Here is a 72,089-nt window from a genome sequence, read left to right on the forward strand (position 1 = left end):
TTTTTTTTCCCAGAAAGCATATCAGCCGGTCGTCTCTCCAATCTGTCCAATGACAAATTTTGAATAGGTCGGGTCCAATGGGCACTTGATAGTGACCCCATAATCTGTGGTGGATATTCTAGCTGAGCATCAGGTGACTTGGGTCCCAGTGGTTGGATGAACAGCTAAAAAATCAGGTGGTCGATTCATTAGGTGGGCCATTAGTGAGCATTTCCACATCCGTACATATGCTTCTGTGGTGGACATTTCAGCATAGCATAATGAATATAAACCTTCTATTTTTCTTTCTAAACGGGTGAAATCTAGGGTTATCAACGGGCCGGGCCAAGTAGTATCTAAGCAAGGCCCGTATTGTTTAACCTACGCCCAAACCAAGAATGCGCCTATGACCGGCCAAAATAGTCCAGCTTGAGCCCTTCCTGTAAGTTTATTAGGGCCCGCCCCAAGCCGGGGCCCAAGACAGTGCGGCCCTTAAAGCTGTTAAAAGGAGCGTTTAGGTGCTGCCCGGTCTCATCCAAGATGGTGCAGCCCTTACCTTGGAGCCTATCTCGATATATTTATTCTAAATCCATGCCGTCCATCTGTTTCTCCAGATCATTTTAGGATATGAGCCTAGAAATGAAGCAAGTACAAATCTCAAGTGGGCCATATTAATGGAAGCATTTGTGTGACATTATCAATAGATTGGATGCCTAATAAACATTACGGTAGACCGTAGAACATTTTTAATGCTGGGACGATCAATCAATACTGTTGGCATGGTCCTCCTTATATTCATTTCATTTTTGGGGTTGTGTCCTAAATTGATCTGTCACAACAGAGGGACAACATGGATATAAAGTAAATTCATTAAGGTGGGCCCCATGGTAAGGGCCACACCATCTTGGGGTTAGAGCTAGGCAAAATAGACCTAATCCGGTGGATCTGACCCGACCAAACCCGCTCCGACCTGATCAAAACCGAACCGACGGTCTGGATCGGTGCGGATCGGGTAGCCCCATCTAGATCCGAAAATTTTTCGGGTCGAATTCGGATTGGCCATGATCCGACTCGAAAACCCGATCCGAATGGATCCGGACTGATCTGATCCTACCTGATCAAGAGTAGTTTTTATTGAAATTTTTATTTTTTCCCGTGGTATGGTCCGCTTGAGCTTTGGATATGCATCAATTTTGGGTTCAACGACTAAAATGATCTGCAAAAACGAATAGACGGCGTGGATAAACCACATGCATTCAAGGTAGGCCTCAACAGAGTTTAGGGTGTACAAATGAAAGAGGATTTGTAGGTGTACCGCACACAACTATGCAGACAGAGATAGCTATGTAGCTGGCTATGCACCTAGCTATAGGTACGTGTCGTGCCAAGACGACTAGACGAGCACTAACGCTCCTCTGCAAGTTGTACGAACGGTTCAAAGGTGATCAAAGTTATATGGCCCCATGGTGATGTATTTATTATATCTACACCGTCATATAAATTTAGAAATCATTTTAGAGCATTATCCAAAAAAATGAATCATATCCAAAGATCATCTGGACCACACCACAAATAGCAACAGAGAATAATTTTCACCTTTAAACAATTCGTAGGGCCCACCATAGTGTTTTTTTTTCCATCCAATCTGTTCATAAGGTCACAAAGACCTGAATTAAAAAGAAAAATAAATTTGAAATCGATCCAAAACTTCTATGCGACTGTGACCCCAAAAAGAGTTTCAATGATAGACGTTCAATCTCTACTGCTTTTTTTAGTGTGGCCCACTCGATAGTTAGATCTATCTTATTTTTCATCTCAAGACTTAAAACAAGCTTGCCAAATGGATCGACGGTTTTGATATAACACATACACCATAATCAGACCCTCTAAACTTGCTAATGTAAATATATTATACACCACTGATACGCACCACACTTTCTTTCACTGCATATCACTGCTACGTGCCTTTCATAGCACATAACCAGGTGCCTCGAGCTTCGAGTTGTACGAATGGCTCAAACGAGATCAACGTGGGCCCCACAATGATGTATTTATCATATCCATATGGTTTACCCATTTTTCATGATTATTTTATAGCATTTGGAAAAAAAATGAATCATATCCAAAGCTTAAATGGGCCACACCGAAAATAGCAGCGAGGATAATGATATTCACCATTAAAAAATTCAAATTCGAATAGGAACGTGTCCAATCCGATCCGACTCGGTTTTCTTGGTTGAGTCGGACTTGGTTCGGGTCAGATGTCCCGAACTCGGCGCCCGATCGAATCAGATTCGGATACACCCACGTAGATTTCGGACTGAATCGAGTTGAACTGAATCCGGTCCGACTCGGTCCGATGCCTAACTCTACTTAGGGTTAGGCCAGGGATGAACCTTAATATGCTCCTGCAATAAAATCGTGATTTGAGTGGGCATACAAAAGGAAATAGTTGCTAGAGAGACATCTATCCTTAATTCTTATAAGGACCATAATAATGACTATACAATATCCATTCTAACCGTTAGATGCCACACCAGTATTTAGGCATAGGGCCCATAAATCACTTCCATCAGTGACTCATGTGGGCCATACTGAGGGAAAATGTTTGGAAGGTGAGCGTTGTTGAATATATTGTTTCAAATCATATGGCCCACTTGAATTACCGATGGGGCATATTTTTGAGATATATATGGACCAATCAAGGTGTGACACACCTTATGGACGGTGAATTTCACATCGACACTAAAGAGGAGCCCACTCAAGCGGACATGATTTAATGCTAACATGTAACGTGGAGATTAAGAAAGAGTTCATAAAGTAATTCAATTAACAAAAATGCCAATTCAGCAAGTAATTAAGAGTAAATAATAAGAAATAAAATCTAATTTGACTTAAATTATATGCTCTACATGTTAAGAAATCACATGAATAAATTAAAACTAGGTTCGATGGAAGGATAAAACTTCCAATTTAGTATAGGCACGTTCCACACTTAAGGGATAAATTTGTAGGTTTTATGATTAGGGTTAAGAAATGAAAAATATGAAATTTAAAGAATTAGGGTTCATACGATTTGAAAGGAAGATTGGTGCGAGGCTAGTCTTCATTAACCGATGTGCGGGGTTTCCATTTATCCCCACATCATTTTCTCTTTTATTCCCCATCCAACTTAAACACGAGGCATTGTTCATTTTTAATTTTTAGATAACCCACCATGTTGTGCATGTGAGATCCACTAACACTATTAAATGTATAATCCTACATTATGCCTATAGTAAAAAACTTAAGATGGCTCATGATTTAGGTGAGTCACACTAAGAAAAACAATTGAGAAACACACCAAAACTTAGGCCTCAGCTTAAACACGAGGCCAATCAAATATTCAGGTGGTCAACATAGAGAAACATAGTTTGAAGGGTGATCATTGCTTTGTACACCGTTCACAAAATATGGTCCACCTAAAATTGGATGTGGCTGATTTTTGGGTGCTGCACCTAAAGTGCGGTGACACACCTGATGATTAGGTGGATTTCACATAAATACCATTGTGAGGCCCACCATAATGTAATTTTTATTCATGAAATATATCTTTTTTTTTTCTTTTTTTTTACTACACACACACATAACCCCACGCGCTCACACGGTAGTGGAATTTCACTGCCTATGGGTACTAGAACCCTTGACCGCGCGTTGAAACTCCAGAGAGTCTACCACCGGAGCAAGAGTAAGGACCTGAAATACATCTATTTTGCTAGCTCTTTTTAAACATATCAGGCTGACTGCACCACAGAAAATAGTGTGGATTGAATGCTTATGGTTGAAAACTTTTTAGGGGACAGAAATTTTGGATGAAGCTGATATTTTTGTTTTCCCTTTATCCAAGTTTGTGTGAACTTATAAACAGGTTGGATGGCTAACAAACATTACAGTGGGTCATAGAAAGTTTTTAATGTTTCTAATGGTAGACATTCAGTCAACATTATTTTCCTATGGTGTCGTCCACCTGAAATTTGGATCCCCTTAGTTTTGGTCTCATGACCTAAAATAATATGCAAAAAAAAAAAAAAAAAAAAAGAAGGATAGATAGCATGAATTAAAAACATACATCATGGTGGAGCCTACATATCTTTGACATCAGCTAGCTGGCTGTTGGGGTCACTGGCCAAACTGCCTCCGGTGAAATCGACCACTGTGGGGCTCATGTAGTCTTTTTTTGACTTCCAAACCGTCCAACATGTGTACCCTACGATTATAATGATAACACAAACCAAAAATCAGTCTGCTCTAATAATCAGGTGAACCACATCATGGAAACAATCTACACCACCCAAAAAAACTTTAATTAACTTGTGGCCCACCTGATAATTGAATCGACCTGATTTTTTTGCTTGTCTGAGCACCATGGTTGGGTATACGTGTTGCATACGTTGAATGGGTCATACACACCACCTGGACCCCAAAGAATGCTCTATCCACTACCGTCTGTTCCGTATGGTACAAATATCCACAAAAGCATTTCAGTCATTTTCCCAGAATGCTTCAATTGGTCAAGGCATGGTTTGGTACGTAGTACCTGGATTTATTTTATTTTATTTTATTTATTTTTTGCGGTAAAAATGCCATCCTTGTAGGTCGTCCGTTGTTTTTTTATGTGGACCACACTATCTCTCCACGTGTACCTGTAAATAGTTATGTGGTCAATATCAAGCCGACCTTCATTTGGGTCCTGCTTTAAATGTCGCCTGGTGGAAAAATCATACCGGTCGAATCACCACGTAACTCACGCTCCCAATGAAAGGGGATCTGCTAAGCTTCCCTCGTCTTCATGCACGTTTGGCCCATATCGAATGGCCTGAATGGGATGGATATGACATGAACATCCATGGATGTTATCATTTTGAGTTTGGATTCCTATTGCAATAATCATTATCAACAGTACCATTTAAGCAATATTCCAACAATCCTATTCATGCATTCTACTTCATCAAGGTATCTTTAGTTGGACCATGGGCCTAGAAATAAAAAATACAATGCAGGAATTAATTTATTTATTTATTATTAATTAATTAATTAATTATTATTATTATTATTATTATTATTATTATTATTATTTTTAAGTATATCAAATCCCTAAAGATCAAAAGAGAATATTTTTATTTAAAATTTTCTAAAGATCCATTCTTACCTATCTCTATCCATGTCTCAGGGATGGACATGATCAGGTCGACCACTGCCAACCTTAAAGAAAACTACTCCAAATCCAGGAAACTTCTTTGGACTCATCATAGAGATTCGTTGAAAAATAAAAATAAATTCTAATAAATTTGAAAATAAATTGATCGATGATAAAAATGAATTAATAATTCTTTAAATAGTGATATCAAACTTAGGAAGAAGTTTCAAAATCAAAGTCCAACTCAAACTTCCTAAAAACATGACTTACAATTGGTAAACTTACTATTTAAAAACAACCATGATTTCTACTAGACTACATGGTTTTCAGCCAAAATGGTAAGTGTCCAATTTAGCTTAATCGCGTTATTCTCCTTTTTTGTTTTTTTTTTTTTCTAAGCCTTTCATGTTGGGCACGACTCCTAAAGCTCAAATGATCAAGACTTGTGATCAAACTAAAACTTACTATAAATAGTAAAAATGAAATTAAAATGGACTTTTGACTGTCAATCCGATGGATTCTTGCAAATCCATCGCCGGCTACCTGGCATAGCGGGTTGGCCGGCTAAAATAGCTTCTCTTGCCCCAAAATCATATATTGTACGTCGAATAACTCATTCTGATGTGTGAGATACGTCTGCTTTAGGGTTCTGACAATCTTGATCTTTGCCTCCGATCAAGCCTTCTCTGGTCCATCTTGGCCATGAAAGTGTCCACGACCTGCTCTACATCAGCCGGCATGCATGGGATATGAGCCATGTGATAAATGGCCCCTCAAACATGAACACACTCTCTTGTGAACTTCTTGCCATGTACAGGTTACATCCATTGGAGTACATTTGCACTAGGTATGCAGATTTAGTGGGTGTAGCTCATGTGGGCGGTTTTGATGCTACCACCACCAAGACTTAGCTAGAGACGGATGGTCCTATCAGGGGCTTTGCGGGCCCATTGTGATATATGTGTTTTATCCAAGCTGTTCGTCTATTTTGAAAGATCATTGTAGGGCATGATCCCAAAAAGGAAGCAGATGGAAGACTTGAGTGGATCACACCGCAAGAAGCAGTGGTGACAATGACCACACCGTTGAAACCTTCCTAGGACCCAACGTGATGTTTATTTGCCATCCAACCTGTTCATAAGGTCACATAGACCTTGATGAAGGGAAGACATAAATATCTGCTTGATTCAAAACATCTATGGCCCCTAAGAGGTTTTCAGTGGTTGGTATTCAATCCTCACTGTTTCATGTTGCATGGTCCACTTGAGCATTCAATCTGCCTGCTCATCATAAAAAAATGATTTAAAAAAATGAATGGACAATGTAGATAACACACATACATCATGGTGGGGTCCACAGGGAGCCCGACAGGACGGTTCGTCTCTAACTAGGTGGTGGTGGGGGTAGTACCCAATCCCTGTCCGAAGTTCATTTTAAGCCTTTGTCCATGTCCGGTGATCGCATAGGATCTCGCATCCAAACTGCCCGTAAAACCCTCATTTTTTATATTAGCTAGAGAGCCCGGGTTCATTTTAAGTCTTTGTCCCTTAAAAAATAAAATAAAAAAATAATAATAATAAAATAAAAAAAAGAGCCCGGCTTTGACACAGTTGAAATGGCCCTTGTGGAGCCGTATGAACTTGAGTTACCTGATCTAACTTAAATGGGTCTGTGATGTAGAGCAGGCTATAGACAATTTCACAGCAAAGATGGATCAGAGAAGGCCCGATGTGAGGTGGAAATGATTCGGACTATAGGAACCTTCAAACAGTCGTGTACATATCTCGCAAATGGGATAGGTTTTTCGACATATCATATATGATTTTGGGGTAGGAGAAGATACTTTAGCCAACCAACCTACTATGCCATTTTTAAGGTATTTGAGTTGAAGTTTGAGTCTAAAAGTCCGTCTTAAAATTGAGCTCATTATTTAAAAGGTCAGTAATTTCATTTATTTTTTTAAATCATCAATCAATTTATTAGAAATTATTTCTATTTTATCCCTTATGGACACATACCCCCACACACTCACGGTGTAGTGGAATTTCACCACCTATGTCTACCACTGGAGCAAGAGTAAGGACACACGTACACATTCCTACCTTCTTGAGGACAGCAAGTAAATATATGCAGGTAGCTTGTGAAAGCCCTTGTCCATGAGTAACAATGCGACCAAATTCATCAATTTCACATTTGACCAGGTTGAGCTTATTATTATTTATTTTTTATTTTGATAATAAGAATTTATTGAACTTAATTATTACACGTTCCTGCGGGGGCTTTTCATATCTGACATCATGTCACAAATGTGTCATTCGTCCGTGACCCCGGTTGTCTGGCGGCCTGTGCTCTTCCAAGGAAAACACAAAAGCATGATCCACTCATCACATGAGTAACATGTGCATGTTTGAACGCAGACCATTCACTGCATTCGTCCAACCGTAAATCTCCTCACAGAGATATGGTCCACATCATAAATATACAATCTAGATTTTTTTTAAGCCAAGCCATAGTCACCACTAGTTTAGTGTAAAGCATGGTCCTCGTCCCAATTATTTCTCCTATAAGTCAAACGGTGCCTGGTAAGATAGATTCAATTTTTGGTAGATTGCGTCTTACTCCATCTTGCGCCAATGAAAAGAGCCATGTTTGTATGCATAAGAATGGGACCCACGCTGAAAAAAAAATTATTATTTCATATGGAAATCTTTATATATACACACACACATAAAATCATATGAAAGCTAAAAAAAGGATATTTTAGAAAAGACGTAGATGAGTTTTTTATTTTCATTAGTAGTAAATGGCGTATCAGCTGCAGTGGGGCCATAATTTCAGTTTGGGTGATAACACATTCAGGCAATGTGTATAATGGCAGCCTCTATACATACCAACGGTCATAAGCCTTCACCTATGAAATGACTCTCATGATATATATGGTCTAAGGATAAGGACAGTACTATTCTTCATCAACCTCATCATCATCTTGAAGACATTATCAAAATGCAACATTGCATGCATGTTAGAATTTTCAAGTTAAAGTGTAGTAAAACAAAATATATTTTTTCTTCAAAAAACTCAATTCAATACATTGATCTAAGTATCTCCATTGCAATAATTTAAAGTTTTACACTTAAATCACAAATCTAAATGAGAAGCCATGTTGATATCAATGGATGAGAATAAAATTTGATCCTCGCCCCTTACATCCTCATAAAAAAAATTGACATGAGATAGTTTTCGGTGTGTGTGTGTGTGTGTGTGTGTGTGTGTGTGTAGGGGAAAGGTTCTATGCGGTCGAGCTCATAGGAACTTCCCATGAGGTCGAGCTGTGTGGGCCCCACCGTGATGCGTGTCAAACACCTACCCCATCAGTTAGATGCACCATTCCATGGTGGGCCTAGGGCTTAAAAATCAAGTCAACCCATGAATTTTGTAGACCACACCACATACAAAAGTTGAGAGGGGTTACCCTCCATTAAAACATTCATAATCATTTGTTGTATCCACCGAGATGTGGTTTAGAAATCCATCCCATCCATTATGTGTCCCACTTGGATGAGGGGTCAGACCAAGTTTTAGACGCATCCAAATTTCAGGTAGGCCCCATCAAGTGCTTTTATATGTTTTAGTCATGTCTTCACATTATTTTAGATGGTATGGCCTACCTGAGTTACTTATATGGCTGATTTTTGGGATATCCCATAATTTAAAGGGGACCCCATCAAATGCACAGCGTTGATGTTCGACACGCATCACGGTGGGGCCCACACAGCTCGGCCTTACCATTAGTTGTTTCATTCTTTATTTGTCAAATATTAAAGAATAAGAAATGTTGATTATAACATGTGATATGCTTAGTATGAAATTAAGGTTGTGCATTGACACATGTGCCATACGTTAGTGACTTGAAGATTGGTTGTAGCTTATGTGTACATGTAAATATTTAGACTTCGAGAATAACACACGTAGTTGGAACATATCATACATGCTCATGAAAGAAAATATTTCGGCAATAAATCATTGCTTAACAATCTTATATTATGATTGGTTATCCTCATTTGACTAGATTTGCATAAATAGGCTCACCAAAACAGTAAAAGCCGGTCACTACATGTTCGCTAAGTGCACTGATGCAGTATAACAAACGCCACTGCTATTTTAAAATTATTATGATACTTGTGGCACTGAATATTAATCAAATGATATTATATAATTATGATAATATCATTAGATTTTAAAATCTTGATAGTTTTAAGTTTTCCTAATTTTGTATAAAATTATATATCATAATTTTTGCACACAAGGGAGCATTTAGCGCTTGGTATTAGATGGGATAGAATTGCATTTGGTCCCGTGCAATTTCATCTAGCATTTGGAGAGGATGGGAAAGGTTGGGATTAGGTGGGATGAAATTTCATTTAGTCTAGTGGAATTGCATTTTGTCCCATGCAGGATTTCCATGAATTTTGTAATCTACTATTCATGTGGGCCCCACATTGATGAATAAGTTTATCCATGTCATCCATCCATATAAACTGTTTACATGGGATATTCTGGTTATATATGTGTACAAATGAATAACATCCGTTTTGAATTTGGTCCGTTGAATACAATTCCATGATCCACCAAACATGACTTTGCTTAATCCAATATTTTCCCATAGCAAAATTTTTATCCCAAACATGGAATTGGATGGTTATAATACCACGGAATTTCCAGACATGCAATCTTTGTGCAATAATGATGTTAATTGCATCTAATACAATTCAATACCATTCACTTCCGCGGACCAAAGAGATACATTTCACTTTGGGTCACAGTAATATCCTTGGTGATTCGGTGAGCCCATCACTATAGATATGTTTTATCCCACCGTCTATCTATTTTGCCAGGTTATTTTAGTGTGTGAACTAAAAAAATGAGGCAGATCCAAGGCTCAAATGTATCACACCATAGAAAACAGTGGGAATAATAATGCCCACCATTGAAACCTTCCAAGGGCCACCATGCATAATGTTTATTTTCTATACATCCTGTCCATAAGGTGCACATAGACCTGTTTGAAAGGAAAACACATATATCAGCTTGATCAAACACTTTTGTGGCCCCTTAGAAGTTTTCAATTGCAGACATTTAATCTTATTGTTTCTTATGGTGTGGCACACTTGAGCTTTGGATTTGCATCATTTTTGGGCTCATGCCCTAAATTGCGTGGGAAAAATGGATGGATAGAGTAGATAAAACATATACATCATTGTGAGCCCCACAAAGTCAGTTCACCATGGATATCCATGGTGACTCACCAGGCAATACTTAAAATAAGGATGTGCATTGGGTGCTAACCCCACTAGGACATAGACTAAACCTGGCAGGATTTGATGGGCTTATGAAAAGCATTTTGAAAAGTTGTTTAGTCGTGCTACAAATTAAGTTCATCTTTGACGGAGGCCAGTGGGCCAATCAAATCCGATAGCTAGCGTCTGTCTCCCGGTGCGTCTTGATGCAAGTAGTATCCAATGCACAATTACTTCATAAACTTGTTAATAAACATTTGGTGGCACATTGAATGGTGGGCCTACGGTTCCTTGAACCCAAACCATTGAAATATGAACCGCACTAACCTGACTAGGTATGTGATGATTATTACTGTTGGCTACCACAGTCACACCTTGGTGGAAGAAATTAAATACAATAGGACAAAGGTTTCTTACAGGAGGGTGCTTACTATCATTGTAGAATGACAAGAACTTTGATACTCTGTTAGATTGTGATGAATGATACGTGGGTATTTAGATAAAACAGGATAAAACATATACATCGTTGTGAGCCCCACAAAGTCAGTTCAACATGGATATCCATGATGACTCACCAGGCAATACTTAAAACAAGGATGTGCATTGGGTGCTAGCCGCACCAGGACATAGACTCAACCTGGCAGGATTTGACGGGCTTATGAAAGGCATTTTGAAAAGTTGTTTAGCCGTACTACAAATTAAGCTCATCTTTAACATAGGCCTGCAGGCCAATCAAATCCCATAGTGTTTGTCTTCCAGTGTGTCCTGATCAAGTAGTATCCAATGCACAATTACTTCATAAACTTGTTAATAAACTTTTGGTGGCACATTGAATGGTGGGCTACGGTTCCTTGAACCCAAACCATTGAAATATGAACCGCAATAACTTGACTGGGTATGTAAGGATTATTACTGTTGGCTACCACAATCACACCTTGGTGGAAGAAATTAAATACAAAAGGGCAAAGGTTTCTTTAAGGAGTGTGCTTGCTATCATTGTAGAATGACAAGAACTTAGATACTTTGTTAGATTGTGATGAATGATACGTGGGTATTTAGTAGTTACATAAAATTTGTTTAAAGTTGTACTAATGAGATTATTTCACCATGGGATTAATAGACATGTTGTATTTAATGTCTTAAATTGAGTTAGATATATGGTATATTGATGCCATCGATAGTCTGTTCGATGTCAATTCGATGGCATCAAACAGTGCTTGATCCCATCAATATTTTTCAGATTTTCTTCAGTTAGTGATTGGACTAATTGGGTACTTTTTTGATGTCATCGATGAGTATTCGATGTCATCGACAGAATTGGTTTGATGCCATTGAAGGATTAGTTTTGATGTCATTTATGAGTGTTCGATGGCATCGACAAATTCTGCGCAATTTTTTCACAAAATTTTGAATTTGTGTGATTTATTTTCGATTTCGTTTGTGATTCTTTCCAAGGTTGTGTGTGTGTGTGTGTGTGTGTATTCCAAGGCTATATGTGTGTGTGTGCACATACACACACACGTATAGTCTTGGAATATATGTGTGTGTGTGTGTGTGTGTGTGTGTGTTAATGAGATTGTGAGGTATTCAAAGAGTTTTTAAATTGTCCTAGGGTTTCAAATGGTGTAACAAGGGTGAGATTCAAGGTTGTTCGAATTGGATAAGTTCTCTCTTTATAATTTTTACTTTCATAATGATATCTGTTGCTTTGTGGCATAGTTTTTTTTTCCTGAAAGGGTTTTTTCTAGTTAAATCATTGTGTTCTCTTTATGTTTGCTTGGTGCCATTAGATCATTATCATAAATTCATCTTTGTGTGCTTCCGCAGTACCCCTAACAAGACATTAGATGCTTAAATAGAAAATTGTCCAATAGCCAAATTTCAATAAATTATTATCCACAAATCAGTTATATGAACCATTTAACCAATCTGAATTTTGAACCGTTTTGCCACATAGATAAATTTTGAGTACCAGCGAATATGTACAAGCGAAATTTTGAGTGCCATATATATATACAAGCGAAACGTGCCATATATACATCCCTATTGTTTCCTGTGGTCTAAACCCATTTAACCAATCTGAATTTTGAACTGTTATGCCACGTACCAAATTTTGAGTACCAGCGAAACATGCCATATATACTGACATGTTACATAAACATGTGCCAGAGTATGAAATAACCAAGGATCATAAGTGTGATGGAGAATATGATTTCATGTACACTACCTCACCATAACTGCTTTGTCAGATCCATACATTTTAGAGGTAAAACACAAGAGCTTTGTGGGGTCATCATGTTATGATGAAAGCAGGGAATGGATCGATTTCCCATCACTAACCCTAAGCTCGATCAAGTCCACCGAGATGTCTGTGTGGCATCCATTCTATTTATCATTTTCGCCAGCTTAAAAAGGGGTTAGACCACAGGAAACAATAGGGATGAAAGTGCACACGGTTGAAACCTTCCCAGAGCCATCATGTTGTTTATATGCCTTCCAATCCATTCATAAGATGATTCCCATCTAGATGAAGGAAAACAGAGATATCAGCCTAATCTAAAACTCCTATTACTCCAAGAATGTTTCTATGGCCTGCCTTCAATCCCCACCATTTCTTATGATGTGGCCCACTTGCATTTTGGATTTTCATATTTGGGCTCACATAGACAGTAGTGGGTCCCACATAGCTTAGGGTTGCAAGACCCCGATTATAAGAATTTAGTGTCCTCAAAGCTCCTCTTTGAGGTAGAGATGAGGCCTACCACAGACAACTTAGGTGGGTCCACCATAAAAAACAATGGAGAGGAGGGACGCGGTCACCAAAGATGATATGTGCCAAGATTTGATTGAGACAGGTGCAGCTATTAGATATGAAGCTTACACAAAGCATGTTTAAAAGTTGTTTAGTTGTGTATATATTCAATTACTACCACTTTTAATAATAGCACTGTACATGACCCAATTAAATCCCACCACATCATATCCCCGGTGATATGGTCACTAGGCAAACCGGGTCCAAAGAAGAGGTGCCTAACATAGGTATGTATCTGGGGCCCATCATGGTGTTTATATTCCATCCAAGTACTGATTTATCAGGTGCACCCAACTAGGATGATCAGAAATCTAAAACTCAGCTTAATCCAAGCTCACAAGATCCACACCCACGTGTTCTTAGAGATTTTAGCACTCAGTTTACATTCTTTCTCATCATGGAGCTCACCTGATTCTTCCATCCGTTTGATTTTCAGTTTATATCCTTGGAATGAAAAGATTCATGTGATGAATGGAGTAGATAAATGCATGAATACTGTGGATATAGTAAATACATCATTGTGAGGCCATATAAATTTGATATCCTTTTAACCGTTCGTACAACTCGGGAGCGTCAACGCTCGTCTTTGCTTGAGACGATCCCCACTGTGGTGTAGGGCTGAAAGTCGGGCAGATAGGGTCGGGTTGGTGCTCAACCCTAACCCAACCCAAGGTTCCTATACCTCAACCTTAACCCAACCGAACCCAATCTTGGGTTGGGAATTCTCAACCCAAGCCCAACCCAAGCGAGCACAGTCAAGTTGGTCGAATGTATGCATGTTAATATTTTTGTTATTATATTAATTTATTATATTTCAATATAAAACTTATTCTTTTTATCTATAATTTTATTAATTATATATGTGATTATTTATCATAAATAACTTCATTTTTTTCATAGGACAATTACTCATTTAAAAGTCATGTACCATAGCATACAATTTATTTGGGAGAGAGAAATCTGTAATATCTTGGTAGCTTGAGTCCTTAGAAATGACGTGAACAAATGAGACCTGACATCACTAGTGTGGCTTCAACACAAACGATCCACACTCAATTATAATTTATAAGTAACTTATATATATATATATATATATATATATATATATATATATATATATATATATATATATATATTGATGGAGTTCAGGTTAGGTCGGGCAACTCGAGACCTCAATTCGAGCACAATCCAAGTTTTATTGAGTCGGTGTTTGTATAGTCAAAGTTTAAGATCGGACCTAACATATCCACCCAACTTTCAGCCCTACTGTGGTGTAACAGCTTCCGTATACCACGGCTCTTCGTGATATGCTCAGCAATGCGGGGCAAGCAACAGACAGAACACGTGAAACCTTGTATGGGGACCATAACCATTACGGTGGGATAGGATTGACATTTCTGATTTCCCGTATCGTCATTGGTCCGTGCCAGCCAGCAATTACGGTGTGTAATGATACCGTCCAATTACATGCAACAACCGGATTTTTCTGCTTGACGCAAACAGAGGATCCATATTTGACGGATTTTGCTTGCACCCACTGTTCATTGGTTTTGGCCGCTCATTTAAGACCATGAGTTCAAACGGGAGGGAGATCCAAAACTCAGGTGGGCCACTCTAAACGACACGGTTGGAATGTAAGCACAGCCGTATAAACCTTTTCCGGAGCCCACAGTGATTTTTATATGCCATGCCAGGCATTCATAAGGTGATCCCCAGCTGGATGAAGGGAAAACACAAATATAGCCTCATCAGTTCTATGGCCTCTGAAAAGTTTTAATGGCTGGCATTCAATCTCCATTGTTTTCCGTTACGTACCCAATTTCATTTTGGATCTACGGTTCACACCATAAAAGGGGCTGCCCAAGTCGACGGACGGAGTGGATGTTGTAACACAAACATAACGGTGGCCCCACAGTGCTTGGAGTTCCGTGCACGTCTTGCCCATTGCGTTTGCGTTGCAAAACTGTCTTGATCTGAGTACGTACCATAGATTGGTTGACCCTGACAACACGGTTGAAATGAGTGGACGCGGATTACATGTTGATAGGTTGAGTAGCGAGACTCGCTACTGAAGTGACGTCACCAAATTCCGTGGACCCACTACGATGTACGTGTATCCACAACGTCCATTCATTTGGAGATATTATTTTAAGGCATCACCCAGAGAAACAGCCAGATCCAAAGCTTCCTAAATCCAACCTGTTCAAAAGATAAAAAAAAAGACATTAAAGAAGGAAAACACAAATGTCAGCTTAATCGAAAGCTTTTGTAGCCTTTAGAAGTTTTTAATGGTGGTGTCACTCTCCCCACAATTTTTTGTGGTGGGGTCCACTGGAGCTTTGGATGTGACTTATTCTTTGGATCTTACCCTAAAATGATCTATCCAGAGGTATGGACGGCGTGGATACAAAACATACATCATGGTGGGGCCCAGAGAACTTGGTGACGTCACTTCAGCGGGAGTCTCGCTACTCAACCTGTCAGTATCTAATCCCCGTCTGAAATGAGTGGTGTCTAATGTCCTAATTTATCAAAGTACGGTCCTGTTCCCACTACAATTTTCTCGTCCACACCTCTTGGATAAAAACAATTGGCGCACCTTTGAATAAAATGTGGGCCAGCAAGGTGGATTGTCCATGCCATCGATTAATCATTTTCCTATGATCAATGTGATTCTTAGGTGGCACGGGAACGAAAGGTGGTCCCTCACGATGGATGGTTCATATTCTTGATTAAGTTTTTTTTTTTTTTTCTTTCAATATATATGATCTAAGTGTCCATGTTCTTGGCCATTGATAGTATCATTAGACTGAGCGAGAAATTGAAAGTGGGCCCAATAGATGCACGGTTTGGATCCACCAATGTTTTTTGTCGTAAAGAATATATGCCACCCATTCCATTGGTCATTGAACATATGGCTAGGATCATTATAAAGTAGTTCAGAAGGGGCACAGGGAAGTAGAGGTTCTTCCCATAATATATGAGATCTTAATCCATGATCAGTCCTCTGTAAATGATATAGACCATCCATTCAGTACATGTTGATTAAATGGCTAGAAGGATCGTATCAAAGTGACTTGCGGATGCATGAGAAATCAAAAGTAAGACTAATCATAGATGGTATAAGCCTATAATTGGATATTCAAAAAAGGATAAACCATTTTGTTAGCTCTTGATGAATCGTTAGTGTTGCATTTCAATCACAAATGCGGCCATATTTGTTAACGAATGACAAGTGTTAAGCCAAACATGTGTGATTAGGATTGTGCTGGGTGTATCTAAGTCATACTTGACTCGAGTTTGATTGAACGCTTTTTGACCCAAGGTGTTAAATTAGCCATAGGATCGGACCTGTGAAGGTTAATCTGACTGTTTAGTCACCAACATTGTCGTTATGAGGCGATTTAGAAAAAGAAAAGTTAGGTTTTCTGAATGGGATTATTTTACCTTGAGTTAAGGACTTTTCTTTCAATGGTGATCATGGGTCTCAAGTTTCTTAGTAATGAAATAATAAATTAAAATAATTAAAAATAAAAGTTGACCATTGATTTTATTAACTGATTATAAATATTCGTACAATCAATGAAAACATAAGACAAGCAAATAATAAATAAAAGATAAATACTTGCAATCCCTTATGTGGACAAACAATCGAGTTGGATGGTCATCAAGATGTGATCGGTGTGATCTTCTATGTATTCAATTGATTAGGGATTTGATGACGGTAGGTCATTAATATTTATACTACTCTTGGGTGTACCATAGCGATGGTGTTAGACAGTAGCAGATTTAATCTATGCTAAACTTTGTACATTTTGCATCAAGGCTAGACAAAAGTGGAGAAAGTAAAACTAAGATAAAATAGCATTGTGTTGTGAGAGTTTATGTATGATAGCCCAGTTGGTGCTTCGAGCTCTCTGTTATGTGGTAGTAGCTATATTGGGTTTTCTTAATAGCATAGGATCCTTGAGGGCCTGTTTGGCCGGGTGGATTGGATGGTATTGAAAGGGATTGGAAGTTAATTCCCAAGATTGACAGGGCGTGCCAACAGACTGGGTGATCTGATCCCGGGATATAGCAATCCCATGGATCTTAAGATAATCCACTAACAACACCATCATTACCTTTAAATCCCATCCAATCCACCCTAATCCGTTCAAATTTGCCTGGGACATGTTTGGTTCAAGGGATTGGAAGGGATGGGAAGGTTTAATCTAGGGATTGGCCGGGCATGCCAAACAGACTTGATATAGCAATCCCATGGACCTTAAGACAATCCACTGACAACACCATCATTACCTTGAAATCCATGCCATCCACCCTAATACCATTCAATCACTTCCAATCCACTCAGCCAAACGGGCCCTAAAGGTTATGAGATCAAATTGTATCCTAGACGGACTTGGATTTCTCATTACATCCCTCAATTTTCTTTTAATTTGGTAAGAAATTGCTTCTTTTTTTAAGAGTTTTTTTTTTTTCCTTACATCTATGCCCTATACATTCACCCCACACTTCTTGAACCTTCGTAGTCACTGTGAAAGTATCGATCATCTTTGGAAAGTTTTTCATTTAGGCACGATTGCGTGAGATGACATTGTCGAGTATATACACATTATGATAGATTTTCTATATTGGTGAGTCTTTATAAATGTGTTGAGCACGCTGCTCAACCACATGCGTCGCTCATGTGAGGCCTACATGTCATTTAACGCAGTATCTCATGTATAGACGTGCGTACAACTCTGAGTCGTTCTGCTTCTATTAGGTAACATTTTGAAAGGTATAGGATGAGAGATATCCTTAAGGTGCGAGTAGGATTTTGTCCGGCATTCGTATATGGTGCCGACATATGGTGACATCTCATTGGCTTGCATGGATGTACCGGGACAGGTGTAAATAGTTAGAATTATCCTGATTAAAATCATCAAAAGGATATGGCATAATATAATGCATGAGGGAGGAAGAGATAAAGAGGGATAAGGGGGAGAGATTTGATGGTGCGAGATTGAGAGAGAGAGAGAGAGAGAGAGAGAGGTGACCCATCTCGCTATTTTCCTCACACAAGCTAACAAAATAAATATAAGAAGTTCATGTTATACAACCATCAAGATAGGCGTCATAGAGCCCTTTTCTCACGATCTCTATGTTGGTCTGAAATTTGGCCACGTTGTGCATGTGTATAATTTTAGGTGTGCAAGAACCGATTGCGGTCTGATTTAAACCGAAACGCTACTGACCCCTGACATTGAGATACAATGGCTAAATTAAATGGTCGACAAACCAACCATTTATTTTGCCAATTGTCGAATGCACTTATCAGACGATTTATATATGTTGGGGCTCTTCCTCAGTTGAGTTTGTTTTGCCTTGTGAATTAAAGACTTTCAAAGGTGCAAAAAATATTTGGTCGAACGAAAATTGAAGATGAATGTGAAAAAGTAAAACTTAATTACCACTAACGTAGATCACCGTCTTGGCTGAGAGCAGCGATGCACTTAACTGAGCAGCATGTTGATGAGTGAGGAATGAGTAATATCGAGATCACAAGCTATTGTCGACCCAACATATGAGCGTAGGTTAATGATTCATAAATCTATGATCTTCTTTCATATTTGTCACATAGGCGTAGATGAAAATGAACTATCGCTATTGATTATGACTAAGTCGGTCTGGTATAATGCAAGAACAGAATGAACTACTCCTAGAAGCTAAGAGTTTCCACACTAATGTGCGATAGAGATAATAAGTGTCTTGGAGGATTGGATAATCAATATTGTGCTGGAGTTGATTTGTTTGGGTTTTGTTGGGTCGATTAATTCTGAATCATTTACTTCGTATTCTCCTTTATTATTTATAGACTCCTTGACAATGTCCTAAGATTAATCACTGTCTACGTGATGACATTGTATATTGTCAGCTGTAAAGTGGCGGTTACTTTTAATCAGTTATACTTTTTTCTTCGTTCAACGCGCCTTTATCATAATAGCCAGTTATTAATCGTGTCTCGATGCTGACGTAGTCCTGACAGTTACTTGTTATTATCCTTAGGGCCTGTTTGGGAGCATGGATTTCGAACTCCCTGGATTTGAAATCCTCTTATTGTGTTTAGCACCTTAGATTGGGAATCAACTTTAATCCAAAACTAGCCATGCATGGTATATTTACGGGGGTTTGAATTTAATTACTAAATCAACTTTAATATCTCTAAATATTAGTGTGGTATGTAGTTATAAGTCCGCTGAAATATATACTTTGTTCGAAAATGATGAAATTCCAAGTCTCAGATGGGCCTCAAGCATAAGATCATGTCCAAATGACTAACCAATGATTTTTAACCGTTGATTTACATGGACAATGTTTGGACAGTGATAATCATCATATTAAAGTAATTATAGTGATGCAATTGATAATCTAATTGTTTTTGGATATCATTAGTGGGCCATGTGCCACATAGAATAATAGTTTGGTGACACATGTTACACATGCAACTATTGAAAGGATTTTAGGTGTAATTCGAGCTCTCACTGTGGATTTGAAACCCCTTCTTTGAGGGGATTTAAAACCCCTTGGATTTGAAATCCCTAGTTACTTTATGGTGTCAAACAACTGTGTGATTTGAAATTCCCTTAAATCCCTCCAATACCCCCAAAGTCACAGTGCCAAACGACCCATTAGGTCACATGAGTAGTAAGACTATTTGAAGATTTGGCCATTGATGACCTGTCATTTATAAATTTAATGCACAGTACTGTACTAAAACTTTTTGTCACATGGCATAAACTTTTTGTCACATGGCTGTATTTGTATCATTGAATATGGTGCTTCGTACTTGTCACATGGTTATATTTGTATCGTTGAATTTGGTGCTGTCAGCAGATATTATCTAAACACTCTAACACTAAATGTATTTTATACTTAATTAGAGAGGATGAGTCATCAGTAGAGGCTACTCATATTAAAAGAAGTGCTTGGGTTGTTGCGAACACATCCTCATGTGTTACACGAGCCATCTGCTATCCGAATGTACTGTATGAATAAAACTGATGACATAATAATTGACGTTTGACATGAGCCAAACTGTTGTTGACATATTAATTGAAGATAGCTAACTCAAAAATCTTGAAATTTTAGAAAACCTTAAAACTTTTTAATCAATGATCCACGAAGCACAGTCGAGGTGACGGTTCATATTCATCAGGAAAAATTAAAAGCGACCAAAGGGTTGATATTCATCAGAAAAATAAAAATAAATAATAAGCTTCTTAAAAGTGCCTAGTTGTTCCAATAGGAATATCCTTTCCTAGTTGCTTTATCTACATTGAGGCCAATCTTGTAAATGATCAAAATCACTCTACGTATAATATTGGAATATCTTGGGAATTTTCTTCGACATTTGTGCGACAATGGGCACTGGATAAGCGGACGCGGATTGGCTACTGACAGGTTGCGTAACCAGATTGCTACTGAAGTGACGTCACCAAGTTATGTGAGCCCTACCTTGATGTATGTTTTGTATCCACGTGGTCCACTCATTAGGAGAGATCATTTTAGGGTAAGATCCAAAGAATGAGTCACGTCCAAAGCTCCACTGAACCCCACCACAGAAATAAGTGGGGAAATTTAGGCCACCGCTAAAAATTTCTAAAGGCCACTAAAGTTTTTGGTCAATCTTATATTTGGGTTTTTCCTACTTGAATACCTTTGTTAACTTTTTAACAGATAGGATTTCAAAAAACACATTATGGGGGGCCTTAGGAAGGTTTCAACGGCAGGCATTAATCTTCATGCTATTTACTGTAGTGAGATCCACTAAAGCTTTGGATCTGCCTCATTCTTTGGCTCATGCCTTAAAATGATATCTCCAAATGGATGGACGTTGTGGATACAACAAATACATCGTAGTGGGGTCCACAGAACTTGACGGTGACGTCACTTCAGTAGCGAGGCTCGCTACTCAACCTGGCAGTATCTAATCCGCGTTCTGGATCAGCCTTTCAACCTAACTGATAAAAATAAAAATTAAAATGAAATAAATAAATAAATAAGAAGAAGAAAAGGAGAAAACACATTGCATGAACTTCTATTTTGAGCGGGTGTTTTGCTGCTGTGTACCCTTCAGGAGATTTTTTAATGATTGATGATGTGCGGGCACTTAGATATTACATATGTGGCATAAAATTATACCGTCCAAATTATAATTCCCAGTTCTACCATGGACAAATTAAAAGTTATCCAATGGTCTCATTTCAACTACCAAGTATACACGAATCAGAGATTTAGGATTGTTTAACAAATCTGATTTTGGGCTATGCCTCAGGCGCAGTAGTGACAATAACTTATTTTAACATAAGTTTACTCATTCCACGTGTATGATGGTCGATAGACTGCGTAGAGAGTGTCATACTCTGCCAGAGTATCAAATAATTCTCTGAGTTAGGTCAGGCTAGAAATATTTAATAATAATAATAATTCAAACTACTCTGACCACAGTTCGATATTTAGAATGCTTTTTACACCCACGTGTTTGTGAGAGGCGCTATCCAACTGTTAATGCAGTCCGAGAGCATACCGTACTAACGAGACCTACGGTGGTGGACCGCAAAAAATAATTCGGATTGCACGGACCTTGGTGGTGTGTTGATGTCATCAAGTTATGTGGGCCTACCATAATGCGTGTGTTATATCTACACTGTCCAAAATGAGATAATTTTAGGGTTTGGACTGAAAAAATGAGGCAATTAGACCACACCATTGAAATTATCTGGCAAAATGGATTTGCCTCATTTTTGGCCCCATGCCCTAGAATTATCTTGGCAAATGGATGGACGGTGTGGATATAAGACATGTATCATGGCAGGCTTCAGTGAATTTGATGACGTCAATGCACCACGGAGGTGGGTGGTGTGTGGCACACCACACAATCCGCTTCCGGTCATCCTAGCCATTGAGTGGACTACTTATGAGAAGCTACGGCTGGGCGATCTAAACCACTAATGGTGGACATTCAATGATCAAAAGTGCTTCAGACAGCTGCTAGGATCATCTTTACGGTTAGGCCCATCCAAACAATATGGCGCTACAGATCTTGTACACGTGTCACTTAGATACAAGAGCTTTGGGGTATCTATCAAAAAGGAGGAGAAAATAGTGAAAATATCTTCTCCAACGTCTATATATACTTGCATGGCGGGAGACTTGAACCAAGATAAGAAAGAATCTCCGTAGAGAGACTGCTGAAAAAGCTTGGTTTGGTTTCTATAGCAATAATGGAGAAAACTATTCAAGCTATGGTGGACAAGATCAAGAAAGAGATGTTCTACTCCGTTGATCTCCGCCATTTTGTTTCTGCCTCGGCATATGACACAGCATGGCTATCGATGATTCCTGACCCGGAAGATCCTAACCGTCCTATGTTCCCACAATGCCTGGAGTGGACACTCCACAACCAGAAGGAACTAGGGCTTTGGGGGGAGCCAAACCACTCCAACCTCCCCACCATAGAATGCATCCCAGCAACAGTTGCTTGCATGGTTGCACTCAAGACATGGGACGTGGGACATGAAACCATACAGAAAGGTACTCACCTTTTCTCACGTGTGCACGCTCGTGTGGAAAATGGGATTTTAAATGGGTATTTCCACTTAAATTATTGCAATTCAATTCAATTGTATCATGCAAACAGGGCCATAGTGAGAGGTCACCCACTGATACATTTTCGGTGTCGTTTTGTAGGGTTGACGTTCATCCATGAAAACACTGAGAAGCTATTATTGGAGCAACATGGCGGCAATAGTCGATGGTTGGCCATTGTTTTCCCCGGCATGCTTGAAATCGGTTGGAGCAAAGGTCTACAGCTCTTTCCTGATGGCTTGCCGGAGATAATGAAATCGATCTTTGCTAGGAGACAAACAATCATGGAAATGTAATATTTCATTTCCACGTAACAAAAAATTCCACCATTTTATCTTCCACCCATGTGACTAAGTATCCTAATTTGTACAGGGAAAGTTTTTCCAATCAACCTCATCATCCACCGTTGATTTATTACTTGGAGGCCCTACCTTCGACGTACAGGATAGATTACGATGAGTTGCTTCAGTGTCTGAGAGGAGATGGGTCTTTGTTTCAATCGCCTTCCGCATCAGCAAGTGCATACATGGTTACAATGAACAAAGACTGTCAGCATTACTTAGAATCTATGGTACAAAGATGTGGGTCTGGAGGTAGGCAAAACACTTACTTAATCTTCTTTCTAAGATCTATCTTTACACCATTCCATCTTCATAAGCTTAAATTGTCTTTCTTTTTTCTGATGTAGTGCCTCCTACCTATCCGATTGATGAGGATCTTATAAAGCTATGCATCGTTGATCGATTAGAGAGACTTGGATTGGATGAACATTTTCATAAAGAGATTAAAGCTGTATTAAGTGATGTTTATGGGTAAAACATTCTTCCCATTACTGAGTTGGTTTATATAAATTGTGGCCAGCAAGAAGTTTTTAAGGGTGGGCGTTTAATGATGATTGTTTCCTGTGGTGTGGATCAATTGACCTTGGGATCTGTTTCATTTTTGGTACCAGGACCTAAACTCAACTGGAAAAATGGATGTACAGAGTGGATATAAAACACAAACATCATGGTGGCCCCCACAACGCCTAATATATTACACACCACAGCTGGGGGTGGATCTGCGTCGGTGGTGGATAACCTCTTGGTAAAAAAATAAAAAATAAAAAAAGAGGTGGCCCACCTTAATGTACTCGGTGAATTTCCATTTTAACCTCAGGACATTAGTTTTATACCCATCAAATCCTCCCACTGAAAAAACCCGTCATAAATTAAGTAAGTGCAAGATCTAATTTATTCCTTCTTGTGCTTTTTGATGGGGACTCCATAACCAAAATCCATAAACCTGAGCCTGACCCAAGTGGTCCGGATCAGCATCAGCGTCATGGGCTCTGCCATGTCCGCCTGTCTCCAAGTCGCTTTTGTTTCAATGTAAGGCGGTCGATCCCTACCATCTCCAAAATAGGTTTTAAAAGGTGTTGAGAGAGAGAGAGAGGCCGAGATGAAAAACAAAATAGGTTTTAAAAGGTGCAACAACCCATTCTCAACATGTTATTTTAAACAAACCTAAAATAGCTCGGGTCCAAGGGTTTGGAGGCAAACTCCTACGGTTTATTAGAACTCAATGGCATTTTGGATGAAAATAACCTACTTGATTAGTGATATATAATTAGCAAAATCACTAATCTATTTTTTTTTTTCTCAAAACCGAATTTGCAGGAACTGGATGGAATGTGAGGTAGATCCAATCGGGAGCCATATATCGATGCTTCAGATTTACAAAGATTCATTGGCATACCGGCTTCTAACAATGCATGGGTATCGTGTCTCTTCAAGTAAGGACTACAACCCGGTAATAATAATTAGAGATTGGTTTAAGGTTGTATTTGGATAGACTAATCCACTGGACTGCAGCAGTGGAAATGATCAAATTGGAAGCTGCAGTTATCCTATGAGACTAGGTTATGATCAATAGGCCACCGATGGTTCCATTTTTCTCTAAAGATGATCCTAACCATTCAAAAACCGGTGTTGTCCATTTTATAATTTTATCTGTCCATACATTGAATGAAAACTCATCATTTTATCTGTCCACTGATAGAAGTGTGTATTATTGTGTTGCAGGAAACTTCTCTTTTTTCATAGATTATGAAGATAGCAAAGCATGTTGCGTGGATCAAAATCATGATTTTTTCATAAGCACCATGCTTAATGTCCACCGTGCTTCTGACTTTATATTTATAAAGAAAAATGAAGCTGACGAGGTTAAGTCGTCCACGAAAAAGATATTGGAAAATGGAATATGCAAAGAGAAATTCATTGTGGCCTCAAAGCTCCGTGAGGAGGTGAGAAAATTTGATAAGGACCAATAAACTCATGTGCACATCTCTTCACAAGAAGGTGTGGTACACGTTTGTGAGATCCAAAGGGTGTGTCAGGTGGGCTCCACTGTGGATTTGTGCTGAGTTGAAAACTCAGGCTGGTGGTCCATCCCCGTATTAAGTTCAATGTGGATCATTTAAGTTAAATGAGTAAATAAATAAATATATTGATAATTAAAACTTTTCATAAATAGAATGTGTAACCAAATGATAAGAGGAGGTTTTGCTCGGCAAATAGAGTTAAAATTTCACCATCCAAGCTCGCGAGAGTGGCGTAGGAAATAGGGCTGCATGACCCATTGCTATAAATCCTGGATTAGAAGATAATATTATCTTCCGTTGTATACAGGATTCTTTTATTTCTAACGGATGTGGATTTGTGATCAGCTGAAAGCTCAGGCTAGTGGTCCATCCCCTGCCACGTGTTCAGTTGAATGTAGACCTTTTAAGTTGAACGAGGACCGTTGGCTATCTATTTCAACTGTCCTTTTTCTCTGTACACGACGTCCATATCCTTGGTGTGACTCACGGAAAGGAGTGAGCGTACGAGGGCGCTGGGAGCAATTATCTTTCCATAATGAGGTGTTGGTGGACTGAGTGAAAGATGCCTGGTTTTAACATTGATGTCTTGGTATCGATTCCCTGGTGGGGGCGGCTAACTGTGAAGTGTGAGCTGACAGTGGATTTACTTGAAAAAAATATATCTTTCCATTAATGAGGAGGGTATGTAGGGTATCCTTTGCCCTAAATTTTTGCTCGCGTGGGGCCATATCTAGGTAATCGGAACCGTTAATCTCTCTCCCTCTGAATGTAGCATATTATCTCAGGTATTATAAAAATCTTAGCCATCTGAAGGGTTTAGTAATGTCCCATCTGAAATAGTTTTTGGATTTGCATCATCCGCATTATGGCTATCAGACCAACCGTCTGGATCACCAATCCATGGACTTTGAAAAAATTCCAGTCACCAAGTTCATATAATTCGTCGACGTGGAATGGGAGTGACCGATCTCTCTCTCTCTCTCTCTCTCTCTCTCTCTCTCTCTCTCTAAAGGGGTTGCACCATTGCAGGTAGAACATGAACTAAGCCTTCCATGGCTCGCACGGTTGGATCACTTGGAGCACAGAGAGTGGATTGAACGAGGCAAAACCCACGATCTATGGACTGGCAAGGCATCCTATTTGAGGTAAGATATAAAATAATGAGATATGATCCAACACACCTAGTTGCACTGGACATTTGGACGGTCCAGATGATTCAAGTGCTGCATCCACTAAGTCTAGAACGCATTCAATGGAAACAGATGGTTATAAAATGATGGCCAAATTATGGATAGATTTAATCCTCTGATCAGTGTATTTTTTTTAATGGTCACCAAATAAATGTGTGCTTGAGCTAAAGGATGGTCCAGGTCAATTGATTGGATGGTCCAAATGCCTCGACACACGTACGAGCATTATAAGTAGTTCTTATAAACAGTGTTAATTAATATCATGGCTAATGAGAATTAACAAAAACAGGTTATCTTGCCTAAACAACACCATGTTGTTGAACCTAGCAAAAGACAACTACATCTATCGCCAGTCCATATACAGGAACGAACTTGAAGAGCTAAAAAGGTATTTATCACTAACACTATCTCATTCGTATTTAATAGTAGGAATGGTTTTTAGACTCTGCCACTTGGAATCCTAGCTGCGGTCCATCAGATCGACTCAGCATGTGGACCACATGCATGAATTCAATCAGAACCATCGGCATTCGCAACTCCATTGTTTCCGTCCATAGAGTATAAGTCGACCTGTCTGATCTTGAAGGGAGGCCATTTACATGGCAGGCCCCTCCTGATGGACAGTTCAGATGTTTGCCACATGTGTATAGAGGTTAGAAGTCCATGTGTGGGCTTACCTTGAAACTTATATGAATCACCAATCTGAGTTTAATTAACATGTTCTACTCTAATTAATTATGATAGGTGGGTGAGAGACTCTGGAATTTCTAGCTTGGGATTTGGTAGGGATAAAACGACATATTGCTACTTTGCGGTGGCTACCAATGCTTATGATACACAGATGCGCGCAGTACGCATAACAAGCACCAAGAACGGCATCCTCCTTACAATCATCGATGATTTCTTTGATGAATATGGTTCCATGGATGAGTTGAGATGTTTCACTGATGCAGTTGAAAGGTAATTTTCCTATCTCATTGCACGGATGAACCAAAAACAAGATCCTGTGACTCCTGTCAGCATCACCCATGAATGGAAACATGATGTGTCATGATGCTGATGTAACAATCAAAGACATATCGTTCTTTCGTCCAAACTAGGGTTGGCAATTTCCCAGGCTGACGTTGGCCGTGGCCTGGTCCTGAAGCCCTAAGTCATGGGTGCTGGACCTCGTCCTAGAGGGTCCAGCTGAGTTAGGGCTGGCCAAGTATACACCGTATATATGCATGGGAAGCTTCTCTTGGATGCAATGTATGATAACTTGGTGTACACAGTCTTTTAATCTTTTTCATTCTATAAAACATGAGTTGCATGGATGGATGTAGATGGAATGGAGAAGACATGGATGGACATGGAAAGGTTCTCTTCCATGCCTTGGATGGTCTGGTCAATGACACGGCACGGCAAGCTTTCCATGTTCAACGGCGCGACGTCACAAAGCATCTTCGAGATATTGTAAGATGAGCTCTCCTCTTTAATAAGCTGATCGTGGATGGCCCTAGCTTCAACAATCTCACTGATTGATGGTTTAGTGGGCCTCACCAGGGCTTGCAAACGGATGGCTGTATTTAGAAGGCCACTGGTTCACATTCAATGGGGGATGATGTGTGGACGACATCCAATCCGTCCATCACGTGGGCCCCCTCATATTCTCCTTAACACCCAAAAATTAGGCTGATTGAAAACTCAGGTGGAGCATACCATGGAATGTAAAATCATGCCTATAAGAATTAAAATCACATGGTGTGCCCACCTAGGTTCTGGAATGGCCTAAGTTTTTTGGGTGCACATTCACCCTGGTGGCACATATCTTCTGAATGGATTGGATGTCATGGTCAAAATTAGTAGGCCCACATCTATCTGGAATGTAACTTAATGGTGGGCATCCCATCTCAACTTTTCCCTGTGGTGTAGCCCACTTAAGCCTTCGATCACATTATGATTAGGCACCAAGGAGAAGCTGATCAAGGGGTGCACATGATGGACAGATTAGATGTCATGTGCATGCACCGGTAATCCCCAAACATAGAGTTGTATATTAATTAAGATTAACCTACAACTTTGTAGTGGCTCAGTCTCCGCTCCGCAATGCGTCAGGAGACGAAAGGTTCCAATCGTGGGATGCGGATCTGACGTAGGGAAGGATGTGATAAGGTCGGTCACCATCTTTCTCAGGGAATAAATATCTCTTTTTCTTGAAGTGATAAAGTCCCTTGATATACTTTAGGGCTCAAAGTCGGGCAGGTTGGGTTGGGTTGGTGCTCTACCCTAACCCAGCACAAGGTTTCTATACCTCAACCCTAACCCAACCCAACCCAACCCCACCCAACCTCGGGTCGGGAATTCTCAACCCAAGCCCAACCCAAGCGGGTTCGGTCGGGTAGATATATACTAATATTTTCTTTATTACATTAGTCTATTATATTTTCAACACGAGTTTTATTTTTTATACCTATAATTTTATTAATTATATACGTAGTTATTTATCGTAAAGAACATTTTTTTTCTAAACAAACAAACTAAAATATAGGACAACTACTTCTTTAAAAGTTGTATTGTGTATCAAACAATCTATTTGGGAGAGAGAAATCCGGTGTATCTTATTAGATTGAGCCATCGGAAATGATGTGAACCAATGAAACCCGATGGCATTGGAATTTCCTGTGTGTTCAACATGGACGATCCGAACTCAATTATAATTAATTTATAAGAAACTTATATATTGATTGGGTTTGGGTTGGGTCGGGCAACCCGAGCCCAACCCAAGTTTTATCGGGTTAGTGTTTGTATGGCCCAAGCTCGAGACCAAACCCGATACATCTTGCCCAAGCCCAACCCATTGTCGGGTCGGTTACGGGTCGGTCGGGTTGAACACGCCCAACTTTCAGCCCTAATATATATCGATGCACCACACTCGTGCAGTTTAAGCTTTTGGAGTAAATGGTTGTTTGATATGATATCGGAGCGGAAAGTTCTGTGTTTGAATCTTGAGACCAGTAAATATGCCTTGCTAATATATTATTCTCCCACGGGGCTCTTATCAATATGTTCCGGTGCAGAATTCCCACCCTGTACATGACCACACTCGGACAGCTTAAGCTTTTAGAATAAATGGTTATAAACCGTCATAATTTCTCCTAGACTTAATGGTTTTTGGCCAAAAGTGTCCAATTTAGCCAAACCACATTATTCTCCTAATTTTTTAAGACTTGAAGGACCAAAAGTTATATTCATTAAAACTTACTATTTATAATAAAAATGAAAATAAAAAAAGACTTTTGACCGTTGATACGATGGAATCTCTCAAATCCGGGATGGGCAACGCGGCATAGTAGTGTTAGTTGGCTAAAGTAGCTTCTCCTACTCAAAATCATATATAATATGTTGAAAAACTCATCCAGGTTTGTGAGATGCGACTGTTTTAAGGTTCTAATGTTCCAGATAATTTCCACCTCCAATCTGACTTTCCCTGGTCCATCTTTGCCATGAAACTGTCTGTGACTGGCCCTATATCAGGATCTCATGTACGGTGCCGAAATGGATTTGACTCAACTGAGTCTGCAGAGTCGACTGGTACAAGTTGCATCAGACTCGGATGAGTCCTCAATCCATGGAATGGAGTGTATACTAGCAATAGTTAACCCATGCTCAAACTGACATCACTGTGTGGTGCAGTGGTGCCAAGTGATAAGATCGTGGCTACAGGAAGCAGAGTGGGGCAGCAGCCATTACAGACCGTCGATGGCCGAGTATCTAAGAGCCGCTTCAATCTCAGTTGCTGTCCAGACATCAGTACTTTCTTCAATGTACCTGGTAGGCCCCATTATATCTGAAGAAATGACGGATCACAGCGACTACCAAAAGATTATCGAATTGCTTATGCTCTCATGTCGCCTCTTGAACGATTTGCGAACCTATGGGGTAAGAGAAACCTTGTATTTTTCCCATGCTGATATATCTTTCTGTGGATGAGGTTGCCAGTCTCGATCGGCTCTCCGGACCGTATTTGGACTGCATGACAAGCCCATTCAATGAAATTACTCTTCCTTATATCTAGTTAATTGAATTAATTATTGCAATGCAATTCTATGGTGCATCCAAACACACCCAACTCACTGATGTTTCAAACCCTATCTCTTATATATGCAGAAGGAAAGCGAGACAGGCACACCAAACCTCGTCCTTTTACTAATGCAAGAAGACCCAAACGGCAACATTGAAGATGTGTCAGCTTACATAACGAAGATCCTCGATAGAAAGAAGCACGAGCTACTCGAACACATCCTAATGGATGACAAGAACATCATCCCAAGACCTTGCAGGAAGCTTCATTTGATCAATCTAAGAATATTTCAAATGTTCTACAACTCCAAGAATGCTTTCGATTCGGCGACGGAGATGGTTCAAGGCATCAAAAAAGCAATCTATGACCCTTTGTCAATGGAAACGCAAATGTAGAGAGAGGGACATTAGGTTCTATCAGTTGATCAGGTTGCTTGTGTTAATGTCTTTATGTTGGTAACGATATGCATTAGTTGAATTCACAGGTGAAAATCCGTGGAAAAAAAAATGTAAACGTCTTTATTACTATTGGCCGTCCCCATTACGGCTTACAAGATGGACGGTCTGGATTCGCCTGTTATTTCTATACTGCAAAATCGATGAATTGTCTATGCAGAGATTCAACGTAATAATATTAAGGCATATCTGTTTGTAAAGACATGCCCAGTGCGATGATATTGCCAACAGAAATCTTGATATTCTACACCTCACACCGTCAGGGAGAATCTCTCAATGAAAATAGGATTTTCTATCTTTCAATGGTGAGGAGACCAGGACATCTATTTATAGAAAAGATGGCTAGAGGAGCTTACCCATCACATTTCTCTCCTCTAGGATCTTCACACATTAGGTTTTCATATCTAACTTAATAACCGTTCATGGGGACCAGCCTCGAACCTATTTACAATTATCACAATTGTAGTGGGGCCCACTGAATCGCTCAATCTAAATTATCCAATTGTTAGATCTAAACCAATGATCATGTGTGGCCCACCTAATAAAGAGTGCCCACCCGATAAGAGTCTTACATTGCCAACTGTGTGGACATGAGAGTTTGGTAGCAATCAACCAGTATTTAGTGGGCCTCAAATTTCTCGATGCATGCATGACTACATGACAAACACATGAAAATCAGAGCATTTTTAATTTAATCCATACATTTGTTTCTACGATGGCGGCCTTTTTTATGAGTGGGCGGTTTGGATCTCAAATACATCCTCATTGGCATATAAGGCTCGCCCTCTCTATACACGCATGTGGGTTTAAACAAATCTCCGCAAGATTAATATCCAGACCGTTGATTATGATACACGGCTATGCGATTGACCTGATCATTTCCACCCCTAATTTTATCTGATCCTTTGGCCAGATTACTTGTTGAGTGATTGTTGGTCCTGCACAATTTTGTGCCACGTCACCATGTTCTTCCATCACTGTAGTGGGCCGGGCCTGGAGTCAGATCTATTAGGCTTGGGCTTGCGGGCCTGGCCTGTTCAAATTTTGGATTTTGCTTAACATGGGCTCTGAGCATCTGGACTGAGGTCAGCTTCAGACCGGATGTTGAACTATTTGGGCCTGGCTTGTGGGCAGGCCTATTCAGACTTTTCCTTGAGTAGGCTCCGGCCCATTGACATGTACCGAACGTAGCCCACATCCTGAGACAGTCAGATGCTCTGAAACGTTCATCTTCCATGTGCTATTGACGGGCGGCCTTAGTTCATAATTAAGGACATATTGAAATTTGACTGTCCACATTCATATTCACAAATCAACGGTCACAATTATCATTTATCCATGATCATTGGATCCGGCCAATTCGGCTAAAATATTGGGAAGAAAGCGTATGGGCCGATTGTCTGCAGTTTGTGCAATGACAAATTTTGAATAGGTTGGGTCCAATGGGCCCGACAATCCTCACCTCTAATGAAGATGAATGCTGTTGATCTCGACAGCAGAATGAAGTAAGTGACATCATAATCTGTGGTAGATAATCTAGCTGTGCATTAATTGGACTTGGGCCCCAGTCCTAGTATGATCGGCTCCCCACCAAAATAAAAAATAAAAAATCAGGTGGTCAATTCATTAGGTGAGACGGGTGAGCATTTACACATCTGTACCTGTACGTATGCTTCTGTGGTAGAAATTGCAGCATAGCATACCGAACATTGACATTTTAGCTTTCCTTTTAATTTTAATACAAAAACGCTTGAACAGTGCTTGTCAGGGAAAGTAAAATGACCTGAATGAACTTTGTCTATTTTTATTCTGAAACAGGGCAAGTCGACCAATGTGGGGCCCATATAGCCTGTTTATGACATCCAAACCGTCCAACATCCTACTAGCCAAAAATCAGTCTGTTCCAGTTATTAAGTCAGCCATACCATGGAAACAATCTACACCACCCTTCCAAAAATTAATAATAAATAATAATAATAATAATAATAATAATAATAATAATAATAATAATAATAATAATAATAATAATAATTGACGTGTGGCCAACCTGATAGTTGCATCGGCCTAAGTTTTAGTTCGTCTGACCACTGTGATCTCGTATTCGTGGTGCATAGGTTATATGTCAAACACATCACCTGGGCCCAAAAATGCTCAATTCACCACCTTAATTATGAACCATTTCAGTCATTTTTACTATAAAGTTTCGACTGGGGAAGGCATGGTTTGGTATCATCATCATCATGTTATTATTGTGGTAAAAATGCCATCCTTATGGCCCATTCATTGTTTTTTTAATTGTATGGCCCACACTCACACAGGAAAGGCGTGCCCAATTAATTACGACCTTGAATTCGCAAGATGAGCTCTCGAGTCCACAACAACTAAGATTAAAAATTCAATTAATTTTATGGCATAATAAGCTAAGATTTTTTAATATATCATTCATATGAAAAACACAATCATAATTTGCTTAGAAATTATTCAAAATAACAAAATATCTCCCTAAGTCTAATTTGTCAAAAATAAAAACATCCAAATAAATCTTATTGGAGAATTTCCGTCTTCCAATATTATTACAAGCAACTTTTAAAAAAGACGATAATCCTAAAATGGTAAGAATAGAGAGATAAGACGAAAACGAAAATTACTAAAACTAGTAAATTTTTTCTAAAATCCCGATTTTGACACTAGAGATGTGCATTTTCTTACAAAATGGGCATTGGCAGTTGATCCTAGAAGCATCATTACATAAAAATCAATAGATCGTGCGTTTCGTGACGATACCCACATCAAAAGTTCCAACTGCTCTACGGTCCACATGTTGAACAACAATTTCTCCCCATTCAAGGTGAATTTCTTTGAATCGGACAAGCTTAGGGCCCAGTTACATCATGCTCTAAGTGGGACTAGGCTCAGTTCTAACAGACATCTTTGGTTGATGTAGCAGCCAATTGACACCGAAAACATCATTATATAAAGATTGATAGGTCACGCTTTTTGTGACAATACCTAAATCAAAAGTTACAACTATTTTATAGTCTACACTTCGAATGACAATTTCTTTCTATTTGAAAAAAATTTCTTTGAACCAGATATGTTATATGCCCTATGTAAGACTAGGCCTAATTTTGACAGAGTACTTTCACTTTTATTCGAGCTTTTTTTGCTCCAGCCCGCTCTATATCATCATTTCTCTACGTTTACCTATAAATAGTTATGTGGCCAATATCAAGTCAAGCTTCAATTGGGTCCCGCTCTGAATGTGACCTGGTGGAAAAAAAAAATCATGTCAGTTGAATCACCATGTTACTCACACTACCCAATGAAAGTGGACATTTGTTGATTATTCTATGCTTCCCTTGTTTTCATGAACATTTGCCCCCCCAATGTATTGAATGGCCTGAATTTTCAGTCAGTTCACCTATGTTTGGATGAATAGACGGACATGGACATGTACAGATACATCCATGAATGTTATTTTTTTGAGTTTGGATGATTCATATTTCAATCATCATCAGTTAGTAGTAGCATCTAAGCTTTATTCCAACAATCCTATTTTTTGCATATTCTTCTTCACCAAGGTCAGATATTTAGAGGCGTTTGGATTATAAGTTACTTTGAATATGTTATTTATGGCACCTCAAGTAGCTTATCTTGATTTCTACTTAGTTAATAGATAATCATGATTTATAAATAATATACTTGTCAGCTAAAAAATAAAAAAATATATTTAGTTTCCAACATAATATAAGTATTTGTTCCTCAATTTAGTTTGTTTGGTCCATGCTCAAAAGGGTTTCAATGGTAGACGTTAAATCCCCCGCTGCTTTTTGCAGTGTGGTCTACTTGATCTTTCTTATCTTTCAGTTCAAGCCTTGCGATGGTCTCACCAAATGGATGGACAGTTTGGATATAGCACATATCTCATGATGGGACCCACAGAACTTGGTGACGTCAACACACCATCTAGATTGGTGAGCTTTCCCTTAAACTCAGGCTGATCGGTGCCACCAGGTGTGACTCGCATGTAAGTTGAGTGGGGGCCGTTGGCTCTCTTTCAATTGTCCATTTATCCAGTACACACGTCTGTCTTCTTTGTGTGACTCACGTAAGACTAGAAACGAGTGGTGTATGAAGGTGTCACGGTAAGAATTCAGTTCCTCAGTTGCTATAAATAGAAAAAAATTTGTTTGTTACTTTTGAACGATAGGACCACATCATTACAGCCAGCATTTAATGCAGTAGTGCTGACAACGACAACATGGACCACGGAAGCGGATGGGCCAGTGTACCTCACACCAGCTATATATATCAGGTATTGTCGTATCCAAATGGTCCATCCATTTGGCGAGCTTGTTTTAATGCCTGCATGAGACAATAAATAAGACAGATATAACTATCAAGTGAATCGAGGACATTAATGGTGAGGGTCTGCTTCACTGACCCTTTTCTCATTGCTATCACGTAGTATTTTTGAGCTTCGCGCTGATCATCTCGGAGATAGCCTATTCCATTCTCAACGGGAAACTTCATCATTAGATGGTATGTGGATACGACTGCCCTCATTACATTAAGGGAGAGTCTGCCCAAGATGAAGTTGTGCACTGACGGCACGTTAACGACAAGGAAGTCCACCAGAAGGGTGAATTGATGTTGTCCTTCTCCTGCGGTCACAGGAAGGGACATAGCTCCTTCGGATATCACCATTTCTTTGGCAAAGCCGTACAGAGGGGTCTTCACAGTTCTGAGGCATGACCTTGGAATCCTCATTCTTTCGAAGGCCTCCGAGTAGATGACATCAGCCGAGCTCCTGGTGTCGACCAGGATGTGGTACACCTTGTGGTTGGCTATGGTCATTGTCACCACGAGAGCATCGTCATGCGGATGCTGGATTCCACGCGCATCGTCTTCCGTAAAGGTCAGGCTACAAGAACTGACTCGGAGCTCTTTCTTCGGCCTCTCGGTCATGTGGACGTAGCACTCCGGATCAGACTTCCGAGAGTGGGCTTTACGGGCCCTGTTTGAGTCTCCTCCACTGGACGAACTACCAAAGATGGTACAGATTTCGATTGGTTCTTCTGCAACTTTACTCGGCTGCTCTTCTCTATGAGTTATTCTCTCCTCCTTTATGTATCGGCGCAGATGACCCTTATGAATAAGGGTCTCGATCTTATCTTTGAGATCCACGTAGTCACTCGTGTTGTGACTATAGTCACGTTAGAAGCAGCAATATTTGCGCTTGCCTCGGTGTTTTACGTTGGCCTTCATGCAAATGGGTCAATTCAGGAGCTTCTGACCCCTGATGTCCAGCAGTATCTACTCTGTAGATGTGTTGAGGGGAGCGTAGGAATGGAACTTGCCCTTAGGCTTCCTGCTCTGCCGACGATCGCGAGGGGCATGGTCGTTCGATTTCTTGTTGGATGATTGTAGTTCTTCATTCCTCAGCCTCTTTCCCTTGGTTGGCGGATCTGCTACTTGGACATTTTTGTGGGAGTTAGAGAACTCCTTGGCATTAGTGTATTTGAGCTCTAATGACGAGCTCGGCCAACGTCTTCGGCGGATTTTTTCCAATGGAGAAGGTAAACTTTTCCTCTTTTAGACTGTTGAACATGGCAGAGAGCGCCATTTTGTCATCATAATCCTCCACCTGTAATGCCTCCTCGTTGAAGCGGGCAATGAAGTCCTTCAATGACTCTTTAGGCCCCTGCTTGATGATGAACAAATGAGTAGTCGGCTTCCGACTCTTCTTATCACTTATGAACTGGGTAAGGAACAATCTGCTGAGCTCTGCGAAGGAACTGACCGAATTGGGCTTGAGTTGCCTGTACCAACTCCAAGCAGATCCAGTAAGGATGATTGAAAATTTCCTAAACATCATTGCGTCCGTGGTCGTCTGGATTTGCATCCATGAGCAATAGGCCTCTACGTGCTCAGACGGGTCTCCAGACCCAGAGTACTTGATGACGGGAGGTATCCGAAACCTCTACGGCATCACTTCGATCATAATTGCAGAGGTGAAGGGAGGTTTGGTCTCTTCCATCATCGCCTGAATGGCTGTAGGAACAGATGAAGGCTGCTGATTCTGCTGTAGCGTTAGAATTCGATTGCTAAGTTCCACGAATTGTGCCTCCCACGGATCTCTGTTTTCGGCTACCGTCTCTCATGGAGCCTCTAATTTAGGGGCCCTCCCCCCCCCCCCCCCTTCTCCTCTCCAGCTCGTGAAAGAGGTTCGTCGGTGATAGTGCCAAAGTGACCAAAGCATTCGTCGGAGCTTGAGTCGTTGGGTTCCTAGCCCAAACTTGGTTTTGGGTCTTAGGGGGGTTTTGGACTGAGGCTGGAACTCGGGCGGATTGATGCTGTGACCCTTCAGGTCTCACACTCCATGGTGCAGACTCGACTTCCACCACTGGTCTGACTGTTTTCCGGATGGAGTGTGATTGTTGCTCCTGTCGTTGCTTCATCTGATTGATTTCGTCGCATAAGGCTTGGATCTCACTTTGCATGGTTCGATACTTGCTCGCCCGATTACAAGAACACTGAGATGTTCCCGGAGCTGACTCGGCGTGAAGTAACGAGGAAGACCGAGTCTGATCATTCGGCTTCAGCTCCACAACTGCAGATTTCTTCTTTCCTCTTGCCATTGTACTGGAAAATAGGAAACTGACTTTTCGTATTAACCTCCCACAGACAGCACCAAAAATGTTGCTGTCAAAATCTTGACTACCATCCACTCGGAACTCCGAACTCCAGCCACCTCTGAGTCCTGAACCTCTGCAACAATGGTGAGCAAAGGAGACCTTGACTTAAACAGGGGACCCTGTGATGCCTAAGTCAGGTCAAGGGAATCTAAGTCTAAGTCGAATTGTAGAGGGAGAGTGCAAGATCTTGCGTACCCGTTTCCTCCCCTAAGGGTGTTATTTATACCCTCGCGCTTAGGATGTATGCGTCTGTGTAAGTAGGCATATCTTGAGCTATTCACCGCGTCCTGCGGGTAGTTCGGCCACCCAGTCGCTCAACGGTCCTCTGGACGTGGGCAGTTGAGTAACTGTCCCTAATCGTGCAGTAGTGGGGCGCCTCACGGTCCTCCTTATTAGTAGATTCCGATTTGAGTTCCGAGCCGACTGCCTCGACCTCGGATTACTCCAAGCTCTGAGTTAGTCGTCTAGGCCTAAGACCTCCCTCAACTCCGAGCCGACCGCCTCGGGCCCGAATCACTCCAAGCTCCAAGTCGGCCTCCCAGGCTTCGGGTCGAAGGCGTACAGAATGTCGAGTTGGATGTCATGCCACTGCCTATTTTTATAACTCCGAGCTTAGTCTTGCGCCTCGAGTCGGCTCTGAATAACCTCAGTTCTTAGAGTTCACGAGTCTCTACTCTTCCCATAACACTTACCTTAAAACATTCACAGGGCTCACTATAATGTTTATTTTCCACCTTAAAGCATTCATAGGGCTCACTATAATGTTTATTTTCCATCCAATTTGTTCATACAGTTACAAGGACATGGATGAAGAGGAAAAACAAATATCATATTGATACGAAACTTCTGTCACCCCGAAAGGGTTTCAATGGTAGACGTCCAATCCTCCACTGCTTTTGCCAGTGTGGTCCACTTGATCTTTCTTAATTTTCAAATGAAGCCTTACGACGATCTCGCCGAATGGATGGATGATTTGGATATAACACATAGCTCATGATAGGACCCACAGAACTTGGTGACGTCAACACACCAGCCGGATCAGTGGTGGGTGGTACACCAGCAATCCACTTCCCCTTTAGGTGTGACACGTATATAAGTTGAGTGAGGACCGTGGGCTATCTCTTTCAACTGTCCTTTTATCACGTACACACGTCTGTCTTCCTTGTGTGACTCACAGTAAACTAGAAACGAGCCACGTACGAAGGCGCTATAGGAATAATTGGGATCCTCAAGTTCGTATGAACGGTAAATTTTTGTCTGTTACTATTTGATAGGATCACATCGTTACACTCTGCATTTAATGCAGCAGCGCTCACAACGTCAGTTTGGCCCAATAATGACGTGGACCAACCAGGAGGAATGAAGATACGGATTTTCGAAGGAAATGAAAAATTTACGACTGTACGACCCATTTACGAGACCTAGCCCACCTTATTTTACCTTGTAAGAATAGGCCCCCAGCTGTACGGATGCCTTCCCAAAGGTCGAAAACGCCCCTAGTATAGCTGACACACCCTACTGACGCTGCCAGCTGTGTCTCCACCAAAAAAACCTAGTTTTTTTCTTCTTTCCTCTCCCTGATCCTTCATCCTTCATCCCAGGGGCCTCATTACAATGTCACCGGCTGCATATTTTTCCTACAGATAAGGATTCTTTCCTTGTTTATTTTAATTCATAGTTTATAACAAACTATATTTATTTAACATCATCTTGTTATTTCATTGTAATAGATATGGACCGTTGACAGAGTACCAGGTCTCCAACAATGTATATTTCATACGTTCCCTTCTAATTTCCATGATTCATACAATATTGGGGATGGAAGGTTTTGAGGTATAAGAAGATTCATGAAATTATAGAGAGTAAAGATGTAAGTCAATTTATATGAAGCTAAGTGGTCACTCATTTACCTATATATATTTGTGTGTGTGTGTGTCTGTATGTGTGTACGTGTGTATTTCTGTAGCATGAAAATGAAGATGTTCTCTTATAGGCTAAGATCATTGTTAACTTAGAGCCTACCATAGAGGAGTTGGAGACAGAGGCTGTTCATTTAGCCCATGATATATTTGAGTACGATGTCAGAAACGTCTTCTTTTATGTTAATATTTTATATTTAATTTGATATGTTATATAACTGATACATACATTGCTTCGTTTTATAGGGCACTAAAGATGAAGATGATGAAGATATGGAGGAGAAATCAGGTCAAGGAGAGGGAGAAGAGGGTGGAGAGGGAGAAGAAGGGGGAGAGGAAGATATACTGGTGAGGGAGAGGGAGAGGGAGCCGGATTGCAACTCACTGGGGAGTCGAGGGAGGATAGGGAGGAGATGGAGGCACAGAGGCTTCAGTTGGAGAGAGAGGGGGAAGAGTTGAAGCTTCTCAAACGCACAGTAAAAGAAAGAGAAGAATCGATTGAGAGAGAGAGAGAAGTAGTACTCAAGAAGGTTGAACTAATCCTGAAACTGAAAGAAGCTTTGAGGTTAGAGAATGAGGAGTTGAATGAGAGGGAGGTTTTGAAGAAGGAGAGGGAAATACTGTTAAGGGAGGAGGAAGAATTGAAGAAGGAGAGGGAAGAGTTGGAGGAGGGTAAAGCGGAGTTGAAGAAGCAGATGGAGGCATTTCGTATAGAGAAGATTCATTTTTGGAAGGAGGACTTAGAGAATCAGAAGGAAGAGTTTAAGAAGGAGGACGAGGATGCGTTAGGTGTTGATATATGTGAGAAATCACTGCATTCCATTCCAGTATATATGAGGAGACCTAAGAGGGTGTTGAAGCCGTCTGTCTACAAGTATTCTCCATTCACTTCCATCTCTGTCGTGCAAACCACTCCAAGTAACGCCGCCGACGATGAGAAATAGAGAGAATTTTTGACTTCTCTAATACCCCTTCAGGCCAAGATCGATCCACTTAGGGTAATATCATAGGACGAACTTCATGAATTGGAAAGCTGGGCCAACGCAAACAAAGAATCACCCGAATTTCTTTGGTTCAAGACCATTTGGGAGAAGAATGCTTGGGTTGACAGCGTGGTAAGTAAATCACACACATACATACATGGTTTTATTCAGAATTTGTATATAATATAGTATAGGTTAATTTTCCTTCTTTATTGATTAGGCTATCAACAAGTACGTCGATTTTTTGGAGAGAAGGCACCGATCATTTCCTCTATTATATACAAAGGACTGCAAGTTCTGTCCTACATTTTTTTTGGTAACTATATGATTTGGATCATGACTATTATGCTATTTCATTATATGATATATGTTCTAATTTAATATGTTGTTTGTAATAGCTATGTATCGGCATGCAAATGTCAACATTGCGAATATATCAAGATGTTAGCAGTGATGAATCTCGTTTATTATTTGAAGGACTAGAAAAACTCTCTCCGATCAGCATTGTCAAGCATCATGACAGGCAAAAGGTCATGTGGCAACATGAAGAGGTAATGGTGTCGTTACAAGTTATTCACGCTAGGTATACCCAAATCTATAATTTCTGGATATTGATATCTTATCTTGTCAAACATGGACAGGCATATGTACCAGTAAATCACGCCAACAATCATTGGTACGTGATGGTCATCCACCCTCGAGACCGAGAAATCATTATACTTGATAGTTTATACTCGAGGGCACTCAGTCGATATAGGCAACATATTGATCTGATGAAGGAGGCCTTGCCTATATTATTTTACGCCACTGGAGATAGGGCTGCATTGGAAGGAAATACTTGGACGGTCAGAGAAGATACCTCTATACCAAAGCAGATGAATAGATATGAATGTGGCATTTTTGTCATGCAATATGTCGATATTTTGTGCAGCGATCAAATTTTAAAAGAGAGAGACTTGCAGCAATTCACTTCCAGCTTCAGGGAGTCAATAGCCTATGATTGCCTGAGTGACCTCAAAATATGATATATTTGTCTTAGGCATGAGAGGAATCGAAAAATTTTATGAAATGTTGTAAATGATGTACTGTAAAACAATCATCGTGAAAGGATGTAAATGATATATTGTCATAATTTTGAAGGAAATGATGTATTCGTAATATTAATTTCATTATGAATGGTGAAGACAACATTTTGCAGTAAATGATATCTTTTCTTCACGGTCATTTCGGCGCATATCACGGTCATTCCCTCCTATTTCGTGTTGATTCACAGTCATTTCGACGCATTTCACGGTCATGCCCCTTCACTTCACAATCATTTTCGTGCATTTCACGGTCCGATCGCCTCACTTCACGATCATTTCCATGCATATCACGGTCATTCTCGCCTATTCCGTATTGATTCACGGTCATTTCGGCACATTTTACGGTCATGCCCCTTCACTTCACGGTCATTTTCGCGCATTTCACAGTCCAATCCCTTCACTTCACGGTCATTTCGATGCATATCACGGTCATTCCCACCTATTCTGTGTTGATTCATGGTCATTTCGGTGTATTTTACGATCATGTCCCTTCACTTCACGGTCATTTTTACACATTTCGCGGTCCAATCGCCACTTCATGGTCCTTTCCATGCATATCACGGTCATTCCTAGCGATTCCGTGTTGATTCACGGTCATGCCTGTTCACTTCACGGTCATGCCTGTTCACTTCACGGTCATTTCCACGCATTTCATGGCCCAATCCCTTCACTTCACGGTCATGCCCGTTCACTTCACGGTCATTTTTGCGCATTTCATGGCCCAATCCCTTCACTTCACGGTCATTTCGGCGCATATCACGATCATTCCCGCCTATTCCGTGTTGATTCACGGTCATTTCGGCGCATTTCACTGTCACACCCCTTCACTTCACAGTCATATTCGCGCATTTCGCGGTCCAATTGCCTCACTTCACGGTCATTTCCATGCATATCACGGTCATTCTCAACGATTCCGTGTTAATTCACAATCATTTCGGCGCATTTCACGATCATGCCCCTTCACTTCACGGTTATTTTCATGCATTTTGCGGTCCAATCACCTCACTTCATGGTCATTTTCATGCATATCACGGTCATTCCCGACGATTTTGTGTTGATTCACGGTCATTTCGGCGCATTTTATGGTCATGCCCCTTCACTTCATGGTCATTCTGTGCATTTCGTAGTTCAATCACCTCACTTCATGGTCATTTCTATGCATATCATGGTCATTCCTGCCTATTTCATGTTAATTCACGGTCATTTTGGGGCATGTCACAGTCATGCCCCTTCACTTCATGGTCATTTCCGTGCATTTCACGGTCCAATCCCTTCACTTCACGGTCATTTTGGCACAAATCACGGTCATTCTCACCTATTCCGTGTTGATTTACGGTCATTTCGGCGCATTTCACGGTCATGCCCCTTCACTTCACGGTCATTTCCGCGCATTTCGCGGTCCAATTGCCTCACTTCACGGTCATTTCGATGCATATCATGGTCATTCCCAGCGATTTCGTGTTGATTAATGGTCATTTTGGCGCCTTTCACGGTCATGCCCCTTCACTTTACGGTCATTTCCGCGCATTTCACGGTCCAATCCCTTCACTTCACGGTCATTTCGGCGCATATCACGGTCATTCCCACCTATTCCATGTAGATTTACGGTCATTTCAGCGCATTTAACGGTCATGCCCCTTCACTTCACGGTCATTTTCATGCATTTTGCGGTCCAATCGCCTCACTTCACGGTCATTTCCATGCATATCACGGTCATTCCCGACGATTTTGTGTTGATTCATGGTCATTTTGGCGCATTTCACGGTCATGCCCCTTCACTTCATGGTCATTTCCACGAATTTTGCGGTCCAATCGCTTCACTTCACGGTCATTTCCATGCATATCACGGTCATTCTCGGCGATTCCGTGTTGATTCACGGTCATTTAACGCATTTCACGGTCATGCCCCTTCACTTCATGGTCATTTCCGCGTATTTTACGGTCCAATCGCCTCACTTCACGGTCATTTCCATGCATATCATGGTCATTCTCGGCGATTCCGTGTTGATTCACTATCATTTTGACGCATTTCACGATTATGCCCCTTCACTTCATGGTCATTTTCGCGCATTTCACGGTCCAATCCCTTCACTTCATGGTCATTTTGGCGGATATCATGGTCATTCCCGCCTCTTCTGTGTTGATTCACGGTCATTTCGGCGCATTTCACGGTCATGCCCCTTCACTTCACGGTCATTTTCAGGCATTTCACGGTCCAATCGCCTCACTTTACGGTCATTTTCATGCATATCACGGTCATTCTCGGCGATTCCGTGTTGATTCACGGTCATTTTAGCGCATTTCACGGTCATGCCCCTTCACTTCACGGTCATTTCCACTCATTTCGCAGTCCAATCGTCTCCCTTCACAGTCATTTCCATGCATATCACGGTCATTCCCGGTGATTCCGTGTTGATTCACGGTCATTTCGGCGCATTTCACGGTCATTTGTGTGCATTTTGTGGTTCAATCGCCTCACTTCACAATCATTTCCATGCATATCACGGTCATTCCCGGCGATTTCGTGTTGACTCACGGTCATTTCGGCACATTTCATGGTCATGCCCCTTCACTTCACGGTCATTTTCTAGCATTTCACGGTCCAATCCCTTCACTTCACGGTCATTTTGGCGCATATCATGGTCATTCCCGCCTATTCCGTGTTGATTCACAGTCATTTCGGCACATTTCACCATCATGCCCCTTCACTTCACGGTCATTTTCGGGCATTTCACGGTCCAATCGCCTCACTTCACTGTCATTTTCATACATATCATGGTCATTCCTGGTGATTCTGTGTTGATTCACGGTCATTTCGGCACATTTCATGGTCATGCCCCTTCACTTCACGGTCATTTCCACGCATTTCGCGATCCAATCGCCTCACTTCACGGTCATTTCCATGCATATCACGGTCATTCCCGACGATTCCGTGTTGATTCACGGTCATTTCCATGCATTTCACGGTCATTTGCGCGCATTTCGCAGTCCAATCATCTCACTTCACGGTCATTTCCGTGCATATCACGGTCATTCCCGGCGATTCCGTGTTGATTCATAGTCATTTCGGCGTATTTCACGGTCATGCCCCTTCACTTCACTGTCATTTTCACGTATTTCGCGGTCCAATTGCCTCACTTCACGGTTATTTCCATGCATATCACGGTCATTCCCGACGATTCCGTGTTGATTCACGGTCATTTGACGCATTTCACGGTCATGCCCCTTCACTTCACGGTCATTTTCGCGCATTTCACGGTCCAATCCCTTCACTTCACGGTCATTTCCATACATATCACGGTCATTCCCGGCGATTCCATGTTAATTCATGGTCATTTCGGCGCATTTCACGGTTATGCCTCTTCACTTCACGGTCATTTCCGCGCATTTCACGGTCCAATCCCTTCACTTCACGGTCATTTCCATGTATATCACAGTCATTACCGGCGATTCCGTGTTGATTCACGGTCATTCCCGTCTATTCCAGTTTGGCCCGCTGAAATTCTAGTTTGTCCCGCTCATTTACATTTTGCCCCGCTGAAATTTCATTCCTGGGATGAGGAATAACAAAATCAGCTCTGATGGTGAAGGCTCTTTGATTACTCTGAGATGCATGATGAAGAGGTTTAAGAGTGATAAAATGAGAACATCCATACAAAATTGGGTTCTCACGGCCTATTTTTGAGCCTTATCACCAGCACGCAACGTACCTTGGCTTATCTATTACTAGAATCCTTAGCTGTAGGCGTGAATTACTTTTTGAGCCTCCCCTTGTAACATTACTGACTAAAAATGACCCATATAGGGTTAGTATGGTAGTGCAAGTGCCACTAGGGCCATTTACATCAAAACTGGAGTTATATATAATCCCATTTTCTCACACCTCTCTACCTTGCAAGAATTTTCCATTTTTTCCTAGGGCATTTCAAAAGGGCAAATAAGGAGAAGAGAAGAGGAAGCTCGGAGAAGTGGGATCCAACCAAGGAACATTGATCTCCTTTTCCTTGGGAAGACTTCGTGCCGTGACCGGGACTCCTTTCGGGTTCCGTAGGACCACAAACAAGTGAGATCCGACCCTCGACCCAAAAACCTAGACTATTGAAGCCCTTTTTTTTTTTTCACAATTGCTAATATACTACGTCTATTGTATGGATCCTTACGCCTTGCGTCGAACTCCTACTTCGAATCATCCGAGTATTAAGCCTAGGTTATCGTTTTATCGACCCCTGAGGGCTTAGATTATGATCACGAGTTGCGATCTACGCTTAAAAACCTTGTATTGAAAGTTGTTGAGGATCGCAAATTGGCTCAAAATATACTTACATCGGCTCTTGTCCTTGAACGTTTGACCAACGGCTATATCAATCAGGTTATCAAGAGGACATGAATACAGTGACATGTCCGCATTGGTGAAACCAGCATCCTCGAAAGGCACAATAGGAAACCTGGTGGTGAAGTCCATTGATCGACCCTGCTCAGGTAATGGAATGTCGCTTCTACTCACATTTCTGATATTGGATATTGAGGGCAAATCTACTCTTGTAAATGAAGATGTTGTCATATATTCAGGTTTGAGGTTCACGTCAGCCAACACCCTCACTGGACTTGTCATGAAGTTTGATGTATGACCTTGACTTGTCATCAAGTTTGATGTATGAGCTGGCACGGGTACTGGAGTGTTGCTTGGAGGAACCTGTGAAGGTGAACACTTATATTCATAGTTGAAGATATGTTCCTCACCCAAACTTCCTACTGCTGCTCGATGAATAAAGGGATGTAGTGATTCGGGTGCTTCAATTGTGCTGTTAAGAACATTCTCACATCATCATCGTCTTCAATTATAGCTGGAGGGACTGATTGGTTTGTGTAAGGATACAATACCCTCAATCTTATATCGTAATCATCAGGTCTACTCTTTGCAATTTTGTATATTTTCGATAGAAGTTGTTCATATGGAATGTCAACACATACAGCTGTAGTTTTCGATTCTCCACCCTTGTACGTATAACGATCATTTTCGCAAACCAACTCCCCACCATGTAAGCATAGGATGATTACTGAAGCCATTTCCTGAAAACAAACACAATAATATAACTCGTTTAGTATTCACATGTATATAGTGGATTTGACAGAGTAGTAGGAAATTCACCATTGTACTAGCTCAAATATAACAGGCTTATCGTTCAGATTTGCAAAGTTTTAAATTACAGGGATGTATGTCACTTAGTTCGCGATGATTTTTACTCACTTCACAGTCAATTTTACTCACATCCAGGGATGGTTTGCATTTTTCGCGATGAATTTCACTTCACTTCTTAGTTCTAAAGTGATTGAAAATGACTGCAAAGTAAGTGAACTTAAGGGCCTATTTGATTTTTGGGCTCACTTGTAATTACCATGTAATTACAAGTAATAAATATTTACCTATGTAATTACCACATCTTTCCCATTGTGGATGTGACAACGTACTTTTTAAACACTTAAATAGATATATTTGTAAAATTAATGTGGGGCCCACCATGATGTATGTGATTTACATGTATGATGGAAAATCAAACAGGCCCTAGGGGAATTGAATTGACCATCAAGTGAAGGGGAACTGGTGGAATTGACCGTGTAATGCATGAAAATGACAGTGAAGTGAAGGGGGAATTGACCGTGAAGTGAAGGGGATTGACCATGAAGTGAAGGGAAATGACCATGAAATGAAGGGAAATGACCATGAAGTGCATCGAATTTACCGTAAAATGAATGGAAATGACTGTGCAGTGAAGGGAATTGACTGTGAAATTCATGGAATTGACCGTGAAGTGAAGGAGTGTCACGCCCCAAACTCAGAAACCGGGCTCACAAAATTCCCGATCGCCGAATCCGGCGCCGACAGCCTCCGTAGAATCCCATTCTCGGCTCCCAGCGCCCATACGCCAGGTTCCGATCCTGGGATGCTACAAGGAGGATTTTCAACATCAATTTGATTCGTAATGAGCATAACCACAAGCATAACCCACGAACAATAACCACAAGAACACCATCACAAAATCCACTATGAACAAAAACTTTAAGTACAAGGCGTATAAAAGGGGAAATACAATATACTGAAAGTGACAAAACTCCAAAAGCTCCAGAAGACTGTTGCACGCTCCGAGCTCAATGCTGCTGCAACCTAACGCCACCTGCACGCATCTATCGTGCATAAGCTTACAAAAGCTTAGAGGGTGGTGAAAGTGTGTGTAAGGCAAGTGCCAAGTATACAATATCATAGTAATGCGAAAATATACGGTAAGTCCATGAATGCTATTAGCTATAATAAAGCTATGTGATGCAAGGCATGAATGCTATCGGCCATATCAAGACCATGCGATGCAAGATGTAGCTCAAGCATGCCAATCCTCATGTCAATACAGTTATCAGTCTGGATAATCACCGGGGTCTAGTACACTCTACGCCAGCTTGCCGTCCCTATCCGGACGCACAATTGGAAGAGCGAACGAGACCTCACTATCCGCCTGCCAATATCGGGCCCGGCTCGTCGATAGCGGATCGATTCCTCAAGCTGGTCAAACTCAACCTAGAAATTGCCCCCTCACTCAGGCGGGTAAGGTCACACCCCTTTCCAACCGACCACGACACAGTGGGAGACGCGGCTTCCTGGTATTCGGCCCTCATGCGCTCGTACATCCACTCGGTCTCGACGTTGGAGTCATCCTCTGGTACCATCGGGTTTAGGGATTTTCACCCAGGGACATCTATGGCGCCCGTATGCTAGAACCAAACATTTTCGGTATCCAATCCAGCCACCCACGATGTGTCTGTGGAGGCTATGGCCCTGGTGTCGCTAGGGCATACAGTAACTACAATCACACAATGCAAGTGCATGAGTCACACTACCAGTCATGCAATAGTCCTGCGTAAACCATGCGTTCATACAGGGCAACTCCGCCTATCAGGGAGCTGCCTGAAGGCATATGCTATGATCAATCACTCCTCATACCAGTCATACATATGATGCGTATGATAATAAATCATGGATCTATACTAAACATGCATATAGGGATGGGCTCTGCGTATCACAGAGATGGGCCTAGACGGCCTGCAGAGTATAAGTATGGACCTATCAGTGGGCCTTAAGGAGTGTGACAATGCGGACATTTAACCAACATTATCCTTACAATGTGGACGTCAAACCAACATTGTTCCCAAGGCATAGCCCGCCATAAAGTACCATTACACAAACCATAGGAAATCACACATTGCAATGGACCAATATACATCTCATTAGGCCTCGACCCATAGTTCTCAGATACATCAAATGGGCCATCTCATATGGGCCTTATATAAATCAAGTGGGCCGCATTAGTGGGCCTTATGTACATTGCAATGGGCCATAACCCATGGGCCTTTAAATACTTCGAATGGGTCGAATCACATGGGCCTTATGTATATACCAAGGTGGGCCTCAACAATGGCCACAAATACACATCCAGGTGGGCCTCAACAACGGCCACAAGTACACATCAAGTGGGCCTCAACAACGGCCATATGGTTGAACAACTTGGATGCAACACATGCATCATGGTGGGGCCCATAGAGGCCCACCATCATATATATATATATATATATATATATATATATATATATATATATATATATATATATATATATTATATAATATTAATATATGTAAATATATACAATATTATATATAATAATAATATAATATTATATATATATATACATATATATATATATATGTATGTATATCCACACACACTCACACAAGTGCACACACACCCACATGCATACACACGTGCACACACGTGCACACTCACGTGCAGCAGGGAGGGGGTCCCACCGTCCAGGAGGACGGTGCGGACGAACACATACATCAAGTAGGCCCCACCGTCCGTCTGGACGGTGGGCATGTAACACATGCATCACTGTGGGTCCCATGTGAGGCCCACCATAGCGTTTATCTTCCATCCGATCCGTTCATAAGGTCACACGGGCCAGGGTGAAGGGGAACAACAAATTTCAGCTTGATCTGGAACTTCTGTGGACCCAGAAAGGGTTTCAATGGTAGAGTTCAATTCACACTGTTTCTTGTGATGTGGGCCGCCCGAGCGTTGGATTGGCCTGATTTTTAGAGGGGGTCCACGTCAGATAGTGGCCCACCAAATGGGCGGTGTGGATACAAAATATACATCATGGTGGGGCCCACGGATGGAGCCGTGGGTCCCTGCCTCTTGGCCGCCCGCCGGTGTAAAACGCAGCAGCGTTATGTGGGCTTATATATATATATATATATATATATATATATATATATATATATATATATATATATATATATATATATATATATATATATATATATTTGAAATCCATGATCTTGGGGTTTTTCGAGTGCGGGGCCCACATCAGGTGGATCCGTCCCAACTATCAATTGCTGGGTCTCAAAACAAACCCAACGAGCCCAACATTGGGTATTTTTCGGAGTACAGAGACGGTAGGGTGATTTTTTACGGTAAAGAAGTTGTTTTCGTATGCTCTGGCCCACCAAAAAAAATTAGATTAGTCCGATCCTTAGGCTCAACGCCTAAAATGATCCCCTGAATGGGATGGACGGCGTGGATTAAGCACAAACATCAAGGTGGGACCTGCATGAGCGGTCCGCCCCAAAACCCAAAGAAATTTCCCTTTTTTTTTTTTTTTGGTTCAGCCAACGTCCAGTGTCCCTGTTTTGGGCAGTGACTATACAAGGTGGGCCCTGCTCTGGTGGACCACCAAGGATGAATGGTGTGGGTTCAACGCATATGAAGTGGGCCCCTCTTACCGATGGCTTGGATAAACCACATACTTCATGGTGGGGTCCATCCAAGTGGACCACATGGCCACATCATTAGCATATGAAAGAAAATGAAAAAGAGAGAGTGAGAGAGAGAGAGGGAGAAAAAAAAGAGTGGGACACACGTGTGATGGAGGGACCCCGACATTATGGGCCCTCCCTTGCATCCAATCATAGACAAAAATAATCAAAGTGGGCCATCGGCCACATCTTTGGGTCCCAAGTGAGATCCACACCATTGATCGGTAGGCCTCACTTGGCCCATCATAAAAATATGAAAACTAGCCTATAGGAGCACCCACCGGTTGATCTCTTCGGTCCGTTGGAACGCCAATGTCCTTGTGCTTCTCTTTGATGTAGAGGATGGGAGATGAATGGCTAAGATGGAGGATCTTGGGAGAGGGAAAGTGGGTCACACAACACTCTTTCTCACACTTGAAAAACCATGGACGTGGGATTTTTTTTTTCTTTGTTGCTTTGAAAAAATGAAGGAATGAAAAATAAAGGAGAGAGGGAGAGATAAGAGAGAGGGAGAGTAGCTTAGGTAGGTAATGATGACTTGTAAGAGAGGGTGGCTAGCATTAAATGCTTGTAAGAAGGGCTAAGGGTAGGGTGGCTAGCCATAAGTACTTGTAAGAAGGGATAGGGGTAGGTAGGGTGGCTATAGCTAAGGTAGGGTGGCTATAGCTAGGGTAGGGTGATGTCATCGTTCTCATAATTTCCTAGAGATTGGTGCCACTGGAATAGGTGGGCCTCGCAATACGCGGTCCACGGTCATTATAATGCATGGTCCCCAACTTATGATCTAAGCGTCGGTTTGACGCACAAGACGCGGCGTTGGAACCGCAGCGACGGAGCGGTCGCAATAGTATAAGTCTTAGATTAATTCGACTTAAATCTACAAAATATGACTTAGGGTTATGCGCAAACGTTGATTATACGTCGCAGTTGCTGGAATTCGTCGAGAAGGATCGCGGACATCGACGGAACAGTACGGTACAGGATACGGGTCTTACAAGGAGATTGACCGTGAAATGAATAAAATTGATCATGAAATGCATGGATTTGACCATAAAGTGAAGGGGATTGACCGCGAAATGAATTGGATTGACCGTAAAGTGAAGGGAATTAACCATGAATTGCATGAAAATGGCCATGAAGTGAAGGGGGAGTTGACTGTAAAGTGAAGGGAATTGACCGTGAAATGCATGGAAATGAACGTGAGGTGAAGGGAATTGACCATGAAATGCATGGAAATGACCGTGAAATGAAACAGAATCACCAGAATTGACCGTGAAGTGAAGGGAATTGACCGTAGATTGAAGGGAAATGATCATGAAATGCATGGAAATGACTGTGAAATGAAACGGAATCGCCAGAATTGACCATGAAATACAGGGAAATGATTGTGAAGTGAAGGGAAATGACCGTGAAGTGGAGCAAATTGACCGTGAAATGCATGAAAATGACCATGAGGTGAAGTGAATTGACCATGAAATGAATGGAAATGACCGTGAAGTGAAGGGAATTGACTGTGAAATGCATGGAATTGATTGTGAAGTAAAGGGAATTGACCGCGAAATGAATTGAATTGACCGTGAAGTTAGGGGGATTCGCATGGAATTAACCGTACAAATGCGTGGAATTAACCGTGGAGTGAAGGGGATTGACCGTGAAATGAATGTCTTATTAGAAATTTGAATCGTAGTAATAACAATTCACAATTTCAGGGCCTGTTTGGTTTTCCGGCTCAAGTGTAATTATCTTCTAAATGAGTAATCATTATGTACCAAGGTAAATTACCTGCATCTTTCCCAATGCTGACTTCACTGGTTACTTTTTAAGCACATAAATCGAGGAATTTGTAAGATAAATATGGGGCCCACCATAATGTGTATGGCTTATCCACAACGCCCATACAATATGCCAAATGAATTTAAGGCATGAGCCCAAAAAATTAGGCAAATCAAGACGTCGAGTGGACCACACCACACGAAATCATGAGAATTGAATGCCTACCATTAAAAACTTGTTGAGGCCCTTAGAAATTTTAGATCGGGCTTATATTTATACTTTTCACTTATCCATGTCCATGTGACCCTATGAACGGGTTAAATGGTGAATAAACCTCAATGTGGGCCCGGTAAAAGAATCAACTTTCAACAGTAGACAAATTAAATCCATTGTTTCCTTTCATGTGGGCCAATTGAACATTAGATCTTCCGAATTTTTTCGGATCAAGCCTCAAAATATTATAAAAAAAACAGATGGACGACACGGATATATTATATACATTATGGTGGGCTCATGGATTTAAGTCAACATTTTCAGACCGGTTTTCTAGGTGAAATTACTCACTTATTTCCAAACAAGTGAAAAAAATGTAATAAAAACGTCGTTACGGCAATTTACCTGGATTATGGAAAACCAAACAAGCTCAAAGAAAGCAACAGATGTATTCAATATATAACATTTACAAACGTATTACAATAAATGCACTACAAATTTACTGTCGTATTACAGAAATGCACTACAATTTGAAAGTAAATTGCGCGAAAATCACCAAGTAGTGCATGAAGTTGACCGATCAATTCAGTATATTGAGCAGGAAGTGAGTGAAATTGACTACTATACTTTATCTAATTGGATAGTCACATAAAATTGACTAAGCAATGCATGATATTGACCACGTGAAATTGATCATGGTCTTTTAGGTAAACACTTAAGAATTTACCTAGAATTTAAACTTCAAGGTAGTTGACCGCGAACTCCAATCACTCCCTAACACTCATCGAAATCCGTGTTCAAGAAAAATAATAAGAGTACGTTGATGTGAAACACGTTCTCTGGAGAAAGGTCTTTAAGATTTCACGTTCATCAATGCAAGTCTTCAAGATTTCAAGTTCATCAATGCATTCGCGTCCTCTCGTAAAAAGAATGTACTTGGGCTTGAGGAGAATGTAACAGGAAAATTGTAATGTGATCGTTTGATGAAGATTATACGGAGATTTAGTGAAGAAAATATGTGAAAATAAAAAATTGGGTTGATTGAGACGTGTCCGGACGTGTTTTTGGGCGTAAACGAGAGAACGGACTGAAATTGAAAAAGAAGGGGCATTTTCGACCTATGGGAAGGTGTCCGTACAGCTGGGGCTTATTATCGCAAGGTAAAATGAGGTGGGCTTGGTCTCGTTAACGGGCCATAAATGGGTCGTACAGTCGTAAATTTCTCCGAAGGAAATATGTTTTCCGTACTTGGATTAAGGGCATGTATACATGGTATCCTCCGCCCTAAATTTTGCTCACGTGGGGTCAATCTGGGTAATCGAAACCGTTAATCCCTCTCTCCGAACCCAAAAGATTATCTCAGATATTATAAAGATTTTAGCGACTGCTCGCAGGCCTCCTATCAAAAGGTTGGTAATGTCCCGTCCGAGATATTTTTGGATCGCATCATCCGCAATCTGGCCAATCCGACCAATGGTCCGGATCACAAATCAACGGGCCTTATACTTGTAAAAAATGGAGTCGCCGATTTCATTTAATTCGTCCACATGGAATAGGAGTGGCCACCGACTCTCTCTCATTGACCTGGAATGGAAAGTCTCCCATCTCTCTCTCTCTATCTCTGAAAAGGGGTTGGACCATTGCAGGTCTCTCTCTCTCTCTCTCTCTGAAAAGGGGTTGGACCATTGCAGGTCTCTCTCTCTCTCTGAAAAGGGTTTGGACCATTGCAGGTAAAACATGAACTAAGCCATCCATGGCTTGCACGGTTGGATCACTTGGAGCACAGAGGGTGGATTGAACGAGGCAAAACCCACGATCTATGGACTGGCAAGGCATCCTGTTTGAGGCAAGATATAAAATAATGAGACATGATCCAATGCTCTTAGTTTCACTGGGCATTTGGAAGGCCCAGATGATTCATTTGCCCCATCCACTAAGTTTAGAACACATTCAATGGCGTACAACGAAAAATCCACACCAACAGAATGATTCGAACTATTCAGCCAATTGCCCATAAGATGGATGGTGGATATTATTTTACACAAAAATTCTTCCAGTCAACAATCCAATACATTTATTTGTTACGGACCAACACACTCATGAGCATTATAATTTACATGTTGTTCTCATAAACGGTATTAGTCATGGCTAAGGAAAATTAACAAAAACAGGTTATCTTGCCTAAACAACACAATGCTGTTGAACCTAGCAAAAGATTACTACACATATCGCCAGTCCATATACAGGAACTAACTTGAGGAGCTAAAAAGGTATTTATCACTAACACCGTCTCATTACTAGTTAATAGTAGGGATTACCAACTCCATTGTTCCCATGCATGCGGGTTGAGTCTACTTTGTCTGATCTTCCAGGGACGCCATTTAGGTGGCGGCCCCTCCTCAAGGACAGCTCAGATGCCTGCCATATGTGTAGAGGTGTGAGGTCTCCACATGTGGGCTTACCTTGAAACTTACATAACTCACCAATCAGTTTAATTAACATTTTACTCTAATTAATCTTGATAGGTGGGTGAGAGACTACGGAATGTCTAGCTTGGGATTTTGCAGGGATAAGACGACCTATTGCTACTTTGCAATGGCTACCACTTTTGTTTTTTGTTTTTTTTTTTTTTTTTGTTTATTTATTTATTTATTTTATTTTATTTTATTTTTTTATTTGTTAGCTTGTTACTACACCCCACTGTCAGTTGACACTTCACTGTTAGCCACCCTCACGAGGGATCGGTACCAGGACCTCAGTGTTGAAACGAGGTATCTTTCACTCAGTCTACCACTTGAGCCATGGATCAGGGTGTACTAACACTTCACTTTTCATTTTTTTTCTTTTTTTTTGGGTACACCCCACTGTCAGTTGACACTTCACCGTTAGCCATGGATCAGCAGTGCAATGGCTACCACTGCTTATGATGCAAACATGCGCGCAGTATGCATGACAAGGCCAAGAACGCCATCCTTCTTACATTCATTGATGATTTATTTGATGAATATGGTTCTATGGATGAGCTGAGATGTTTCACTGATGCAGTCGAAAGGTAATTGCTGTCTCATTGCATGGATTATCTAAGAATGGTCCTATCAACATGATCTAGGTATGCACTCATGATGTGTCATGATGGTGATGTAACAATCAAGGACATATCATTGTTTCATCCATAACTAGGGTGGCAATGACCTGGACGCCCTAAGGGGGTGTTTGGCACATGGAATTAGATGGTATTAAGTAAGATGGAATTAAATTTTTACAATAAATGTACTTGTATGTAGATTGTCTCTTATTTCCATGGGAGTGATCTATTCACTTTGGTGTTTGGATCATGTATGATATAGGGCTTAAATACATGTTTTGATTCATGGAGGTTTGGTTGTACATAGAAAATAATCACCAATTTCGAAAATTGTGCTTGAAAACTACAGTCAGAAGTAAGGTGGGGCCCACCTTGATGTTTGTGAGTAATCCGCCTCGTCCATCTGTTTTGTGAGATAATTTTAGGACATGCTACAAAAAGTCAAGCAGATCCAAAACTCAAGTAGGCCATACCTGAGAAAAGAGTGGGGAAAGAATTTCCTACCATTGAAACCTTCTCGAGCTCTACCTTAATGTTTATATGTCATCCCAACCATTTATAAGTTCATTCCTGCCGGGATGAATTGACAACATGGAAAATTTTATTGTGTTACAAAACTTTTGTGGTCATATGAATGTTTCAATGGTGGTCACTCAATCCCCATTGTTTTCTTCTGTGTGGCCCACTTGAGTTTTAAATCTACCTCATTTTTTATTGCCTATCCTAAAATAATCTTGTAAAATAGATGGATATGATGGATTCCTCACAAATATCAAGGTGGGCCCCACCTCCCTTACCAACATAAGAACTTCCTAGCTCATGCTTTTAAGAGGAAATCACATGGATTTTGTAAATCCTGGTTGAATTGGAGAAAGCCCTCCCTAGCCATTCCTACTTCATACACAGGATTCAATGTTGGAAACCTACGATGAACCAAACAGGGATGATTTTTCAAACTAATGGATTTAAAGTTTCATCCCACTTAATACCATCTAATTCCATGCGCGAAACACTCCCTAAAGGGATGTGGTTTGTGTTGTGACCCAATGCTAATTCAATGGTATCGGCATATGGCAAGATTTGATTAGATCACATGTAGCTGTTAGAGATAAGGTTGGTTGTATATACACGCGACCTAACAACATTCAAAAATATTTTGTATGGTCCTATCTCTAATAGAAACACGTGCCCCATTTAAATTCCATCACATCCAGATACATGTTGGGGTCACCACACAATCCATCATCACCTTAATGGGCCGAGATGAGTTAGGGCTTGCCATGGCTATGGCTAGGACGAGGCTAAGTCTGTTCAGAGTCCAAGCTCTACCCAGCCCTAAAAGTTAGAGATAAGTGATATGTATGCTTTCAACACATCGATTAAGTATATTAATTACCCAACATATACACTACCCAATCATCCACCATCTGCATGAGAAAGTTCTCTTGGATGCCATGTATGATAATTTGGTGAACAAAAGCTTTTAATCTTCTCCTTCTATAACACATGAATTGATCGATGGATGTAGATGGGATGGAGATGGCATGCATGGACGTGGGAAGATTCTCAATATCCATGCCTTGGATGCTCTGGTCAGTGAAACGGCTCCCATGTTCAAGGGCGCGACGTTACAAAGCATCTTCGAGATATTGTAAGATGATCTCTCCTCTTTAATAAGCTGATCATGGATGGCCCATGCCTCAACAATCTTACTGATTGATGATCCAGGGCTTGCCAACGGATGGCTGAATTTAGAAGGCCAGTGGTTCAAATTTCATGGGGGCTAGATTCCAAACTGTGATGTGTAGTGCATGAAATCAAATCTGTCCATCATGTGCGCCCCCTCATTTTCTCCTTAATACCCAAAAAATAAGGCAGATCCAAAACTCAGGTGGACTGCACCATGTAATGTAAAATCATGCCTATCACATTTAAAATTAAGTGGTGTGGCCCTTTACCTTTTAAAATGGCTAAGTTGTTGGGGTTGTCCATTCATCCTGGTGAGGCATATCTTTTGAATGGATTGGATGACATGTAAAAAACAAGGTGGCCGACACACACTATCTAGAAGGTAAATTAAGGGCGAGCGTCCGGCGTCCCATATTCTCACTTGAAGAAAGGATGTAGAGCAATCAAATATTATTTTGGTCATCAGGAACTCATTTTCAGTTCACGCCCACACACGTACAAGATATGGACCTTTCATCTATTGGACTCTACCATGGACGGATCATACCGCAACAAGCATGCCTCTTTTGATTTTTGTAAACAGGCTAGTAATTAAAAAGTTCGATCCATCTCAATAGATAAATGGTGGGTCCCAATCGAAAATTTTCACCACATACATGGTGGGTCCCAATAGATAAATGGTCAAAATTTTGTAAATGTATCACAGGCACAAAAAATCACCAGCAATGGAGCATGGGTTGAATGCTCAGGGGCTCGGACTGAAATGGATTCGACTCAACTGAGTCTGAGTCAACTTAGACGAGTCATCAATCCATGAAATCCTAGCAATTAGTTAAAAGATGACACTCATGGTTATGCCTAAACTGATGTCATGGTGTGGTGCAGTGGTGCCAAGTGATAAAGTCGTGGCTAAAGGAAGCAGAGTGGGCCAGCAGCCATTACAAACCCTCATTGGCTGAGTATCTCAAAGTCGCTTCAATCACAATCGCTATCCAGACGTCGATACTTTCCTCAATGTACCTGATCGGGCCTACTATATCTCAGGAACTGACGGATCACAGTGACTACCAAGAGATCTCAGGATTGCTCACGCTCTCAAGTCGCCTCTTGAACGATCTGCGAACCTATGAGGTAGATCACTAACCTTGGACTTGGCCAGTGCTTATCTATCTTTCTGGGGTTAAGCCTGCCTGTCTCGGATCTCTGGAAATGACTTGGTCTGAATGACAAGCCCATTCAATGAAATTCGAGCCCAACAGATAAAAATTCTGTGATCCGGCATCTATTTTGATAGACTCTCCATTGCGGGTGATCAGAACCTAGTTCCAGCACTGTCCAGGCTTGGGCTGGAATACTAGCCGAGTGATGGGCCCTGGCCTAAGAACTTAATTTCATTTAACAACAGGTCAACCCAGCCCCACTTGTTTAAGATTTGAACAAGCCTCGAATCTACCATGCAAGCTCAAATTATGCCCTTGAAAGCCTTAGGAATTGATTAGAAAGCCCATAACTCTTATACTCCTTCCTAAATCCCGATTACACCTGATATATATCATATCATAGTGTCACACTCGAAATAAGAAACAAATCTCGCACTTACGCAATTCTGAGCACTCTATAACACATTTGATGGGACTTCAATGGCATCTACGATCTGTTGTTTACACAAATTTTTAAGATTTTTCCGATGACATGAGTGGTCTATTGATGACATCGATAGACCTTGTTGTTTACAAATTTAAGACATCAACAACAAGGTCAAACTTAAGCTGTATATGTGCATAATCATTCCATGCCAGGCTCTGGCCTGCTCGTTTCAGCCTATCACAGAATTGGGCGATGCTTGGACCTAGGTTTTTCTTTTGCCAGCCTAGCTTGGACAGACCTTGGCCCAGTCCAAACTTGGTCCTTTGAAAGTCTTACCTCAGTCTGGTACTGGATTTCAAGTTGCGGTCTAGGCTTAGGCGTATTCCAATACAAAATGTAAATGGGCCGGCCAAGGTTGGGCACAGCCAAGTGGCCCGGCCCATTCACATCGGTTGCCATTCGGAAGCCTAATACCTAGTCTATATCTCACCCTCGTAGTATTTCACATAGGTAAGGCCGGCAATCAGGGTTGGCATCTACCCAAGTTTGGACCATTTATTTAGTGGGCTTGAAATATAGGCTTTGGCGTAAGCCAAAGACTTCTGCTCTTAGGTGAAAATTAAGTTCACTTTGCCATCAAGCCAAGGCATTTGCTAAGGTTGTGTTTGGATGCACAACTGAATTCAATATCCTATATTCAATTTAAGTGGGCGGAGACATGGATTGATGAATTAATCATTGCAATGCAATTCTATGGTGCATCCAAACACACCCAACTGACCCAAATCCAAACACACCCAACTTTGCACTATAAATTATGGCGCATCCAAAAACACCCAACTCACCGTTGTTTGGAATCCATTCTCTTATGCAGAAAGAAAGCAAGGCACGCCAAACCTTGCACTCTTTCTCATGCAAGAAGACCCAAATGGCAACATTGAAGATGTGTTGGCTTATATAACCAAGATCCTTGATGGAAAGAAGCATGAGCTACTCGAACACGTCCTAATGGATGATAAGAACAGTGTCCCGAGACCTTGCCGGAAGCTTCATTTGATTGGTCTAAGAATAATGCAAATGTTCTACAACTCCATGAACGGTTACGACTCGGTGACGGAGATGGTTCAAAGCATCAAAAAAGCAATCTATGACCCTTTGTCAATGCAAACGTGACGCAGGGGAAAGCGTGATGGGTTAACGAGGAAAATCACTGTACATCTTCCTCAAGTAATAAAAATCTTGAATCCACAAGGGAATTTTCTTGAATCCAAAAAAAAAAAAAAAAACTTAAATATTTTTTACTCAAATAATATGTAACTGTTTTTTATTATTCCATTACATCGCTAATAGATAAGAAAAAGTAAATTCTAAAATGAAATTAGTAAAATTAGTAAAATTTCTTAAAATTTTACTTTTGAATTGGCCATTCGTGTTTACTTACGGACTGACGCAATCCACTTTGTGGGTTAGTTCACCCCGGGTGGCCCGTTACGGTAAAGAATGATAGGTTGTAATGGCCTATTTATGGTTCACCAACTTTTGGTCCAACCATACTAGAAATGTATCGGTGCCACATCCTACATCACGCCCCTCCACACCTACAGAATTAATGATTCGAACCATTAAATCAATGGCCCATAAGATGGATGGTGGATATCATTTTGCACAAAAATAGGTCCAATCAACAATCCAATACATTTATTTGTTGGGGACCATTTTGGATCAGTTATGATTCTAAAGCCGAAGTTTTATCAGGTCTTTCTAACCATCCCGTCGATGGGAAATGGATGGCTATAGAATGATGGCCAAATTATGGCTGGATTTAATCATATGATCAGTGTGATTTTTCAAGGGTCACCAAATAAATGTTTGCTTGAGCTAAAGGAGGGTTCAGCTCGATTGATTGGGTCATCCAAATGCCGCATTATAATTTACATGTTGTTCTCATAAACAGTATTAGTCATGGCTAATGAAAATTAACAAAAGCAGGTTATCTTTCCTGAACAGCACCATGTTGTTGAAACTAGCAAAAGACAACTACACCTATTGCCAGTCCATATACGGGGCGGACTTGAAGATCTAAAAAGGTCTTTATCAGTAACACAATCTCACTCCTAGTTAATAGTAGGCATGGTTTTTAGACTGTATCACTCGGATTGAGTCATTCAGTCTTGAGTCAAGTTGCAACTTGCCTGAGCTAGGGTGTATCCACTCGATCGGCTGAGTCAGGAGGTGACTCATGGTATCAAACCAGATCACGCTGTACCGAATCTGAGTCAACTCCGACTAGTCGTATCGGACTCAATCAAGTCTTAAAGCCATTTTAGTAGGTCCTGTAAGCGCCACCATCTAGATTATCCATCATGAGAATCAGGTTTGTCCACTCATCATTCAGACTACATGCATACATTCAATTTGGACCATTGGCAGTATTAATTCCGTTATTTCATTGCATGTGGTGATGAGTTGTAACACCCTGAACTTTTCGATACCTGAGTATTGAAAGTCCTCGTATGTTACCATAAATTTAGCATATTATGTAAACGTGTACGGTACTAATCTAGTCAACCTAACCCTACATCCATCCTCCAACATGAATCTGACCGATTAAGAATGATCTTCATCCATAAATCAAGTCATCCGATCATTGATCATGTGGTCTGATATATGTACCTTCTCTTGACTGAATCGGTGAATAACTCTCTATCTATAATGATTTAGACATAAATTCTTTTGTAATAATTATTTAAAAATTGACATAGAACCATGTAGAACTATTAGATTTCACAAAACTCTTAGATCAATAATAATTATGAAAATGCCACTGACCTAGACTCTGAATTCTAGATTGCATGTTTTCCACTATTAGTTCAATATGAAATTTTATACTGTACTTAATTATCATAAATTAACCATACACATCGAATTTCAGCCCTTAGATCATAGTAAACTAACTACATGACCTTTACGTTCGTCCATACACTTATCAGATAAAGATTCTAATCCATTCATCTTATTCACCTTATATAAATATGCTTAACTCACCATTAGAATTACAATATGAGGAACTTACACGTGTGAAAAAGTCACTCGAATCTAACGATATATATGTCTTACCCCTAATCACTCCAGAAACCTACTTTATGACCATCCATTTACTAAACTGACCATACATCCACCTACATGTATGGTCAGAATGTTAATCATCAAGTTTTCTTATTTTTAGCAAATCATCTGACCGTCCGTCATGTTTGGATCCGCCAAATTGGCCACACGAACATCACGGTAAACCGATCAACATGAAGATCTTAAGGTTTAGGTCCAAATTATCTGGTAATTTGTCAATCAGAGGTATACAAATGTTATTTTGAATTACGGGGAGTGTTAGCCACTAAATGAGCATATTGGTCATCCTTGATAGATCAGGGCCTAAATTTAACCAGTTGAGGGGGTGTGTAAAATAACGATCACCCGTCAAATTTTACTTCGTTTAGAGGGGTGAGGTTGCGAAGTACGGACGACGACGCAAGTTTCCTTTCATTGTGAATTATCACCAATACATGGTTACAAAGTGTGGCCCACCTATGACTTAAAATTTTCCCATATTCTAGCCCCTGGCCTAACATGACCCCGCCAAACCAATGAATGGAGTAGATCTCACAAAGGACATCACGAGTGGACCCTACATGATATCACAGTCAAACACGGTACCCTGTGACATAGTTTCAGAAACGTTTTTACGTTGGATATTACCCACCTTTCCAAACGTGTTGTGGCCCACTAAAACCTCAAATCTACTCCATACTTTGACTGATGGGCCAACACAATATGAGGGATCTGATGAAGGGAGTGGATTTATCAAGAGGTCATCCTAAGTGGATCCATCAATGTCATACAAACGAGCTGAAAGCAGCATTCCCACTGGCTCTAACAGCATATGACAAGGGGGGAATGAATTAGACACCACGGTTCTCTGATTAACATCCACTACACCAATCTAAACCGTCCGACTGTAAGCCATACCAAAATGGACCGCTGCCACGTGGTCAGTAAAGGAAGGAATCCGGTGGGATTTACATTCCCCTATTTCTAAAAATAAACTGCCGTAAGAACAGAAGCTCTGTCCGATCAGACCTCTTTGTAGGGCCATGGATTGAGCGTTCTTGCACCCAAGAACGTAGCTATGGCTTCCTTCTATGAGCCCCATCCAATGGACGTCTCAGATCCGACTGGGGGAGAGAAGAAAGGATGTTTTGAAACCAGGTGCCGCAAGCATTTCGCTCCCCGATTTCAGCAACACTGCAAATCATGCGGATGACCCAACCAAAACTCCAGCCTTCTTATGTGTCGGTTATCCATCCTCCCAAGAATACAGCTAGAATCTCTCCCAAATTAGAAAGAGAAACCACCAGAAATCCTTCGCATTACCTTAATGATGGTGCTGATGTTGTGCACGACGTTACGCAATCAAGGTACGTAGCCGACTCTCCAGAAGCTTCAAAGCCATCTATAAAAGACTGTCATTAGATGTGTTACAAAACAGAACAGAGAGGAAAGAAAAGGGAAAAGAGAGAGGGAGGAGAAGAAAAGAGAGAAAGAAAAGAGAGGAGATGTTGAGCCTCAAATATTGCATAATTCTCCCCATTTATATCTTGGTTTTATGAATATAAATCATCTTAATATTTTATTTTACTCATGTATGTGTTGCAAGGTGAATTTAATAGCTTGGATTGAAAAATGGTGTTAAAAAGTAAGAATTTGATGCTCAAAAATTACCAAGGCAAGGGATGGATCTTAGAAGGCCAAAATTGAAGATTTCACATGCCAAAGATCCAAGAAAACCAAGTGAATAATGAAGAGAATCGAAGATTTGAAACGAAGAATCCTGAAATCATCCTGAAAAAGTGTACTCTGAAGCTATGAAGTTTATTTTGGGAAACTGCACAGCAAGAAGTCTATTTTAAATGAACTATACAACGAGAAGTCTATTTTGAAAAAATATGTATATTTGAGGCGGTTTCTAGGGTTTTTCAACTTTGTATGAAAATTGGAGTTTCCTACTTATAAATAGGGCTTCTTAGGGCATTCCAAAAGATTATTCAAGGCATCCCAAAGCAAAATTTAGAGTTTTTAAAGAGTTTTTAGTTTTATTAAAGCTTTATAAGTTGTTTTTTTTTTTTTTAGATCTTTTCTATATGTATTTTTTTCTTTCTTTCTTGTTGCTTTTTATTTCTCTAATTTAATTATGTTTTTTAAGTTTCTTCTAGCTCAAGCTAGAAGGAAAGCATATGGGTTTAATAATTTTTTAAGATTATGATGATTGATTGTTTTAATGATGAGAAGAATGGTGTATGCATGTTATCTATTATTTAGGTTTTATTTTTTTATCCTCTTGTAAGATCCATATGTTTCCATCATATGAGATCTACATTGATGGATAGGCTTACCCTAGATCAATCAGATTTTCTAAATAGGAGAGGTTCTCAACCTGTTATATTTTTTTGATATTCATTATCCTATAGATATTGAATACTTAAAATCATTGGCGCTTGAGAATATATGTCAATGATGCAAATCCATTATTTTCTAATCTTTTATATCATTTATTAAAATATTTAAACTGTTTTATTTTCCGATTAGACTGACCATAGTGCTCAGATCCTAGTTGTGTTATCCAAGTCATCATGATTTTTGAACATTAACCTATGTGTGGAACTTTGAAGCTTGGGTGTTATTTTATTCAGTTGAATTTCATCCATTCAAAAATTCCAAAATCAAATCATCAGATTAATTTTTATTTCTTAGTTTGTTTTGTATTTGATTTTTTTTTCTCACAATTCATCTCCCTGTGGGATCGACCCTGTATTCACGGGATACTACTTACGAAATTCTGCACTTGGAGGCAAGCAATCAGGAGAATAGTGTGGGTATGCAGGTTTCTACCCTCCAACTCCAACCCAACCGAGTCAGGTCACTCGTTTTCTCCCCCTTCTTAAAACTTCAACCGAAGCTAAAAATGGCTTCCAACGGAGCCTCTAAATGCACCCTGAAGCGGACCAAAAACCCAGGATTCACTAGGTGGTGTGAGACCGGTAATGGGGCCCACAAACTAGTTCAAAGTCGGGCCTTTTTCAAGCTCTAAGATAGACTAAAAATGACCTAAAAATGGGCCAAGGTTGGAGCTGGAATCAGGCCTCAACGGGCTCTGATTCGAGTCGAGATTTCAAGACTCAGATGGACCATACTAGGAGCCGAGATCTGGCACCCATCAGGCCATGAAAACGACTAGAATCAAGCCCTCATCAAACCTTAGATCGAATTGAAAACCAACCTCCTGCTGGTACAAATAAATGAGCTGAAGACAGTCCTTAATTGGGCCGAAGATTGGTTTTCCCCAGGCCATGTAATGCAGGTCTCAGCTGGGCCTTGGATCCAGCTGAAAATGGGCGTCACCATAAATCTGGTGGGCCTGGTCGAGTTTTGGGCCACCCTTTGGATCACCTGGCTGGGCCGAACCAGGCCCAGTTCGAGCCTCGAATGTTGGGCCAATTCAAGCCTGAACTTGGAGCAAATCCCAGGCCCAATCTGGGCCATTTGAAGAACAAAATCTGGTGGGCCCAGCGACTCTAAAGTGAGCCCAAGTGATCTATTCATGGGCCCTTTAAACCTTCAATATGTTTAAGAGTTATTATCTAATGCAAGCTAAACCTCTTGGAAGCTACTTGCGTAACTTGGGGCCATTAGTTACACACGGGGATTCAGATCAAGGGCGGGACTACGACGACTCAGGTAATGACTTTTCCCTTGGGCTTTCCATCTCTAAGTTAGCCAAACATAGTATACATCAAATTACTATCACTAGTTTAAGGTCCTAATACTTTTTATAAATTTCTAAGTTCTATTAACTGCCCTATCTCAAATTCATGATTGATGTATTATGTTCATATTACATGCTAGGCTCATATGCTAGTTAATGAGTACCATTCATGAATAATGATCGTTGTTCTTATGTTTAGTATTGTATCGATTGATAGTTGGTACTATAGTCTCATGATGATACTTTGAAAATTTTACCTCCATTATGTAATTCTATGCACCTTCATATAAGAACTTATGGTTGTAAGTTGCCTTAATATCTAACTCACAACACTATGCTTAGAGAACTCCACTCTTGTATGTGAGCCATACTTGGGATGTAACTAAATGAATTTTGTGTGGAAAATAGGGCCCTTAACCTAGTTTCATTTTGATCAAAGGGTTTTATTTAACATCCCAACGTGGAAAACCTCATGAGCCAGGGATGGTGGTCATGGGACACTATATCCTAAATGTCGACTTACATTGGGTGATGAGCCCCCCCGTAGTGACCATTGAGCTACTTAAAATGGTTGATTGTAATTGGAATAATAACGGTTTGGCTAATCATGCATCCATAGCATATTGGCGATGACGGGTGGCTAATTCTAGATGTTGTAGCACATGCCCTTAGGATCATTGGGGTATCATTTTGCTAGCTCCCAGACCACCGACTATCGACCTATTTGTTCGACTGGAAGAGCATTCCCAGCGATGGTTGCATGGGTGACATGCTCAAGTCCAACTTAATACATCCCTAGGTCGATGATTGCATGGGTGACGAGCCCAAGTCCAACTGGATAAGCATCCCCAGGTCGATATGCATTCATACACCCATGCATTTTAATAAGACTGCATCTTATTTATTTTGGATTATTTCCTTATTTTTCCTTAAACTATGTCTGCTAAGGTGGCGGTGTGTAATCTTGAGAGAAATTCACACTGAGCTGGCCACTCATTGATCGAATATCTAACCGTACAGAGTATGCATGTGTAGATGGAGAGGACGGTAGCACTGACCCTGACGGTACAATGGTAGAGCCTGAAGACGGATATTCCGAATACGAGCCGCAGCAAGAAGCGGCCGGTTGCTTCGATTTTAATTAGTAGTAGTAGTACTCTTATGTTTGATTTGATATATTGATACTTTCAAAATTTTGTAATAAGGCCCCCAGTTGAGTGGGCCAAATATTTGGGTTTATATGATATAATTCGTACTTGCTTATGCTATCATACTCTGACTTTAATCTTTCCACTAGATCTTTTATTTATTAACTCTCGGGTTTTTAGAGCGAGTCTCATACTCAAGTTCTGAAAACCGAGGCGTTACATGAGTCGCCCTACCTGATCTTCAAGGAAAGTCGTTTACGTAGTGGGCCCCTCCTGTTGGACAATTTGGATATTCGCCACGTGTAGAGGTGTGAGGGTAGCTTGTGAGCTTACCTTGAAACTTAAATGACTCACCAATCATGTTTAATAAAATGTTCTACTCTAATTATTTATGATAGGTGGTTGAGAGACTGGAATTTTTAGCATGTGATTTGGTCGAGATAAAATGACCTATTACTACTTTGCGATAGCTACCACTGCGTATGATACACACATGCGTGCAGTACGCATAACAAGTGCCATGAATGGCATCCTCCTTACAATCATCGTTGATTTCTTTGATTGATGTAGAGTAGGTCACAGATAATTTCATGGCCAAGATGGACCAGAAAAGGCTCGATCGGAGACGGAGATAATTCGGACCGTCATAATTTAAAACGAACGTATCTTGCAAATCGGAATAAGTTATCAGACGTAAAATATATGATTTTGGGGTAGGACGAGCTACTTTAGCCACTCAACCCTGCTAAGCTAGGTTGCACAAGCTGGATTTGCGAAATACCATCAAATTGACGGTCATTTTCCTGTTTTAATTCCTTTTTTACTACAAATAGTAAGTTTTAGTTTGATTATAACTCTTTATTTGTTCCACTTTAGGAGCTGCACCCAACATGAAAAGTGCTTAGAATAATTAGGAGCACAGCATGGTGAAGCCAAATAGGACACTTACACCCTGATCCATAGCTCAAGTGGTAGACTGAGTGAAAGATCCCTCATTTCAACACCGAGGTCTTGGTATCGATCCCTAGTGGGGGTGGCTAACAGTGAAGTGTGATCTGACAGTGGGGTGTATTAACAAGCTTTTTATTAAAAAGAAAAACAAACCAAATAGGACACTTACTATTTTTGGCTGCAAACCTTGCGCACTAGTAGACATCACGACCGTCTATAAATAATAAGTTTATTATTTATAGTAAGATGCGAATTCTAGGAGTTTTAGTTGTAGTTTGATTCTGAAATACCTTTCATTGCTTAGGTTGTGAACTCGTTTATTTCATTCATCAATCGATTTCGAATTTTATAGAAATTATTTTCTATTTTCTTGTTCTTTTTCTCGTGAATTCGAGAGGTCTGTGAGGAGTTCAAAGAAGTTCTGTGGATTCAGAACAATTATCCCCTTCAGGAAGATGGTGCTTGACGCCAGTCCTTCCCTGTGTCATAGATGAATATGGATCCACGGATGAGTTGAGATGTTTCCCTGATGCAGTTGAAAGGTAATGACTAGCACATTGCATGGATGAGCCAAGAACAAGGTCCTATCAGCATGACATAGGCTTCCACACATGATGTATATATCATGATGCTAATGTAACAATCAAGGACACATCACTGCTGTCTCCATAACTTTAGTTCTCAATGGCTCGGGCTAAGGTTGGGCTTAGGTTGGCCTTAGCCTGGCCCTAGAGCCCTATATTAGCACTGGACCTCACCCTAGAGGGTTGGCTAAGGTGAGGTGAGGTTCGATCAAAGTTAGGCTCTAGCCCAACCCGGCCTACAAGTTATAAATAAGTTACATATATGCTCTTTCAAGATATTATGAAAGTTTTTCTGCAACACACCTAAGCGAAATAAAGATATTCATAGACCTAGCATACACACACACACACACCTAGCCCAATTATCTATTGTGTGCATTGACTTAAATGAGGATATTAATGTATAGTCCACAAATTTAAATTGGGCCACAATTCGGACAATTTATTAGTGCTTGCATAGTATGGTATTATATTCTTTACACAAGTACACATTAAAATATATTTTTTATAGTCTATATTACTAATACCTATGTGTTGTAGAGTGTGCACTCTAAGTTGGGGCAACCCAGGCCATTCATCATAGCCCTAGCCCAGCTCAACGTGAACAATGGGCCTAGATTTCAAGCCAAAGCCCATCCGTTGGACCAATTTAGTAGCTCAAGCCCTGGCCCATTAGGGCTGGGTCACCAGGCGGCCCGGCCGGTTGACACCCCATCCCTTGGACCAATTTAATATTTTTCTTTTCTAAGCCTTGGTTGCATGATTGATGTAGATGGGATGGAGAAGGCCTGCATGGACATGGTAAGTTTCTTTTCCATGCCTTGGATGGTATGGTCAAACTGTGGTGTGTGCATGACATCGGATCCATCCATCATGTGAGAACCTTCATATTCTCCCCAACATTCAAAAATCAGGCTGACTCAAAACCCAGGTTGACCGCACCATGAAAGGAAAACTCATGCCTATAACATCTAAATCGTGTGGTGTGGCCGAATTAGATTTTGGAATGGCCTCAGCTTTTGGTGTTTCCATTCATCTTGGTGAAGCACATCTTTTGAATGGATCGGAGGATTGGATAGCATATACAAAAAAAAATTTAAAAATAAATAAATAAATAAAAGGTGGCCCACACGCACTATCTGGCAGGTAATTTAATGGTGGACGTCCCCATCTCAAATTTTCCCTGTGTTGTGGCCCACTTGAAATTTTGATTTCCATCATTTTTGGGCACCAAGGAGAAGCTGAGGGGATGCACATGATGAACAGTTTGGATGTCATGCACACAAAATGATAATTCCAAAATATAGCATAGTATGTTAAGATAAACCTACAGGTAGGTTTGTAGTGGATCTGGCCCATCCATAATTGGTCCAGGAGACGAAAGGTTCCAATCGTAGGACGTGGATCTCATGTATGGTGAAGGTCCCACGGACTACAATTACAGGTAGTCATGCATACTTTTAAGACGGTCCACTTGAAGAAAGGATGAAGAGCAATTAAACATTTCATCAGGCAGTCATTTTCAGTGCACGCGCACACACGTACAAGATCCGGACCTTTCATCTATTGGGCTCAACCATGGACGAATCATACCTCAACAAGCACGCCTCTTTGCTGATCCTAGCCATTGCTTGGGGGCTTTTTTAATACTGTAAACAGGCAATTAGAAAGTTTGATCCATGATGGATGTCCATTAGGCAAGATTCCAAGCTATATATGGTGGGTCCCAAGTTGAGTCAGGACTCGGATGAGTCAGAGGGACCGAGTCGGTCATATCTTCGGTGCTGACTCATGGTGCCGAAATTTATTTGATTCAAATGAACCTGAGTCGTCCATCCATGGAATGAAGTGTATCGGAGCAATTAGTTACAAGATGACATTCATGGCTTTGCCAAAACTGATGTTACTGTGTGGTGTAGTGGTACCAAGTGATAATGTCGTGGCTAAAGGAAGCAGAGTGGGCCAGCCGCCGTTACAGACCATCAATGGCCGAGTATCTCAAAGTTGCTTCAATCACGATCGCTGTCCAAACATCTCTACTTTCCTCGATGTACCTGATCTGCGAACTGAACTGAAGAACTGACAGCTCACAGCAACTACCAAAACATTGTGGGATTGCTCACCCTCTCATGTCGCCTGTTGAATGATCTGCTGTTAGGTGAAAAATAAGCTCACATTGAACGGTCCATGTGATGCAGCATCCCATGTAACCCAAAGGGACCAATTGTCACACTGATCTAAAAGTCTAGTGGGCCATATAGCAAAGATAGATGCAAATCAAGGGAGGAAACTGTTTTCTTTTTTGTGGTCCACTAAAGTTTTGGATCAAAGTAAAAGTTAGGCCATGCGGGTTTCATTGGGTGCTGCATCACCCAGACCATTCAGATTTTGGACTCACATCACGTATAATGAGTTCTCAAAAAGTTCGCACAAGTTCCAAAATACCAGCCATGTTTTAAGTGGGCCCTCAAATATAAGCACACTCTCTCATGAAAGTCAGGCCATGTACAAGTTATATCTACTGGAGTACACTTACAATAGGGATGGAGAATAAAGGTTTTTATTTTTATTTTTATCTTTCTTCATTGGATGTCTTTGTCCGTACGTGTCCTCTCCACTATAGAGATATTTTTACTTGCCAATTTGTGGCCTAAATTATTAGGGGTGTTTGGATCGGACATATACCATCCTATGAAAAGTAAAGCAAAATTTTGGAGGAATTCGGCCTCTTATTTAAAATAAATTCAATCTGACATTCAGTTATTATACTCGATGTTTGTATACACATTGCGATTGAGGCATATATAGCTGTTGGTGGCTATTCATAGATTGGACAGGGTTGAAGAGAAACCATGCAAAATGACCGAAAATGTTTCAAACCACCTCATTCTTGAATATTTGTACACTTTGATAATGTTTGTTCACTAAGATACATGTGCATTATGCACCGGGAGTTAGAACAGTCGCTTCAAATTCTCTCGCTCTTCCATGGAAATCCAGCATTGTATAGGCCGATGGGACTGTACCATCAAACGATATCCAAATGTTTCTTAAATGTAATAATTGCAAATTTACTTCTTCATATGAGGATATAGGTTCAATCCCAACACCTCCTTAGATGAGTCCCAAACAATTCCATATGGCATCCAGACCACCTACAAAACTATCATTTTTTATAGAAGCGAGAGAACCAGGGTTTGTGGCTGTGTTCAAATGGGCCAGTACATAGTTATAGGTACTAAAGGTAACTGATTCAATTTAAACGGGTCTGGGTCCAATTTTCAAACTCGTTTAAAAAGCCGGACCTAGTTCAGATCCACTATCCTGGACTTGGTTAAAATTAGGCCATGTACTCAGCCATCTTTAATGATCATTGATTACTCTAACTGTAAAATCAGAGGTCGGTTGAATCCCCAAGTGTCTAGAGAGCCCAAACTCAAACCCCATGTGTGAATTTGCACGGATATGAGATCCAATGACTCACACTGCTGCCCTAATTTGACCCAAACCCAATCCCAAGCCAAACCCAGTTGGCTTCAGATCCACTTCCCCAAACCCAGTTTAAACCTGACAAGAGCCCAATTAAATCTCATTAGGTGGGTTCGGGTATGGATACCCAACATCTAATTGGAACCTGACCTGTTGACGTCCCCAACTGCATGCATTCCTATCTTCACTAGGACGGCATGATATTCAAATATGCAGGTAGCGTGAAATGAAAGCCTTG

The 72,089-nt window shown here is 40.7% G+C and overlaps 1 protein-coding gene across 3 annotated transcripts; it reads left to right on the forward strand.

Moving 5' to 3' along the window:
- The first annotated feature begins 22,484 nt into the window (after positions 1-22,484).
- LOC131241232 ((E,E)-geranyllinalool synthase-like) lies at positions 22,485-58,433 on the forward strand. Of its 3 annotated transcripts, XM_058239965.1 has the most exons (12): positions 22,485-22,843; positions 23,000-23,189; positions 23,270-23,490; positions 23,586-23,709; positions 24,556-24,671; positions 24,961-25,181; positions 26,289-26,404; positions 26,739-26,837; positions 27,194-27,409; positions 27,775-27,904; positions 30,125-30,370; positions 30,599-31,067. In XM_058239965.1, the coding sequence occupies exons 1-12, from the start codon at positions 22,534-22,536 to the stop codon at positions 30,905-30,907; spliced, it is 2,298 nt and encodes a 765-aa protein (XP_058095948.1). In that variant the 5' UTR covers positions 22,485-22,533; the 3' UTR covers positions 30,908-31,067. The 3 variants fall into 3 exon arrangements, with proteins under 3 accessions (XP_058095948.1, XP_058095949.1, XP_058095951.1); XM_058239966.1 differs by lacking the exons at positions 30,125-30,370; positions 30,599-31,067 and adding an exon at positions 58,161-58,433; XM_058239968.1 differs by lacking the exons at positions 27,775-27,904; positions 30,125-30,370; positions 30,599-31,067 and adding exons at positions 57,115-57,237; positions 58,161-58,314.
- Positions 58,434-72,089: the final 13,656 nt, after the last annotated feature.

This window comes from Magnolia sinica, chromosome 3, assembly GCF_029962835.1.
Source record: "Magnolia sinica isolate HGM2019 chromosome 3, MsV1, whole genome shotgun sequence".
NCBI lineage: Eukaryota > Viridiplantae > Streptophyta > Magnoliopsida > Magnoliales > Magnoliaceae > Magnolia > Magnolia sinica.

Excerpts from the sequence above, each read along its gene's own strand:
- LOC131241232 (XM_058239965.1), top strand. The coding sequence starts at position 22,534 with ATGGAGAAAACTATTCAAGCTATGGTGGACAAGATCAAGAAAGAGATG. Across the intron at positions 24,672-24,960 it reads TGGGTATCGTGTCTCTTCAA|GAAACTTCTCTTTTTTCATA; the intron begins GTAAGGACTACA and ends ATTGTGTTGCAG. Across the intron at positions 27,410-27,774 it reads TTCACTGATGCAGTTGAAAG|ATGGAATGGAGAAGACATGG; the intron begins GTAATTTTCCTA and ends GGATGGATGTAG.